The sequence below is a fragment of the Thalassophryne amazonica genome, chromosome 14 (assembly GCF_902500255.1).
Source record: "Thalassophryne amazonica chromosome 14, fThaAma1.1, whole genome shotgun sequence".
In the NCBI taxonomy this organism is placed as follows: domain Eukaryota; kingdom Metazoa; phylum Chordata; class Actinopteri; order Batrachoidiformes; family Batrachoididae; genus Thalassophryne; species Thalassophryne amazonica.
In genome coordinates, this window is record NC_047116.1 from 69,651,498 (window position 1) to 69,723,586 (window position 72,089).

Genomic DNA, 72,089 nt, shown 5'->3' on the forward strand with positions numbered 1-72,089 from the left:
GTGGACGTCTATAGTCACCGGCCCGACGGAGAATTCACTCCTCAGGACTTTCCTTCGATCCCTCTAGTGGAATCGGCTGTGCACAGTCTGCGGCGTGTCTCCCTCCGTTCACTCGAGAAGATCTGTCGACGCCCCACGTTGGGCGCCAAGAAAAAACTGTTGGGTTTGCACCCTGTTTTTAAAGAAATGAGAGGCACAAACACTGAAAAGAAACCAGTCAGAGAGAGACAAATATATATATATATTTTTTGCTCTGCGCAGAGGAGGAGAACAATGAAGCAGCTTGTAAGTGCTCAGCTACAAAGCTCTCCTAAAATCTCCTCCTCTGGCCCAGCCTTTTATTTAGTTCAACATGAGAAAAAACAAACAAGGACAGTCGGGAGAGGTTACACATGAGTCATGTCTGCAAGAGGGTGATAGCAAAGTGAGGTAACGGCTGAAACCTTCCATTCCTGCAACATGAGCCTTGTGGCTCGTCAAAGCAGGATAAGGCAAAATGAAAATAGTTTGCTCAATCATGAAGAATGCAGACAACAAGTCTTTCTTTCTAAACCTCCTCTTCTCACAAAGAGGAAAAATAATAAGCATAAACTATAAGAAAATAAATAATAATAATATAAGCATAAACTAAAGAAAATAAATGATAATAAGAGCATGAACTATATAAAATCCTTGACACTGGGAAATGTACATGTTCCTGATGTACCAGGGCTCGACATAGCCATTTGCCCGCTGGCCCAGCGCCGATTTGGCCCACTTTCGGGCCAGTACAATTTATCAAATGATGGCCCGCTCAGGCGAGTACAAAAAGACGCTAAATTTTATTTATTTTACCATATTTTGCGGTGGCAAAGTCGAATTTCTTCACATCTCCATCTAATCAAACTTCACAGAGTCTGCCATGTTTGTTTTGGTCTTCTTCTTCTTTGTTTGTTTTGGTCTCACATCACAGACCACATCTCGCATCTCGGGTTGGGTATCGTTAAGAAATGATTCGATCCACCGATATCGGTAGTCTTTTTGCTTAACGATTCCCTTATCAGTCCTTCAGAGCGGCCATTGTTTTTAGGGTCTTTGTCGAGAAAATGATCATTTCTCTACATTGATTGCAGACCCTACAGCGGGTCTGTAATCAGCTGCTTCTGCAGAGCGACTGCACTTTGAAGCGTGAACCAGTGAAGGAATGGTTCGATCCGCTGGGTCGTTGGACTTTATCTTAATTTTTCCCCGCAAAATCCCTAAAGAGCATATGCCTGTGAGTAATATATACCCTTTTATGTTTAAACCGAGCTGTTATGATCTTCTGAAACAGTTGATCGATAGATTTTATAACTTAAAAACGGGACAGATGCTAACTGATGCTAGATGTCTTTGGCGTTTTCAATGGTAAAGTTAGCATTAACTGCTAATATAATAATAATAATAATAATAATAGATTTTATTTATAATGCACTTCACATGTGAAAGCAAATCTCAAAGTGCACAGTACAGGGAACAATAAACAATAGAGAAACAATAAAAAAGCAATAAAAGTAAACAGAAAAGCAATAAAACAAATGGCAATAAAATTGAACAACAGAATGAGTCAAAAGACACAATCATCAGATAAAATCAAATGGAGTCAGCCAGGGAAGGCCTTTCAGAAAAGGAAGGTTTTTAAGCCCTTTTTTAAAGCATCCACACCATCTCTGGAGTCGGGAGATGGTGAGGGAGGGCATTCTACAGACGGGGAGCAGCAGCCTCGAAGGCCCTGTCGCCCATGGTCTTAAGGCAAGTCCTGGGTGGGTGCAGGCGGTGCAGTTGGCCTGACCGGGTTCTAGCTGATATATGTGCGTTGAGGAGTTCGGGAAGGTAGGTGGGGGCTACACCATACAGAAAGTGATGGGTGTGAAGGAGGATTTTGAATAAGATACAGAGACGAATGGGGAGCCAGTGCAGAGTGCGAAGGATGGGGGTGATGTGCTCATATTTACGCACTCTCATCAGGACCCGGAGAGCACTATTTTGGATGTATTGGAGCCTTTGTAGACTCTTGCCCGGGATCACGATGAGTAGTGCGTTACAATAGTCCAACCTGGAGGAGAAAAAGGCATGGACGAGCTTCTCTGCAGCAGGGCGGGAGAGAAATGGCCGGAGTTTGGCGTTATTACAGAAGTGAAAAAAGGAAGTTTTGCAAATATGATTATCAAAGCTAACATGGGGGTCAAACCGGACCCCCAAATTGGTCACGGAAGGAGAGAAGGAAAAGTTGTGGCTGAGAAAAGAGGCGGAGGAAATGAGGGAGCAACGGAGTTGGTGAGAGGTACCGATGTGGATAGCTTCCGTTTTGGAGCTGTTCAGCTGTAAAAAGTTTTCACTCATCCACGCCTTTATCTCCTTCAGGCAGGAGTTCAGTTGAGTGACAGAGGAGAAGGGAGTGGGGGGGGTACCTCGAGGTAGAGTTGTGTGTCGTCAGCATAGCAATAGAATTGTAATCCATGCCTGCTGACGACACAACGGAGGGGGAGCATGTAGATGGTGAAAAGGGTTGGACCGAGCACAGAGCCCTGGGGACCCCACAGACAACAGTATGGGGGTGGGATTTAGCATCCCCCAGGGCTACGAACTCAGTCCTTCCCATGAGATATGAATGAAACCATTGAAGAGCAGTGCCAGAGATACCAATGTCATGTTGTAGATGGTAAAGGAGAATGTGGTGATCCACAGTATCAAATGCAGCATAGAGGTTGAGAATGATGAGGAGAGAAGTGGAGCCAGAGTCAGAGGTCATCAGAAGGTCATTGGTGACTCTGATGAGAGCTATCTCTGTACTGTGGGAGGAATGAAAACCAGACTGGAATTTTTCTTACAGACTGTTTGATTTAAGATGGTTGTGAAATTGGATGGATACAATTCTTTCAAGAATTTTGGAGATGAAGGGGAGATTGCAGATGGGTCTGTAATTTGACAGAAGTTCAGGATCAAGAGTGGGTTTTTTGAGAGGCTTGATGATAGCTGTTTTGAGGCTGAAAGATTGATGATGTTTGTTATTAGCTGACTGATGGAGTGACAATGAGCTTTAAGCAAAGGGGAAGGGAAGGGGTCGAGGGAGCATGTAGATGGTTTGGATTTACTGATTATTTTTTCAGCCTCCTGCTGCACTGTAGGGAAGAAATAAAACAGGTGTGAGATGGGCACAATGTCATATGATAAGACAGAACTGTTAGCAGAAGAGAGAGATGCGCGGATATTGTGTATTTTGGAGGTAAAGTAATCCATGAATTTGTTGCACTGCATGACTGTTTGATTGTGGTATGGTGAAGTTTGAGGTTTAAGAAGGTGTTTAACTGTGGTCAAGAGTTGTTTCGAGTTACCTGGGTTATTATTAATGATGTTAGAGTAGTGTGCTGACCTGGCCTTGGAGAGTTCTTTAGCATATCTCCTTCGATATTCCCGGTAGGCGAGTTTATGCACCGTCAGCCCAGATGTAACATAGGCCCGCTCCAGGAGTCAGCCAGTCCTTGTCAGCAGTCTCAGCTCCTCTGTGAACCAGGGGGGAAGAACGTGTAAAGGTACAGACCTGGTTTTTAATGGAGCATGAAAATCAAGGATAGAATAGAGATTGTGGTTGTAGTAGTCAATAAGATCAGTGACTGATGTGTTTGGAAGGAGAGAAAGGAGCTGGAGATGCTGACTGAGGGAAGTGGAGTCAATGTTCTTGAGATTTCTGAAGGAGATAAGGCGTTTTGGTTTGGTGAGGGAAGAGGGATCCTGAAGGTGACTGCATGGTGGTCTGAAATCAATCAATCAATCAATCAATTTTTTTATATAGCACCAAATCACAGCAAACAGTTGCCCCAAGGCGCTTTATATTGTAAGGCAAGGCCATACAATAATTATGTAAAACCCCAACGGTCAAAACGACCCCCTATGAGCAAGCACTTGGCTACAGTGGGAAGGAAAAACTCCCTTTTAACAGGAAGAAACCTCCAGCAGAACCAGGCTCAGGGAGGGGCAGTCTTCTGCTGGGACTGGTTGGGGCTGAGGGAGAGAACCAGGAAAAAGACATGCTGTGGAGGGGAGCAGAGATCGATCACTAATGATTAAATGCAGAGTGGTGCATACAGAGCAAAAAGAGAAAGAAACAGTGCATCATGGGAACCCCCCTGCAGTTTACGTCTATAGCAGCATAACTAAGGGATGGTTCAGGGTCACCTGATCCAGCCCTAACTATAAGCTTTAGCAAAAAGGAAAGTTTTAAGCCTAATCTTAAAAGTAGAGAGGGTGTCTGTCTCCCTGATCTGAATTGGGAGCTGGTTCCACAGGAGAGGAGCCTGAAAGCTGAAGGCTCTGCCTCCCATTCTACTCGTACAAACCCTAGGAACTACAAGTAAGCCTGCAGTCTGAGAGCGAAGCGCTCTATTGGGGTGATATGGTACTACGAGGTCCCTAAGATAAGATGGGACCTGATTATTCAAAACCTATAAGTAAGAAGAAGAATTTTAAATTCTATTCTAGAATTAACAGGAAGCCAATGAAGAGAGGCCAATATGGGTGAGATATGCTCTCTCCTTCTAGTCCCCGTCAGTACTCTAGCTGCAGCATTTTTAATTAACTGAAGGCTTTTTAGGGAACTTTAGGACAACCTGATAATAATGAATTACAATAGTCCAGCCTAGAGGAAATAAATGCATGAATTAGTTTTTCAGCATCACTCTGAGACAAGACCTTTCTGATTTTAGAGATATTGCGTAAATGCAAAAAAGCAGTCCTACATATTTGTTTAATATGCGCTTTGAATGACATATCCTGATCAAAAATGACTCCAAGATTTCTCACAGTATTACTAGAGGTCAGGGTAATGCCATCCAGAGTAAGGATCTGGTTAGACACCATGTTTCTAAGATTTGTGGGGCCAAGTACAATAACTTCAGTTTTATCTGAGTTTAAAAGTTGAAATGCCAATGTCCTGGATGTGAAGATCTGAGATGTGAATGGAGTCTGTAATGACCAGGTCCAAAGTTTGGCCCTTAGTATGGGTAGGGCTAACAACAAATTGGTGAAGGTTGAGGCAGTCCAGGACCTGTTTAAATTCAGCAGCCAGTCGAAAGGTGGGTGAGTCCATGTGAATGATGAAATCGCCCAGTACCAGAATGTTTGAGTGTAAGGTACCAAGTGAGATGAGAAAGTCATGAACGTCAGAAAGGAATAATGGATGTGGTTTTTGGGGATGATAAGTGCTATGGTTACAGAAGTAATGTGATGTAATGTGATATGTTTGCAATAAAAAAAACAGATGTTCAAAAGTATTGACATACGGAACAGACAGTAAGGAGGTTTGAAAGCTACTGCGATGAGAAACAGCGAGGCCACCCCCCGGCCAGTTGTCCGGGCCTTGCTAAGGTAGTTATACCCAGGAGGACAGGCCTCATTAAGGACAGAAACCTCAGGCTGTTGCCAGGTCTCTGTAAGACAGAGAATGTTAGTTCCTTTGTCTGTAATATGGTCGTTGATGAATCCAGCTTTATTTGTCAGTGACTGAATATTTAGTAATTCCAGTGTGGAACGGCTTGCGGAGCCCAGTCCATTTTGGGGGCGAAGAATACTGTGATCCACTCCAGGTTTTCTGTCCATCAGGCCGCACGAGCTCCTGTCTTTTGCGACTGGAATGGCGGTGTTCTGATGACTGTGCGACAGTACGGGCTACCGTGGTCATCGAGTTTGGACAAAACAAACCGGTGACCAGATCCTCTGTGGATGTAGGGGGGTTGGTAAGGTCATTGGCATTGACCAGAAGAAGCGCTAATGTGATGGGAGCTCTGAAGTGGCACAGAGATGATGGCGGAATAGCCCGGAGCAACGGTGTTAGCCATTAGCCAGGATCCCAACGAGTGACAGTGGATGACAGCCGCACAGCCCAGGATGATCCAGAGCTTCCACAGAAATGGCACTCCACTTGCAGACAATCCGATAGAAGGCAGGTGACATGTAGGAGCCCGAGAGATTGGTGAAAAGGAGACAGGTTGGTTCAGCAGCTAGCACCGTGTTAGCATCGCCATCCCGGCTGAAGTAGCACCTGACTGCTAGTCACTATACAGACACAGTTCCCGGAGGTTTGTATAAAAATACAATCCATGGGAAAAACAGTAACCTAGCAAGCGAAAGGAGAGCTTTGGGAGGTATAGAATCTGCAGGTATGGAGAAGCGGTGAACAGTCAGCGCCAGCGTCCTCTCCTCTCAAGTTTAACAAAGTTGCCTCCAAAGCTGTTATTGTGCATTTGTTTTCTGAATAATAATTAATGGCTCAGCGCTTGTTGTCGTAAAAGAGTGAAATGTATTAAAAATTGTAATATTTTTAATTTATATATTATTAATAATAATAGCAACAACAACAGCAATAATAGTAATAATAACGCTTCTTAACTCCTCTCAAAGCCATTAAAATATGTCAATCTTGACTGTGAGTCACTTTTGTGCAGATTAAAGTCGCTAAGTGGGATCTTGTCTTGTGGCAGTCAAGAAATGATAATCGTCCTCCATTCCGTTGGCACAGCTCCAAACGCTGCGTGGCTCTCTGCCGAGACAGAGTCCGGTCAGAATTAATAACTTCAAAATGAATTGCCGCTTTAAATAAAATAGAATTAATAACTTAAAAATGAATTGCCGCTTTAAATAAAATGACACCTCTTTCCAAATGCTGTAATACAGAAAATAAACTACAATTGTCTAAAACTTTTTTCTTCCCAAAATGAGACGTCCTGCATTCTTTATGAATTAAACTGATGCTGACGTGAAGCACAGCGAGCTGCAAGAGCTCAGATGTATGGAAAGACATTCATGCCAAAAATGTCTGAAAGGAAATGCTTTTGACAGAAACTACAGATTTGTTTATTTCTATTTATATTCAGAGATCAAGGAGCCACCATGTAGAGTTTATTTAGGTCCAGAGTTTAAGGATCCAGTCACCAATCTCATATTTATTTACTTTAAGACTCAATAAAATGTTGACATAGAAAACCTTTAAAGCCAACTTTTAGTACACAGAAAATTCACAAGTGGTATCGATAAGGAATCGGATTGATAAGCAGAATCGATAATGGTATCGATATTGATATAATGCCCATCCCTAATCACGTTCCATGCCCCCGCAGAATCTCGCGCATATTGAAATGTATGTTGTTGATGCATGGAGCGTGCGTTTGGCCATTTCCGTCACCGATCTTCGGCAGTGTTCGTTAGCATCTTTAAATGCGCGGGAAGCTGCAAGAAACAAATACGAACAAGGTGCAAATCGAACAGAACGCTTTGAAATTCGAATTGAAATATGTTTAAACTACATCAACCCAACCCGGACAACAACCAGGAAAGAGTTTTGCTAAAGTTAAGGGAGAGAGACAGGCTATATGAAAGAAACAAGAGGAAGAGAGGTTTGTCCCGGCCTGGCCACAGAAATGGCTGTGGCTTGGTCATGATGAAGAGAAAAATGAGGTTTCTGCCAAATCTGCAGGGCCTATCCGTCGTATGCTGACAAGTAAGTAAGTATATATTTTGTCCTGGTAGACCCTGGCTGTTTTGAAGCTAGTTTAAAAGTCTAACCAGCTTGCCTTTGTGACACAGTGACAACATTAGCAAAGGAGCCAAGCATAATTTTTTTTTTTCAATTTTTAGATCTATAACTCCAATCCAGACAAGGCATACATTTTAGTTTTGATATGGACCTACATCTGTATTTTACATTTCTGACTGTGAGTTAGCCAACTCTAAGGGTTGCTTAAAAAATGCCCTCTAAATTTTATGGGAGTCACTTTATTTTTTTACACTTGAGAATGCCCTCTGATGAATTCTATTTTTTTTTTTACTTCATGGTCCAGAGACTATTTTATGTTTTTTCTGGATTGGTTTATATTATATAGGCAGTTTTATTTGCAGGATTTCAAGGTGGAATATCATGAACTCCCGTGTGCAAAACTATGGGCCAGTGCTCCTACACTGTGGGCCACTAACTTTGAAATTCTACTGGCCCTGTGGGCCAGTGGGGCAAATTGGTTTATGTCAAGCCCTGTGTACATTTCCATTTTATCAGTTCCATCAGTGCAATAACATACCTGTCGTCAGGTCAAACTCACCACCCTGATACTTTATTTTAATGAGTGTTCTAATATTTATTTTTAATTTGCTTCTTTACAGACATGCAGCCATTGTTGCTGATTAAAGATGAAATTCTCCCTGAACACCAGGAATGGAATCTGAGTGTTGGCCAGGAGGACATTAAAAAAGAAGAGAAGCTGTGGATAAGTCAGCAGGGAGAGCAGCTTCAGCAGCTGGAGGAGGCAGATCTCACCAAGTTTGGTTTCACTGCCATCCCTGTGAAGAGTGAAAATGATGATGAAAAACCAGAGTCAACACAGCTTCATCAAAGCCGAAGTGATGAGAGCACAGAGGCTAAGCCTGTAGCCAGCAGCTCATCTGTACACAGAACACTCACAGCAGAAGCTGATGGAGGACCACAACCAGCCAGCAACTCAGGTCCAAACAGTAATTTACAACCAGATACCAGTTGCAGGAGTTCAGACAGTTCTGGAACTGAGACTGATGACAGTGATGACTGGAAACAGACCAGAAAACTTCAGTCAAGTTTTAAGTGTCGAAAAGTTATCAGTATTGTTAGTTCAAGCCTTTGCAACATTGCTGAGAAACAATTTAAATGCTCTAAACATGTAAAAGCATCTGGTCACATGAACAAATCAGAGCACCAAAAGGAGAGGCAAGCAAGAGGAAAACCATTGAGCTGTTCTGATCAGGGTACAAGGCACAAACAGAAGGGCACGCTGAAGAAAGGCATGAAAATTCAGGCAGCACAAAAACAGTTTGAATGTTCTGAATGTAATCAAAGATATGGACGAAAGAGCAGCCTGAAGAGACATATGATGACTCACGCAGGACAAAAAAAGTTTGGCTGTCTGAATGTGGTCGAAGATTTGGACAAAAGAGCAGCCTGAAAAACACATGATAACTCATACACAACAAAGCAGTTTGACTGTTGTGATGTGGTCGAAGATTTGGACAAAAGCGCAGTCTCAAAAGACACATGTAATCCTACAGGACAAAAACAATTTGGCTGTTCTGAATGTGGTCAAAGATTTGGACTAAAAAGCAGCCATAAGAGACACATGATAAATCATACAGGACAAAAAAAATTTGGCTGTTCTGAATGTGGTCGAAGATTTGGAGAAAAGAGCAGCCTGAAAAAACACATGGTAATTCATACAGGCACAAAAACAGTTTGAATGTTCTGATATGTGGTCAAAGATTGGACAAAAGAGCCACTCCTGAACACGCACATAATAATTCAGACAGGGACAAAACAATTTGACTGTTCTGAATGTGGTCAAAGATTTGGACCAAAAGCGCAGTCTCAAAGACCACATGATAATTCATACAGGACAACAACAATTTGACTGTTCTGAATGTGGTAGAAGATTTTACAAAAGAGCTACCTGAAAAAACACATGATAATTTCATACAGGACACAAATATTTGTCTGTTCTGAATGTGGTCACAGGTTTTGGCCGAAGGATGATTTGAATAACCACATGATAACTCATACAGGAACAAAACAATTTGGCTGTTCTGAATGTGGTCAAAGATTTGGACGAAAAAACCCACTTGAAACAGACACATGATAACTCATACGGGACAAAAACAATTTGCTGTTTGAATGTGGTCAAAAGATTGGACTAAAGAGCAACCTGAAGAGACACATGGTAACTCATACAGGACAAAAACAGTTTGGCTGTTCTGAGTGTGGTCAAAGATTTGGACTAAAGATCAGCCTGCAGAGACACATGAACTCATTCAGGACAAAAACAGTTTGGCTGTTCTGAATGTGGTCAAAGATTTGGACGAAAGAGCAGCCTGAAGAGACACATTATATCTCATGCAGGGCTAAAGAGCCCCTGAACAGACACATGATAACTCATACAGCAAGAGAAAACAGCCAAAATCATCGATGTGACAGTCCCCAATGACTACGGCCTGAATCGAGCTGAAAGGGGAAAGATCTCAAAATACCAAGACCTGAAAAATGACCTAAGAACAACCAGAACCTGAAGAAATACCTTGAGGCAATCCCCGGTCACCCAAGTGCACATGAGGTGCAGTTGTCTGCGATTAAGGAACGATCACCATCTTGAAGAGAGCCCTCAGCTACAATGCCAGATCTGGTTAGGATAACTATAGAGCCTAGGGTGCAACTTTAGACCCCAGGTTTGGGGCCCATTGCATTCTACAAAAAAGACATCAAAGATAAATGAAAACCAAAAGACAAATTAATTCCAAAAACCAAGGAAACACAGCTTCCCAACAAGTACAGACCCATCTGCTGCGTAACAACATGTACAAATGGCTGACAGGAATCATAACTGATGCCATTTATGAACATCTTGACACTGGTGGCTACCTGGAAAATGAACAGAAAGGTTGTTCCAGAAGAAGATTAGGAGCTAAAGACCAGTTACTGATAGACAATCTATCCTGGAGGATTGCAAAAAAAGGAGGAGGAACCTCAGCATGACTTGGATTGACTACAAAAAGGCATTTGACAGCATACCACACTCCTGGATCATGAGGTGCTTAGAACTCTACAACATCAATGAGGAAATGAGATCTTTCCTAAGCACAAATGAACAAGTGGAACACCACCATCACCCTCAGTCACACAGAGGGACAATAACAATCCCAGACATACGAGTTCAGAGAGGGATATTTCAGAGAGACAGCCTTTCGCCTCTTTTATTCTGCTTAATCATGGACCCGCTCAGCAAAACCCTGAAGGAGCATGACATTGGGTATGACTTAAGTAGAGCCAGAGGAAAGATAAACCAAAAACTTGTGAACCATCTGCTGTTCATGGAAAATTTGAAAATCTGTGCCAACAAAAAGAGGGACTCATTCAGCTCATGGAAACTGTCATAAGTTCTCAAAAGACATTGGTATGGAATTTGGACTGGATAAATGCTCAAAATGCACAATCACAAAAGGTAAAAAGACAAAAACCGAAAACATACAGTTGGATGAAGGGAGCTACATTGAAGATCTGGCTGTAGACTCCACATACAAATACTTGGGAATTGAACAAAATACTACAGTTGAGCAAGAAAATGAGAACAAAAACAACACAAGAATACCTAAACCGCTTAAAAAAATCTGCAAAACAGAGTTGACACCAAAAACAAGATCACAGCCATAAACCAGTTTGCAATACCAGTGGTGACCTATGGGTTTGGCATCGTAGACTGGCCACAGCGTGACCTTAATAAGATGGACACAAAAACCAGGAAGATGCTCACCCTCCACAAAGTCACATACAGAAATCAGTGCATGGACAGAATATATCTCCCTCGCAGAGAAGGCAGTCTGGGTCTCACTGAAATCAACCAGGCCTACAGAGCATTGATAATAAGTACTGGACAGTACTACTAAAGAGCTCTGAAGAAGAAATCATAAAAAAAGGTCGCACAACACCCAAGAAGACCTTATCCGAACAGACCTCAATCACTAAACTGGCAAAAAACTTTGGCGGAGAACTTCTTCAAGAGAGAGAAAGCAACAGTCTCATGCCTGCAACAAAATTTGCAAGACAGACCAGAGAACAATACAGCAAAAGAGAAGGAAAACATCGAGTGGAAAGATGGAAACAGCACAAAAGAGCCGGACGATTCCAGGAAGAACTCGAAAAGGAATACATTGACAAAGTTGGATCAATGCAGTGGCTAAAAAATGGCGAACTTGGTTTGATGGACAAAGAATTCTGATTGGAGCACAAGATCAGGGACTTCTAACAAATAGCTTCAAAAAAATGACAAGGATCTCACAAAATGATAAATGCCAATTCTGTCATACAGCTGTGTAAACCATCTAACTTCAGCATGCCAGATCCTCATAGCAGACGGACATTATACATCCAGACACAACAAGATTTGTCAATATCTCCACTGGAAGGTATGCAAGGAACTGGAGATGGAAGTCAGAGAACATATCTGGGAGCACAAGCCAGCACCAGTCTCATCCAATGGAAAAGTAACTGTCTTCTATGACAAAGAGATCCCAGCAGGAAGAGACATCGAAGGAGGTGCAATCAAACCTGATAATGTCATCTGGAACAAGCAAGAGAAAACAGCCAAACTCATCGATGTGACAGTCCCAATGACTACGGCCTGAATCGAGCGGAAAGATCTCGAAATACCAAGACCTGAAAAAATGACCACGAACAACATGGTCATTGAAAGACATCGATATCATCCCAGTTGTGGTGGGGGCAACAGGCCTGATGAAGAAGAACCTAAAGAAAACCTTGAGGCAATCCCCGGTCACCCAAGTGCACATGAGGTGCAGTTGTCTGCAATTAAGGGAACGATCACCATCTTGAAGAGAGCCCTCGGATACAATGCCAGCTCTGGTTAGGATAACTATAGAGCCTAGGGTGCAACCTTAGACCCAGGTTTGGTGCCTACTGCATTCTATTAAAAAGACATCAAAGATAAATGAAAAACAAAGACAAAAAAGGAGGAAAGGTAGTACAACATCACAATGACACCTTATCTCAACAGACCTCCATTATAACATTGGCAGAAAACTTTGGAGCAGACCTCTTATAAGAGAGAGAAAGCAACGATCTGACACCTGCAACAAACCTCGCAAGACACCAGTTCTGGCTCCGGACCGTTAGCACTGCTGGGAGCGCACCGCAATCCACCACGCCAGACCGCGCACTTTTAGATTTTTCACAGCACTGTTATGTTTATTAAACTCTGTTATCCTTTGTACCGTGCTCTGCTTATTTTATACTGGGTCCTTCAAACGCTGGTCGGTTCTGCGGGCTGCGTCCGACACAAACAGGATAGTTTGGAAATGAACGGCACATTCCACTGTTACAGGAGTTTTTGTCATGGAAAGAGGAGCGGAGGCTTCGCGCGTCGCGGCGGTGCCGCATGGCGCACAGCAACGCCGTGATGAAGCCTCACGGGACATGTTCTGGCATGTCCAGGCACATCCACAATTTCTCGGATAATCACTCGATGGAAAAACCACCGACAGCTGTCTGAATGTCATCTCAAAGCCATCCTGTGAGACCAAAACAGAGGTGTTCCTTTGTCTCCCTCCATCAGCAAATTGGTCGTGACGCGCAAAGCCTCTGCTCGGCTTTCCATGACAAAATCTCTTGTTAAAAGAGAAATCTGCCGGAAAATGGTTGATGTCCAGCTCTTGTGATAACCAGAGAAAGTGCACACAACGGTCTCGGATCCACAGAGCCATCCATTTAGAAATGATCCGGTGGTTTGTGGCTCTCGATGGCGGCACGGAGCGCGATGCGCCGAGCGTCCTTAAAGCCATCCTTAAAGCTGTAGTAACACTCCTTATTCTCTGTGAAGCCCGTAAAATTTTCACCGAAAGCCAGATAAATTTTTCTAATGGTTTCCAGCTGCCAGTCTCTAACAGTTCCTGAAAAAATTCTGATGGAAAAAAAGCCCAAATCATTCCGCCATTTCCTGACAATGAAAATCCGCCGAGGGGGCTGGACCACTCCTCACTCAAAGCCTGTTCACAGGCGAATGACGCAACCGACAGGCGTGGAAAAACTCACGCATGCGCACGAGGGTTCAAGCTTGTCTGACGCAATCACACGTGATTCAAATCCATATGGTTTTAGAAAAAATAATAAGGTCAGATACTTTTCTAATAGACCTCGCAAAAACTGTTGGAAAACAGGAAACGAGGTTACTCTTCAGACGTCTGTGAAGGCTCCAGAGGAATACACAGGTGCTGACCAGCCTGTGGTGTTCAACTGGACTTTTAAACATCGAAAGTGAGAGTTTTGGAGCAGGAAACATCCAGGAGAGGGATTTCTACATGCACACACATGGACAATCCAGGAAAGGAGCCGCAGATGGGTAAGATAACCACTGGCCTTTAACCTGTGTGTGATAATTGATTTAAGATTTTTCTCTCTGCTCCCAACGACCCACAGAGCAACACTCAGCAGACGGGCGTCGGTTCTGGCCGGCGGCTGCCGGCTGAAGATAAGCCAATGTTCGGCCTAAAGATGTTGGATTTAGCTTGGCTGTTGTCAACTGAAGAGGATTTTCAACTCATCTAACAGAGGTCAAAGTCCCCTGGCCAGGGAGTGTAATCTCAAATCCTCATACTCTCACCTCCAAATGACTTTTAAGAAATCAGAACAGTCCCTATTAAAGTGAGTCATCAGTTTAGATTGTTAGAATCAGATAATTTCTGCCAATCATATCTCTCATCATATTTTAATCAATTTTGTGTTATCATCAAAATATAATCCATGTTGACTATGTTGCCTGCACTTGCATAATCTGCAAAGTGCTGGTTTTGGATTATTAAATCTCCTTAAGGAGTAAAAATTAAGTTCATTGGGTGTATAACATCAAATAGCTCTTAAGGGTTGGTCTGGTTTAATGAAAATAACACATCCCTGAGGTCCTCTGTACGGACCGCTAAAAAAATAAATCTAGCAACTTTCCAAGAGCCCTGATCCATTAGAGTGAGAGCTGCCGTTAACAGGCGTGGCCGGCCTGTATCCTGGTTCCAGGGAGGCTATTCGGCCGGGGTGCAAGTCCAGCTTCAGGGGGTGGACGTCCGGATGGAGGCAGTGAGCAGCTAGACGAATCTCCTTGCCACCAGCTTAAATAGCCTTCGAGAAGCCCTGCCGGGTAATACCCGTGGGTGTTCGAGGGTCGGACCCTTGTGATGGAGAGCTCGTCCAAGTGCCCTCTGCGTGTGCAGGTGACGCTACAACTGCCATCAGATCTTACACTGGTCACTTTCTTAGTTTGTCAGAGTTTGAGTCAAAATCTAATACAAAAAGTTCTAATAGGGAATTTAACAGAGTTTGTAAGGCTATACCTATTGCTTTATTAAACATGATTCAAAATTATTTAAATTATCATAAAGAACAAACACTGTTACCAAAGATACAACTGAATAATATTTCCCTTAAAGATAAAATATGAATAATAAAATGATTAATAAAATATTTGAACATAAACTATTTCACAATTTGGATAGGAGTACAAGAACTTACAATAGGGAAGATAAAATTACAAACATATGAACTTTTTGAAATGGCCAATACCTCCTAAAATTAAAGAAATGCAGTTTAAAATTTTGCATGGTTACTACCCAGTTGCAAATGTATTGAAAAAAGATTTGGGTTCGAGGTGGAGCCGTGTGGCTTTTGCTCTCAGGAGGAGGAAACAATTGAGCATCTGTTTTTATCCTGTTCTGAAAGAAAATCTTTTTGGAATGATGTAAAAAGGTGGATGCAAATTAAAATAGACAAACTACCGCAACTAAATTTGTAACAAATTCTTTATGGTATAGACAAAAATGCCAAAAGAGATAACGAGATTCTGTAATAGTGTTATAATTATGGATAAATACCACATACATAAAAGTAAATGGCAAAGTAGAAAACCATCCCTTCTGCTGTTTAAAATTTAAATACAGTCATATTTTGCTTCCTTGTCACTTTTAAGACTCAAGTAAAGACTCACAAATGCTTTGTGAAAATGTCTACACATATTTGTTTTGAATGTTAATTATTACAAACATGCAATGAATGCAAATGGCTTATGCGAAAGAAATGCCTTGTAAATACTTTCCTATGTATTTTTATCTTTGTTTTCTACATTTTATTTGTATGTTACTGGACATTGTTGTGAAATGATCAAATGTGCTTATCTCCCAACGAGAGTTTTGTACATTACGTTGTGTAAAAACAAAACAAAACAAACAAAAAAACGTAAATAAATAAAAAAGATTAAAAAAAAAACACATCTCAGCGATCACTCACCAGCCCGGTAGGTGGCGGTAAATGCATCTTAAGGTGGTGCCGTCCGCTATTGATTGCGAAGGAAGAAGAAGAAATCCTAACGACCCAACGAAGAAGAACTTTGCTGTTGGCTGTTGTCATCCAAGGGTAAAGCTAGTTAGCTGGAGACGCTGGAAACTCTGAACAGATCAGACTTGATTCTCGAATATGTTTTTTGAAGAGCACAAAGGTCGACAGTAAAGCGGAAGAAGAAAAGGCGAAGTTAGCGCGAAAAGGTGGAACAGCTGAGAAGGTTGTTGAAACAGCGGCTAACTGCTGCTAATGCCGAGATATTTGAGTTGGTAGAAACAAACAGATCGCAGAGCAGCAAGAATAAATGAGTGGATTTAAAGAAGAGAAGAAACTAGTCAACGTGCTGGATGCTGTTTTCAAACCTGAAGTTCGCTGATCCAGAGCAGGTTTGTCCACTAAACTTTATTTCAGACCAACTCCACCACATCCACATGATAGCTGTTAGTTTGTGTTGGAGTTCTTATTATAGACTGAACACCAAATATCAGCAAAAATAAATAAGACAAACTGTGCTTTATGATGATAAATGGACAGTTCAGCTTGGTGATGGACTGATGAAGCGGATCAATCGATACTATTGATTACAGTTTTTTCTCATTTTATACACACAAAAATGGAACTATGCACACAATTCATACACTCAACAAAAATGTAAACGCAACACTTTTGGTTTTGCTCCCATTTTGTATGAGATGAACTCAAAGATCTAAAACTTTTTCCACATACACAATATCACCATTTCTCTCAAATATTGTTCACAAACCAGTCTAAATCTGTGATAGTGAGCACTTCTCCTTTGCTGAGATAATCCATCCCACCTCACAGGTGTGCCATACCAAGATGCTGATTAGACACCATGATTAGTGCACAGGTGTGCCTTAGACTGCCCACAATAAAAGGCCACTCTGAAAGGTGCAGTTTTGTTTTATTGGGGGGGGGGGGGTGATACCAGTCAGTATCTGGTGTGACCACCATTTGCCTCATGCAGTGCAACACATCTCCTTCGCATCATCCGTGAAGAGAACACCTCTCCAACGTGCCAAACGCCAGCGAATGTGAGCATTTGCCCACTTAAGTTGTCTCAAATGTTTCTAGTTTCAGCTGTAGTCTAGTTGATTTTTTTCCATAATATAGACCTTTTTTTTTTTTTTTTTTGCTCTTGCTCTGTCCGTCATTGCATGATGTTGGAGGGTTGTGGCCTCTTCCAAAAAGTTGTGATCAATTTCTTGCTGTCAAGAGTGATTCTTAGCAAGATTTAGTATTTAACCTCCCCAATATGTACATGGTTGCTCAAGATGTATTTCAATATCACAACTCTACTTGTTTCTTTTGGCCCACATTTCCAAGCCCAAAATATGAGTGAAATCAGGCACCCCACCCCCAGTTCCTCCAACATAACTTATGAGTTTTACTATATTTTGAGGTGATAGATGGGGGGGTTTAAATAACACATCTTCTTAATTGGAACTAATAGCACACTACTTCACTCGTTTAATAAATGTGAGATTATACATTTCCAAATCCAGTTTGTTTATGTTCCCTTCTTCTAGTAATTATCTGATTTTTGTATTTTTACAGTTTTTGCTCATTTCCAAGTTAATTCTCTGTTAAACTAATCCTGTTTTCAACATTGATGTAAATCGCTTATTGTCTAAAGCCAGTATTTTAATTGGAACAATTTTTCAGACAATCTGATTTGCAAATTTCTTAATCAAATTCAAAGAACACTTAAATGAACTAAACTTAACTTAATAATTAGAAATTTTTGGGTGTTGTTGTCGAGATACCAGTCATTAAAGGAAACACTTCCTTTCCCTTTTCAGGTTTTGAAAATTTTCTTTTGAATGAAATTCTGGAAATACCACAGCTAATAAAATTCTCTGTATGCACCTTGTAGCTGGTATTCTTCCAAATAATTGTGTATTTTGTGTTTATTTATTAATCCGATTTCATCAGAGAATTGAAAATGGCCCAGTAAATGGACTGCATTTATATAGCGCTTTTCCATCTGCATCAGATGCTCAAAGCACTTTACAAATAATGCCTCACATTCACCCCAACGTGAGGGTGCTGCCATACAAGGCGCTCACTACACACCGGGAGCAATAGGGATTAAAGACCTTGCCCAAGGGTCTTTAGTGATATTCCAGTCAGGCTGGGATTTGAACCGATGATCTTCTGGTCTCAAGCCCGACACCTTAACCACTAGACCATCTCCTCCCCAGTGTTCTGAATCTTCCAGCCACATGGATTCAGAGGATTTAACTGCACAGCTATTACACTATCGAACAGCGGAGTTATTACCTGGATATGTGGGTGAACTGCAATCAGTTATGCAAGATGAAATGAGCACAGAAATGACTGACATCATCAGTCAAGCTTTGAAAACACCCTTAAAAGGAAACCACTTAGCTGGAATGTTAGGAAAATTAGCCGTAACTGTTTTTGTCAAGCTGAAGCATGTTGAATCTCTCTTTTCACGGTCTGCTTCTCAACTCCAGAAACAGGAGTAGAACCAGCGTTTGAAACAGAGACTAGATGAAACAAACAACTGTTGGGGTTGCTGTACATAATCTTGGGCAGCTTGTGGGCAGTTCTTAGTCCAGTGTCCTGGTTGACCGCAGTTGTAACAGACGCCTGGCTGTGGTCCACCCTGACCTGTCCCTCTTCCCCTCATAGAAACTCCTCGACCCCCACATCCTGTTCATGGGCAGAAACGGCCTCTACCTTTCCAACCCCTATTTTGATTAATGCCTGACGGCCATTGCTGTTGGCCAGGCCATGAAGGTGGTGGTACATAAGGTGGATATGGCCAGTTCTGTCCAGAGGCCCCAGCCACAGGTTGTTGCACTTGAGCCATCTAGAGCTGATCTGAGCCATTTTTATCCTTTTTGCTGATTTTGGCTTCAGTTTCTTGAGTTGCATTTTGAGCAACTTCAGTTCCATTTTTGTTTTGTCACTCTGATCACTCCTCAGCTTGCCTTACATTGAAATTTTTTAGGAAGTGTATCACATGTAACTTTCATCTATCCATCAGCATGACAGAAATCACAGGTGTGTCGTCCAATTTAGCCTTTACATGAGCAGGGAAACCAGAAAACACAGCCTGTTTTAAACAGGATCTGTGCACCAGCATCACCTGTACCTGGATGTCGGTCAGTTAAGTCAATCCAGTGATTTACGGCTCTTTGTGTGAATCCTTCAGGGGGCTCATCTTGTTTTGGTGAGTAAGAGGCTGTGCCAGATGTTATATTGTAAGGGTATTTATCTCTGAGTGCAGCATAATACTTGCACCTTACTTTATCAAATGGCATATCATCAGGAAATGTGGTAATTTTAGCTGCTTCTACCAAGTACCACACTTTCATTTCTGGATGCGCAGGCTGCCACCAGAGCACGCACATCACCCAGTGCTAAATACATACCTCCTGTGAGGTCTTCCACTTGCCTGATCCCAGGGCCTGCACCCCCAGAAAGGTAAGTAGCCTATCTTTGATTGCAAACATGTCACCTGTATTTCCCAGGCTTGATAGACCTGGCATCCTCCCTACTCTTCAAACAATGGTGCATCAGAGGAGTTTGTAAATCTCATTCATTTAATGCAGTGTTTAGCCTTTTGTCTAGTCACCATTGGATAGCTTACAGCTGTCAGTCTGTGATGACAATTTTCTGCTGGACTCTATCTCATGGGTGTGTTTATCACTATTACCACTAGGGAGCAGCCAGTCGGCCATTTGAGATCTAGCATCAATGTGTTGAGACTCCAGTCGTTCTGAGTCATTTTGATCAGCTTCCTCCCCCCTCGCTTGTCCTCATCTGTTAGATGTATGAGATCTATTTTTCCTCCTGTCTTCCCCTGTCTCTTGCTCTTTTCTGGAGGTATTTTTTTCTTCAGTATCTCTGAGTATCTGTTTATTGTCCTCCAGAAACAGCTCATTGATTCTTTTAGATTGTTTTTCTAGCCCTCTTCGTGGTTTTGTATAATGTGTACACCTTTGGACCCTTTATTTTAACTACTCCAGAAACAGGGAGTGGACTTCCACATTGGTCGACGTCCTCACTGTCTGAGTCAGTTTGTATTGTTTCATGTCTTTGAGACGTTGCTTTTCTAATTTCTGATACTTTTTTCACGTACTTTCTCCTGACGTTTATGCTTATTGTGTTGTCTAACTTGTTTGAGAAATGTATGCGAGTCAGGGTCAAGAAAGTCTCCCCAAGTCTCTGTGCAGGAGGTGGGGGACAGGAGGGTCCTGGCTAAACTTACATCTATGCTGGACCACGAGTGTCACCCCCTGCAGGACGTTCTGTCTGCTCTGGAGAGCAGTTTCAGTGACAGACTCATCCACCCTCGCTGTGTGAGGGACAGATTCTGCAGATCGTTTCTCCCGGCTGCTGTCAGACTGTACAGTGATCAATGCTAGTACTGTGGTAACCATAGCAACCAGGACAAATCATGTCATTACCTGCTGTATTTATTAGGTGCAATAATTTAACTTATGGTGCACTCAAGTCACTTTACATATATTACACTACATATTACATATATATAGTACTTATATTTTAACCTGTCCATATTGTAAATATCAGAGTAACATCGTACATTTCACGCTGAAGTCATTTTATCTGATCACTCTCACATCCAGACAGTGTACATCATTCCGGCAGTGCAGCATTGAACTGAACAATGGTAGCCTTAGCTTTACCCGGCACTCAGTGCTTTTTTAGTTCTTGTTTTTAAGAGATGCTTGTTCGTTTTATTGCATGCCCTTCTGTCTACTCCTACTGTTCTATGCTGCGATGTGACACTGAACTTTCCCTATTGAGGGATGAATAAAGGCTTTCTTATCTTATAAGTTCCACCTTCCCATCCTGTCAAGTCATATCTGTCATCAACACTTTCTTAATCCTCCTTCCTGTTTGTTTTTTTCTTTCTGTTTCCCCTGGGCTGATGGACCCTGCAGAGTAGAGGATCTTATTGAGCCTCTAATAGAACCCAAGGCGCCCCTCAGGCCACCACCAGTATCTCCTGGGGAGACAGTGGAGGACCCAGAGAACCCTCACTGCTGACCAATCCTTCCATCATTCCAGACTTAATCACTAGAATTGGACCTTGGACAGGCTGTGGAGTCATTGGCAGTGTGCCATCTTGAATTACCATAGCATTATTATAAGGTGGTGAGTCGATGTATGTCAATGTAGGATAAATTTTCTGTACCACAGGTGCCACTTCACCCTTTAGAGGCCAGTGGTATTTTCTGAGATTTTGTATGTCAGATTTAGCCATTTAGCAATAGCATTTAGCCATATTATAATTGAAAGTAACTCGAAGTAGGATGAACCTGTTATCAACATGGATGAGACATTGATGCTTGCTTAACTGAATTATATGGACAGTATTAACATGATTAAGATAGTTTGAGAATTTGCTTATTATGCTGAACAAGATGATATATGATTTGGGATGCTTTGATGAAGGGACCAAAAGTATTTGGACAAAAGTGACGTCTATTGATGGTTAAGAAATCATGCATGTTGGTATCATGTGAAAGGTCTTACTCTGATGATGGTGGTGTATTACTTTCAAGGATTCTTGGACTGGCGATTTTTTTTTTTTATGCTCATTTTAAGAATTCTCTGTGTGGTCATTTTTCTCTGAGCCACAGTTTCTTCCAGGATTTACAGGCACGAAGCTGTATTACAGCATTGTGATAATGAATATGATTTTTCTCAGCTGTTTTGCACAATTTTTTGGGCTTGATTTTAAACAGGCCCTTATTTTCTGCTTTCAGTTTTTGTGCTTCTAATTTTTTTCTCAGAACTACTCTGTATTGGTCTTCCATGCAGTCAGCATCTTTTGACGAATACTGAGAGCACTCATTTCAGGCCATTTTAGCTCTTCTCCTCCCTGCATGTCACTGAGAATTGTCACTGAGAATTTTTTCTTCTGGTTTACGAGGTTTTTTCTCTTCTACAGATTTCAAATAGAATGTCTTGAAAGTGGACCAAAGGTCCATAAATGATCTGGGTTCAGACATTGTCAATTTTAGTGTTATACCACTGATACAGAGACACGCAAACTACTCTTGGAAACACACAAAAATGTAACAGTTGCTGGTAATGTCCCCCTTGTGCTCACGTGGCCTCAGATCAAGATCAGTGATCAAGCTTCTACTACAATCGTGCAATGGGAGAACCCGATTGCAATTTTGTTCTGGTTTTAACAAAGGGAAACAGTCCGACAATTCAACCACCCACACTAAATACCCACAGGAAACCCCTCAGTGTGCCCTTTATGTTTCAGGAATCTTCAGTCGTGGAGGAATGTTGAATTCTTCTCTGGTACCTCTCAACACAACACTTTTTGGTACCTAAGGGACTTATCACTGAGGAGCGAACCAGCCCAGAACAAAATACCACCAAAAATACAAACCCAAACAAAATTGCAATTATAATGTAACACAGGACCAACGGATCAACAAATACTTGTTCTCGTTTAGTTTTTCTGAACCTAATTATAATTAATTAAATATATAAATAAATTAAATATATAAAGCTAATTAGATGATAATTAAATCTATTATAATGAATTATTGTGTACTTATTACTCTATTCCGGAATTGTTTTGAGACATACCAACATTTAAGACAGATGCGTTCAGAGATCACACACTCCGCTTCGGGATGAAACCTGATAGGCACCTCTAATGAGGGATCAACACCCTCCTTCCAGGACCTGGAACACCTGGGTATCAGGGATCACCACACCCTTTTCCTAACGAGGGATCAAACACCCTCCTTCCAGGATCAAACACTTGGTTATCAGGGATCACACACCCTACTCCAAATTTGGTACTAATAACTTTTTGTGATTTGATTCTGCTGTAAAACATACTTTAAGCACGAGCGAGATGTCTGCCTTTCCTCAAACACCACAATTTTTGGAAATGGCCAATAGGACAATTTATTAAAAAGGTTTGCTCTACCTTTGTGTCGGGTACCCATTAAAGTGGTGTTCAGATAAATTAGGACGCCTTTAAGTCCGGGAGAAGTCTGGGTGCGGAGGTTTACAAGCACATACACCCCAACTTGCCTTCACGGCAAAGGTATTAATAATAATGTAGACCAGTTGTTAAAGAATCATTCGCTTCTTGTTACTTTCAGCTCCAGACACTTTCAGGGTTGGCTTCCGATAAGAAATAACCCAGTCATTGTTTTCCCTCTGGAAGCAAAATTCTTTCACACAGTCAAAATATGAGATCACTCACATTTTACAGAAAGCAGAAGCAGCAATTAATTTTGAACAATACAATCATTCAACTGTTCATTATTGATCCAGCATAGTTCAACATAAAGTACAAACCATTGATTATAAACCCGTATTACAACACAGTATTATTTGCAGTACACATCTTGACCTCTTGAACATGTTACCCTACTTAAGGATATGCTGTTTATGAAAAACCTTAAACCAAAACACATTACTGATTTGAGAGTCGACATCTGTCAAGCAGTTCCACATGTTCAACACAGTTTATTCATAAGCACATATTTCAGTCATTAATCAAACCGTCTAATGTATTATTTCAAAAACCATCATAAATCAATTTGAACACCCATCAAAACATAGACATACATTTTCATTAATTTGACATCATGATAAAACCCTTTAACACATTATGGCACAAGTATACACTCTATTCAGCTTCTTTCATTCAATACAATACCTAGTTCATTTGACCAGCATGGTGTGCATGCTTCTAAACATTTGTTACTTTTTGAAAATAATCAATCAATCAATTTTTTATATAGCGCCAAATCACAACAAACAGTTGCCCCAAGGCGCTTTATATTGTAAGGCAAGGCCATACAATAATTATGTAAAACCCCAACGGTCAAAACGACCCCCTGTGAGCAAGCACTTGGCTACAGTGGGAAGGAAAAACCCCTTTTAACAGGAAGAAACCTCCAGCAGAACCAGGCTCAGGGAGGGGCAGTCTTCTGCTGGGACTGGTTGGGCTGAGGGAGAGAACCAGGATAAAAGACATGCTGTGGAGGAGAGCAGAGATCGATCACTAATGATTTAAATGCAGAGTGGTGCATACAGAGCAAAAAAGAGAAAGAAACAGTGCATCATGGGAACCCCCCAGCAGTCTACGTCTATAGCAGCATAACTAAGGGATGGTTCAGGGTCACCTGATCCAGCCCTAACTATAAGCTTTAGCAAAAAGGAAAGGTTTTAAGCCTAATCTTAAAAGTAGAGAGGGTGTCTGTCTCCCTGATCTGAATTGAGAGCTGGTTCCACAGGAGAGGAGCCTGAAAGCTGAAGGCTCTGCCTCCCATTCTACTCTTACAAACCCTAGGAACTACAAGTAAGCCTGCAGTCTGAGAGCGAAGCGCTCTGTTGGGGTGATATGGTACTACGAGGTCCCTAAGATAAGATGGGACCTGATTATTCAAACCTTATAAGTAAGAAGAAGAATTTTAAATTCTATTCTAGAATTAACAGGAAGCCAATGAAGAGAGGCCAATATGGGTGAGATATGCTCTCTCCTTCTAGTCCCCGTCAGTACTCTAGCTGCAGCTTTTGAATTAACTGAAGGCTTTTTAGGGAACTTTTAGGACAACCTGATAATAATGAATTACAATAGTCCAGCTAGAGGAAATAATGCATGAATTAGTTTTCAGCATCACTCTGAGACAAGACCTTTCTGATTTAGAGATATTGCGTTAAATGCAAAAAAGCAGTCCTACATATTTGTTTAATATGCGCTTTGAATGACATATCCTGATCAAAATGACTCCAAGATTTCTCACAGTATTACTAGAGGTCAGGGTAATGCCATCCAGAGTAAGGATCTGGTTAGACACCATGTTTCTAAGATTTGTGGGGCCAAGTACAATAACTTCAGTTTATCTGAGTTAAAAGCAGGAAATTAGAGGTCATCCATGTCTTTATGTCTGTAAGACAATCCTGCAGTTTAGCTAATTGGTGTGTGTCCTCTGGCTTCATGGATAGATAAAGCTGGGTATCATCTGCGTAACAATGAAAATTTAAGCAATACCGTCTAATAATACTGCCTAAGGGAAGCATGTATAAAGTGAATAAAATTGGTCCTAGCACAGAACCTTGCGGAACTCCATAATTAACTTTAGTCTGTGAAGAAGATTCCCCATTTACATGAACAAATTGTAATCTATTAGACAAATATGATTCAAACCACCGCAGCGCCTTTAATACCTACGGCATGCTCTAATCTCTGTAATAAAATTTTATGGTCAACAGTATCAAAAGCAGCACTGAGGTCTAACAGAACAAGCACAGAGATGAGTCCACTGTCCGAGGCCATAAGAAGATCATTTGTAACCTTCACTAATGCTGTTTCTGTACTATGATGAATTCTAAAACCTGACTGAAACTCTTCAAATAGACCATTCCTCTGCAGATGATCAGTTAGCTGTTTTACAACTACCCTTTCAAGAATTTTTGAGAGAAAAGGAAGGTTGGAGATTGGCCTATAATTAGCTAAGATAGCTGGGTCAAGTGATGGCTTTTTAAGTAATGGTTTAATTACTGCCACCTAATGAACACAAGACCAGTTCAGTTTGGTAACGTTTAGCATTCTTGACATGCAAAGCTAATTGTGAGTAAAATACCATATATTTCATTTATTCTTTACAGCATGTGTATCAGACAGTGGAAACGTGTGGTAGAAATGACGTCCATTAACATTGTTTGAGATCCGCAACCTTACAAGATATTAAATTGTCTTATATATTTTTTAATGAGTTGTAATATCAATGTAGATGTGTTGATGTCATATTTGATGAATTTTGACATAATGTTGGATCGCCTGGTGGCTGGGCGTTGGGTTTGCACCCTGTTTTTAAAGAAATGAGAGGCACAAACACTGAAAAGAAACCAGTCAGAGAGAGACAAATAAATATATATTTTTTTGCTCTGCGCAGAGGAGGAGAAACAATGAAGCAGCTTGTAAGTGCTCAGCTACAAAGCTCTCCTAAAATCTCCTCCTCTGGCCCAGCCTTTTATTTAGTTCAACATGAGAAAAAACAAACAAGGACAGTCGGGAGAGGTTACACATGAGTCATGTCTGCAAGAGGGTGATAGCAAAGCGAGGTACCGGCTGAAACCTTCCATTCCTGCAACATGAGCCTTGTGGCTCGTTCAAAGCAGGATAAGGCAAAATGAAAAATAGTTTGCTCAATCATGAAGAATGCAGACAACAAGTCTTTCTTTCTAAAACTCCTCTTCTCACAAAGAGGAAAAATAATAAGCATAACTATAAGAAAATAAATAATAATATAAGCATAAACTAAAGAAAATAAATTATAATAAGCATGAACTATATAAAATCCTTGACATAATCCTCCCTGTTTATCGTTTATTTACATAAGGTTGTCATGTCCAAAACACACTTCAATAGAAAATTTGTCCACTTTAACCACTTGTCTTATTACATTTTCAGCTAAAGCTTCATAGGCTAAGAGTGTGTTACTCATCACGTCAACAGTTCAAGCTTGAACTGGAGTTGTGAGCTTTTCAATATCATCATAATTCTCAACACAGTCATTATAGTTTTCTCCACTAAGGTCTGACTGTTTCAATGCTTGATATTTTGGCATAGTTTGTTGGAAAGCCAGATTACACTGTACAAATGTATTTGAGACCTTTTTGCCAACCATTGTTTTGATACAAGGGATCACACAACACATGCAAAAGTCCAATCAGAATTAGGACTATAATAATGGTGTCACCATTTTCAATAGTAACTGCCACCATGGTCCTGAAGTCAACCAGGACCAGGGATTCCACCGGTTCACGGCTAGGGGTGTCTTTATGCATTGCATCACGAAGTTATTCACCTCTTCCAATGCGTCCTGCACATCCACTGAATGAATGGAGTCTGGGATGAAAGTACAGCATGTTGTGTTCAGCAGAACACAAACTCCTCCCTGTGAACCAGTAAGCAAGTCATAAAACCATGCGATTTTGCATCACCATGGTACGTAAAGCATCTATTTCAGTATTTTGAGCTGCTACTATTTTCTCAGTTACATTCATGAACAGACCCAATCGATAATTCAGAGTTTCAATCATTAATGAATTTTTTTTACCACTCCTATCCAGGGGAACAATAAATGTGCTATTTTATCTCCTACAGACCACAATTTTTGGTCCTTTGGTACATCCGAGCCCCACATGTGATCATGTGGTAACACATCTGGGTATATCGATCTCCTCCGTCTGGTGCTGCCATTCTTCTCTGTGGAGGTCCTTGGCAGTACCACATATGTATGGTCAGTCACCTGGGTAGGTGCACACATACCACCCCAATTTGGTGGGAGACTCATGTACAGTCTGGAACCACAAAGCCAATAGATGTCATCATACACCGGAGTACCATTTACAGGTGGTAGCAAAAACTTACTAACATAAGCACATGTTTCATCCGTTCCCCATGGACAGGAGCCTGTATAATTACATCCCGTCCAATGTGATGAAGATAAGTACCATCCACATAATATGTTTTGGTTAGGCTTTAAATTATTTGATAAAACATACGTTTGGGTACACAGACGTTTCTTAATTTTACCTACAGTTTTATTCCCTGTCCCGTAAAAGCAAATCGGGAATGGCCGTTGTGATGACAATTTAACATGTGATGATATTTTTGCATTTCCCTTCAGTCTAGTCAATGGAGCAGCACTTGGGCACGCTTGTACATCTTCTGTTGAAATCCCTATCATATAAGTGGTTGCACTGAGGCAAGTGGTGTTACGTCTTGTCAGATTTGCTGAGAACTGTTGCCCCGAAATACAGTTTGATTATGCATCCAGTATGATACGACATTCTGTCACCCTAGCAGGGTACGGTTTAGCTGTCAGAGCTGGGTGTGTTGAGGATATAGGCATTTGCGAACAAACATAACAATTAGTAACATGTAATTCATAGCCAATAAATGAACATATCTGTACCACATATTAGTATGGTATATATGAGGGTGTCCATCTGTCTCATTCACATTATGAATAAACCTCTTCTGATGTTGCTTCCGTTGTTCTCTGGCTCGGGTCCACAGTGAGCTGCAATTCTTGGGTCAACCACCAGGCCAGGAATCCGAGGAGCACGAAACACACTAAGATCACAACGCAACCGGCTGCCCTACCAACAGTCCGGCAGCGGCGGCACTGAGCACGCCGCTCCGGGGTCTGCTGTAGTTCAGTCATGATTGCTAGGATACAGTGTTGTTAACCAACCTCACCTAATAGTGCAAGGATCTCCCTGCTTCACTGGCATTGAGACAATCTATTGCTAATTAAATAGACACCCTTTGTAGCCAGACTTCCCCTTACACTGTGGAGGCAGCCAACACACGCTGTATCTTACAGTGACTTAGATGTATCCACGTTGATCTCTCCGCTATCTTTACTGCAGTTGGTGTTGTTAACAGCACTTGGTATGGACCTTCCCAATGAGGACTGGACCAGTTTTTCCTCTTAATCACTCTGATGAACAACCCAGTCTCCTGGCTGGACTACTGGAAGGCCATCCTGTGGGAGATCAAAATTATTCGGCAGTAAATGTGTTGAGTTATCTCTTTATGTGTTAATGTCTTTTTCATAAAATCTGCTAATGTTTGTTCCTCATCTGCTGTTTTAGTATCCATGTCAAAAATTGGTAGACGATATGGTCGTCCATAAAGTATCTCAAATGGTGTTAAACCTGATGGTGTTGGTGTTATTCTCATATACAATTTTACTAGGTCCAAACATTCAATCCAAGTTCGTTTTGTCTCTTCCATACATTTCCTTAGTCTTGTTTTTATTGTGCCATTTGTCCTTTCCACTAATCCTGCACTTTGTGGGTGGTAAGCACAATGATGTTTTAACTTAATTTTCATGTGTTCTGCTACTATTTGTACAACTTCATTTACAAAATGTGTTCCATTATCACTGTACAATGTCTCTGGTATTCCATAATACGGAATAATTGTCTTACACAATGCTTTTGCTACTGTTAAAGCATCTGCTTTTTGTGATGGAACAATTTCTACCCATTTTGAAAGGCATCAATTAATACTAGACAGTATTGATAAGGTCCACATCGATTTAGTTCAATAAAGTCCATATGAACAATTTGAAAAGGATACTGTGGTTTTGGGAATTGCCCTCTCCGGGGTCTTATATTTCCCTGTGGGTTGTGTTTCAATCAGGTAACACAGGCTTTACAAAAATTTTTTGAGTATAAATTAAATCCATAGGTAGTAAAGTATTGGTCTACCATATATACCATCCCCCTGTCGACACATGCGTTAACCCATGCGTCGCAATTGCAGCTGCTTTGAATAAGCTTTTGGGTAGGACGGGTTTGTTATGTACACAATAAAGTCCTTTGGGGTTTGGGGTTGCCCCATTTTTCAACCACAATGTCGTTCCTGCGCTGGTGCCTGTTTTTGCATATCCAATAAAAGGTCAGAATCTATTAATGGTTCATTGTCTGTCTGAGCTGTGTAAATAGAAGAAGTACCATATCGACCAGCTGCTGCTTCTTTCACTATTTTGTCTGCCAGGCAGTTTCCTCTGGAGACAAAATCTGGTGTGGGCTGCGCATTTACATAATGCCAGGTGTGATGGTAATGTCACTGCTTCTAGCAAATTTGTGAGTAAGCCTGCATGTGTCACTGGTTTCCCTGTAGAGGTTATCATACCTCTTTGTTGCCATTGTTTTGCAAAGAACCAAATTGTTGAAAATACATATTGACTATCTGTATAGACTGTCAGTTTCTGTCCTTTAGCCAAGATACAAGCTCTGGTTAATGCAATGAGTTCTGCAGCTTGGGCTGATTTAAAATGATTAATCTGTTTTGCTTCAATAACAGTATTTGGTAATTGAACAACAGCATAGCCTGTTAATGTCTGTCCTTTCTGATCTTTGAAACATGAGCCATCCACAAAGTAATGTAGTCCATCTGTAAATGGTTCGTCTGTTAAGTCTGGTCGAGGTAATTGTTGTTTCTGTGTGTCTGCCAAACAATCATGCAGTTCACCATCTGTCTCAGTAGGTAGGAGCGTGGCGGGATTCAAGGTGTTGCATCTTTCAATGGTAATATGTGGCTGAGACAATAGCATTGCTGTATATGCTCTCTGTCTAGCAGGCGATAAGAATGTATCCAACTGGTTTATTTTTATTACCATGTTGTTGTAGCAAGACTGCACACATGAATCCCTGTTTTGTGTCCACCATGAGAGTGAATGGCTTGGCATAATTGGGCAGAGATAATACTGTGGAACTCACAAGTTCTTGTTTAAGAGCTGTAAACTGTTATTCAGTTTTATTCCACTGTATTTTGTCAGTCATAGCCATTGGTATAGAGTGTATTAAATCCTGCAATTTCTGCACCTTCTCTGCATAACATGGAATCCAGGCTCTGCAATAATTACAGATACCTAAGAAAGTCATCATTTCCTTTTTTGTTGACGGTTTAGGCGCTTTGAGAATAGCGTGCTTTCGATCGTCTTGTATTCGTTTCCCCTCAGCTGATGGGACATGGCCTAAATAAGTCACTTGTGGTTGCACAAACTGCAACTTTTGCTTTTTAATTTTACTTCCTGTTTCTGCCAAATGTTGCAAAAGCATCATAGTACATTTTGTACAGCTGTCTTTTGTCTTTCCTGCTACCAAAATGTCAACTACATACACCAAGATTTGCGAATCTTCTGGTGGAGTAAATGAAGATAAGCAAAAATTTATTGCTTGTGTAAAAATGGTCGGACTGTCAGCAAAACCTTGAGGGAGTCTTGTATATGTATATCTTTTCCCTTTAAATGTAAAAGCAAACCAAAATTGAGAGTCTGGATGAACAGGTACTGAGAAAAATGCATTACTGATGTCTATGACAGAGAAGTACATATTTCCAGGACTTAATCTATCATCCGAGTCAGTGGTCACATTGTGCTTTCTGATCCATGCACTAATTTCTGGCTTCAAACCATTCAGGAGGGCTTGTTTCAGCTGATTTTGGTATGCTCCCGCTTGATCATCACTATGCGGTATACCGCTGTTTGAATAGAAAACTGTCCCTAAACGCTGATTATAATCATCCACATCCTCATCTGCCTTTTGTTTACACGCATTTATTTTACCATAGTCCGCTTTCTGTTTAAACTTGTTTTTAACTCTGGTCATTAGATCAGTTATTTGAGCCTGTAACGCCGCTGCCGGATCTTCCTCATTCCCGTATGGCAGGACCGTGCTGTCTGCAGCACGTCCTGTAAATGTCCCTCTCACGTGGACCCATTTTCGTCCCAGAGCCAATTGTACGGCCTGTCCTACTTCACAGCTATTCAACCTATACGCTTTTATAATATCTTCTATTCCTTTTACCCATTCTTCCACATCAGCTTGTGGGTCTGGCAGGCCAGACACGGCCTTTGCTGCCTCTTCTGGTGTCCATGGATGGAAGACATGAAGGAATGGCGGCTGTCCTTGAGCTATATTTGGGTTTGGGACCTGGATCATTGGAGCAATAAAACTGTGATCTGGGGATATATTGAAACCGTATTTTAGAGGCAGCTTAATCATAGCCCTGTCTCTCAAAATGTATTTTTCGGGCAATAAAGAATTTGTTGCCGCAGGCGGGGTCAATACAGTTGAAAATTCCACCCTCTGATTATCCAAAAATGGATTTGGATACAGTGAGCTTATTGGGTCATATGACGGACCTTCAGAACTCCCCTGGGGATAATTAGGGTCAAAAATCGGGTCCTTTACCAGTGGTGGAGCCACTGTTGGTGCCGCTTGTCTTACTTTCCTGTTACCCTTTTTATTTGCTGCTGCTGCTGTAAGTTTTAACACCAAACCTTCACAATCTAGCATAACCAATTTACCTGAAAAGCCATATTTCTTTTTTCATTTAATTATGTACTTCAGATTTTCCAGATTGCGTTTGTGCATGTATTTTTCGTCGCCCTGAAATAGGGGCTTATTTTCTGTGCATGTGTTTCCCATATTGGTCACCTATTCCCCTTCACTCTGCAAAGTTCAGGTCAAGCTTCTACCCCGTGGGGCGGACCTTCCTTGGAATCCCCCTCTTTGCAGACTCATCGGGAATATGTGAGTGTGGTGCGTATGGACTTAAAATGACCTACTTTGCAGACAACGGCTCCACTTTTATCCCCTGATAAAATGGGATATCAAGCTGTCCGTGCTTCAGTCACTCACAGTCTCATTCTTTTATTATTACTAAGGAATACTCAGTCAAACAATACCACACATACAGTCCGACACTGTCACACACACACACACACACACACACACACACACACACACACACACACACACACACACACACACACACACACACACAACCGCTCCAACTCTCACACATATACAAAATAAATTACAGATTTCATCAATGATTGCAACTACAGACAAGCCCTCATCTTAAAAAAAAATAAATAAATAATAATAATAATAAATCATTTTATATCAAGACATAAATAACACAACAAAATCCTTACAACAAAACAACAAAAACAGAATTTTCTCTCATTCATACCACAAACACACTTAGTTTCACTTTTGCAATAATCAATTAATTTGCGTCTCTCTAACTGCTTCTCCTGAAATTTATTCTTACTCCTCCTGTATTTCTCAGCCGGACGGGGACTCTAACCCCTCCGCCACCTGTGCCGGCAGGACCGGAGACTCTAACTCCCTCCCCCGCACTTTATTCTGGATGGGGACTCTAACCCCTCCTCAACATATTTTCCTCACAGGCAGGCAGTAATTACATACGTTAATTTGTTGCGCCCCTCATTTGGTTCGGAGGCGTCGTCAATCTACTGCGGCGAGCGGAGGTGGACGTCTATAGTCACCGGCCCGACGGAGAATTCACTCCTCAGGACTTTCCTTCGATCCCTCTAGTGGAATCGGCTGTGCACAGTCTGCGGCGTGTCTCCCTCCGTTCACTCGAGAAGATCTGTCGACGCCCCACGTTGGGCGCCAAGAAAAAAACTGTTGGGTTTGCACCCTGTTTTTAAAGAAATGAGAGGCACAAACACTGAAAAGAAACCAGTCAGAGAGAGACAAATATATATATATTTTTTGCTCTGCGCAGAGGAGGAGAACAATGAAGCAGCTTGTAAGTGCTCAGCTACAAAGCTCTCCTAAAATCTCCTCCTCTGGCCCAGCCTTTTATTTAGTTCAACATGAGAAAAAACAAACAAGGACAGTCGGGAGAGGTTACACATGAGTCATGTCTGCAAGAGGGTGATAGCAAAGTGAGGTAACGGCTGAAACCTTCCATTCCTGCAACATGAGCCTTGTGGCTCGTCAAAGCAGGATAAGGCAAAATGAAAAATAGTTTGCTCAATCATGAAGAATGCAGACAACAAGTCTTTCTTTCTAAAACCTCCTCTTCTCACAAAGAGGAAAAATAATAAGCATAAACTATAAGAAAATAAATAATAATAATATAAGCATAAACTAAAGAAAATAAATGATAATAAGAGCATGAACTATATAAAATCCTTGACACTGGGAAATGTACATGTTCCTGATGTACCAGGGCTCGACATAGCCATTTGCCCGCTGGCCCAGCGCCGATTTGGCCCACTTTCGGGCCAGTACAATTTATCAAATGATGGCCCGCTCAGGCGAGTACAAAAAGACGCTAAATTTTATTTATTTTACCATATTTTGCGGTGGCAAAGTCGAATTTCTTCACATCTCCATCTAATCAAACTTCACAGAGTCTGCCATGTTTGTTTTGGTCTTCTTCTTCTTTGTTTGTTTTGGTCTCACATCACAGACCACATCTCGCATCTCGGGTTGGGTATCGTTAAGAAATGATTCGATCCACCGATATCGGTAGTCTTTTTGCTTAACGATTCCCTTATCAGTCCTTCAGAGCGGCCATTGTTTTTAGGGTCTTTGTCGAGAAAATGATCATTTCTCTACATTGATTGCAGACCCTACAGCGGGTCTGTAATCAGCTGCTTCTGCAGAGCGACTGCACTTTGAAGCGTGAACCAGTGAAGGAATGGTTCGATCCGCTGGGTCGTTGGACTTTATCTTAATTTTTCCCCGCAAAAATCCCTAAAGAGCATATGCCTGTGAGTAATATATACCCTTTTATGTTAAACCGAGCTGTTATGATCTTCTGAAACAGTTGATCGATAGATTTTATAACTTAAAAACGGGACAGATGCTAACTGATGCTAGATGTCTTTGGCGTTTTCAATGGTAAAGTTAGCATTAACTGCTAATATAATAATAATAATAATAATAATAATAATAGATTTTATTTATAATGCACTTCACATGTGAAAGCAAATCTCAAAGTGCACAGTACAGGGAACAATAAACAATAGAGAAACAATAAAAAAGCAATAAAAGTAAACAGAAAAGCAATAAAACAAATGGCAATAAAATTGAACAACAGAATGAGTCAAAAGACACAATCATCAGATAAAATCAAATGGAGTCAGCCAGGGAAGGCCTTTCAGAAAAGGAAGGTTTTTAAGCCCTTTTTTAAAAGCATCCACACCATCTCTGGAGTCGTGAGATGGTCAGGGAGGGCATTCTACAGACGGGGAGCAGCAGCCTCGAAGGCCCTGTCGCCCATGGTCTTAAGGCAAGTCCTGGGTGGGTGCAGGCGGTGCAGTTGGCCTGACCGGGTTCTAGCTGATATATGTGCGTTGAGGAGTTCGGGAAGGTAGGTGGGGGCTACACCATACAGAAAGTGATGGGTGTGAAGGAGGATTTTGAATAAGATACAGAGACGAATGGGGAGCCAGTGCAGAGTGCGAAGGATGGGGGTGATGTGCTCATATTTACGCACTCTCATCAGGACCCGGAGAGCACTATTTGGATGTATTGGAGCCTTTGTAGACTCTTGCCCGGGATCACGATGAGTAGTGCGTTACAATAGTCCAACCTGGAGGAGAAAAAGGCATGGACGAGCTTCTCTGCAGCAGGGCGGGAGAGAAATGGCCGGAGTTTGGCGTTATTACAGAAGTGAAAAAAGGAAGTTTTGCAAATATGATTATCAAAGCTAACATGGGGGTCAAACCGGACCCCCAAATTGGTCACGGAAGGAGAGAAGGAAAAGTTGTGGCTGAGAAAAGAGGCGGAGGAAATGAGGGAGCAACGGAGTTGGTGAGAGGTACCGATGTGGATAGCTTCCGTTTTGGAGCTGTTCAGCTGTAAAAAGTTTTCACTCATCCACGCCTTTATCTCCTTCAGGCAGGAGTTCAGTTGAGTGACAGAGGAGAAGGGAGTGGGGGGGGTACCTCGAGGTAGAGTTGTGTGTCGTCAGCATAGCAATAGAATTGTAATCCATGCCTGCTGACGACACAACGGAGGGGGAGCATGTAGATGGTGAAAAGGGTTGGACCGAGCACAGAGCCCTGGGGACCCCACAGACAACAGTATGGGGGTGGGATTTAGCATCCCCCAGGGCTACGAACTCAGTCCTTCCCATGAGATATGAATGAAACCATTGAAGAGCAGTGCCAGAGATACCAATGTCGTGTTGTAGATGGTAAAGGAGAATGTGGTGATCCACAGTATCAAATGCAGCATAGAGGTTGAGAATGATGAGGAGAGAAGTGGAGCCAGAGTCAGAGGTCATCAGAAGGTCATTGGTGACTCTGATGAGAGCTATCTCTGTACTGTGGGAGGAATGAAAACCAGACTGGAATTTTTCTTACAGACTGTTTGATTTAAGATGGTTGTGAAATTGGATGGATACAATTCTTTCAAGAATTTTGGAGATGAAGGGGAGATTGCAGATGGGTCTGTAATTTGACAGAAGTTCAGGATCAAGAGTGGGTTTTTTGAGAGGCTTGATGATAGCTGTTTTGAGGCTGAAAGATTGATGATGTTTGTTATTAGCTGACTGATGGAGTGACAATGAGCTTTAAGCAAAGGGGAAGGGAAGGGGTCGAGGGAGCATGTAGATGGTTTGGATTTACTGATTATTTTTTCAGCCTCCTGCTGCACTGTAGGGAAGAAATAAAACAGGTGTGAGATGGGCACAATGTCATATGATAAGACAGAACTGTTAGCAGAAGAGAGAGATGCGCGGATATTGTGTATTTTGGAGGTAAAGTAATCCATGAATTTGTTGCACTGCATGACTGTTTGATTGTGGTATGGTGAAGTTTGAGGTTAAGAAGGTGTTTAACTGTGGTCAAGAGTTGTTTCGAGTTACCTGGGTTATTATTAATGATGTTAGAGTAGTGTGCTGACCTGGCCTTGGAGAGTTCTTTAGCATATCTCCTTCGATATTCCCGGTAGGCGAGTTTATGCACCGTCAGCCCAGATGTAACATAGGCCCGCTCCAGGAGTCAGCCAGTCCTTGTCAGCAGTCTCAGCTCCTCTGTGAACCAGGGGGGAAGAACGTGTAAAGGTTACAGACCTGGTTTTTAATGGAGCATGAAAATCAAGGATAGAATAGAGATTGTGGTTGTAGTAGTCAATAAGATCAGTGACTGATGTGTTTGGAAGGAGAGAAAGGAGCTGGAGATGCTGACTGAGGGAAGTGGAGTCAATGTTCTTGAGATTTCTGAAGGAGATAAGGCGTTTTGGTTTGGTGAGGGAAGAGGGATCCTGAAGGTGACTGCATGGTGGTCTGAAATCAATCAATCAATCAATCAATTTTTTTATATAGCACCAAATCACAGCAAACAGTTGCCCCAAGGCGCTTTATATTGTAAGGCAAGGCCATACAATAATTATGTAAAACCCCAACGGTCAAAACGACCCCCTATGAGCAAGCACTTGGCTACAGTGGGAAGGAAAAACTCCCTTTTAACAGGAAGAAACCTCCAGCAGAACCAGGCTCAGGGAGGGGCAGTCTTCTGCTGGGACTGGTTGGGGCTGAGGGAGAGAACCAGGAAAAAGACATGCTGTGGAGGGGAGCAGAGATCGATCACTAATGATTAAATGCAGAGTGGTGCATACAGAGCAAAAAGAGAAAGAAACAGTGCATCATGGGAACCCCCCTGCAGTTTACGTCTATAGCAGCATAACTAAGGGATGGTTCAGGGTCACCTGATCCAGCCCTAACTATAAGCTTTAGCAAAAAGGAAAGTTTTAAGCCTAATCTTAAAAGTAGAGAGGGTGTCTGTCTCCCTGATCTGAATTGGGAGCTGGTTCCACAGGAGAGGAGCCTGAAAGCTGAAGGCTCTGCCTCCCATTCTACTCTTACAAACCCTAGGAACTACAAGTAAGCCTGCAGTCTGAGAGCGAAGCGCTCTATTGGGGTGATATGGTACTACGAGGTCCCTAAGATAAGATGGGACCTGATTATTCAAAACCTTATAAGTAAGAAGAAGAATTTTAAATTCTATTCTAGAATTAACAGGAAGCCAATGAAGAGAGGCCAATATGGGTGAGATATGCTCTCTCCTTCTAGTCCCCGTCAGTACTCTAGCTGCAGCATTTTTAATTAACTGAAGGCTTTTTAGGGAACTTTTAGGACAACCTGATAATAATGAATTACAATAGTCCAGCCTAGAGGAAATAAATGCATGAATTAGTTTTTCAGCATCACTCTGAGACAAGACCTTTCTGATTTTAGAGATATTGCGTAAATGCAAAAAAGCAGTCCTACATATTTGTTTAATATGCGCTTTGAATGACATATCCTGATCAAAAATGACTCCAAGATTTCTCACAGTATTACTAGAGGTCAGGGTAATGCCATCCAGAGTAAGGATCTGGTTAGACACCATGTTTCTAAGATTTGTGGGGCCAAGTACAATAACTTCAGTTTTATCTGAGTTTAAAAGTTGAAATGCCAATGTCCTGGATGTGAAGATCTGAGATGTGAATGGAGTCTGTAATGACCAGGTCCAAAGTTTGGCCCTTAGTATGGGTAGGGCTAACAACAAATTGGTGAAGGTTGAGGCAGTCCAGGACCTGTTTAAATTCAGCAGCCAGTCGAAAGGTGGGTGAGTCCATGTGAATGATGAAATCGCCCAGTACCAGAATGTTTGAGTGTAAGGTACCAAGTGAGATGAGAAAGTCATGAACGTCAGAAAGGAATAATGGATGTGGTTTTTGGGGATGATAAGTGCTATGGTTACAGAAGTAATGTGATGTAATGTGATATGTTTGCAATAAAAAAAAACAGATGTTCAAAAGTATTGACATACGGAACAGACAGTAAGGAGGTTTGAAAGCTACTGCGATGAGAAACAGCGAGGCCACCCCCCGGCCAGTTGTCCGGGCCTTGCTAAGGTAGTTATACCCAGGAGGACAGGCCTCATTAAGGACAGAAACCTCAGGCTGTTGCCAGGTCTCTGTAAGACAGAGAATGTTAGTTCCTTTGTCTGTAATATGGTCGTTGATGAATCCAGCTTTATTTGTCAGTGACTGAATATTTAGTAATTCCAGTGTGGAACGGCTTGCGGAGCCCAGTCCATTTTGGGGGCGAAGAATACTGTGATCCACTCCAGGTTTTCTGTCCATCAGGCCGCACGAGCTCCTGTCTTTTGCGACTGGAATGGCGGTGTTCTGATGACTGTGCGACAGTACGGGCTACCGTGGTCATCGAGTTTGGACAAAACAAACCGGTGACCAGATCCTCTGTGGATGTAGGGGGGTTGGTAAGGTCATTGGCATTGACCAGAAGAAGCGCTAATGTGATGGGAGCTCTGAAGTGGCACAGAGATGATGGCGGAATAGCCCGGAGCAACGGTGTTAGCCATTAGCCAGGATCCCAACGAGTGACAGTGGATGACAGCCGCACAGCCCAGGATGATCCAGAGCTTCCACAGAAATGGCACTCCACTTGCAGACATCCGATAGAAGGCAGGTGACATGTAGGAGCCCGAGAGATTGGTGAAAAGGAGACAGGTTGGTTCAGCAGCTAGCACCGTGTTAGCATCGCCATCCCGGCTGAAGTAGCACCTGACTGCTAGTCACTATACAGACACAGTTCCCGGAGGTTTGTATAAAAATACAATCCATGGGAAAAACAGTAACCTAGCAAGCGAAAGGAGAGCTTTGGGAGGTATAGAATCTGCAGGTATGGAGAAGCGGTGAACAGTCAGCGCCAGCGTCCTCTCCTCTCAAGTTTAACAAAGTTGCCTCCAAAGCTGTTATTGTGCATTTGTTTTCTGAATAATAATTAATGGCTCAGCGCTTGTTGTCGTAAAAGAGTGAAATGTATTAAAAATTGTAATATTTTTTAATTTATATATTATTAATAATAATAGCAACAACAACAGCAATAATAGTAATAATAACGCTTCTTAACTCCTCTCAAAGCCATTAAAATATGTCAATCTTGACTGTGAGTCACTTTTGTGCAGATTAAAGTCGCTAAGTGGGATCTTGTCTTGTGGCAGTCAAGAAATGATAATCGTCCTCCATTCCGTTGGCACAGCTCCAAACGCTGCGTGGCTCTCTGCCGAGACAGAGTCCGGTCAGAATTAATAACTTCAAAATGAATTGCCGCTTTAAATAAAATAGAATTAATAACTTAAAAATGAATTGCCGCTTTAAATAAAATGACACCTCTTTCCAAATGCTGTAATACAGAAAATAAACTACAATTGTCTAAAACTTTTTTCTTCCCAAAATGAGACGTCCTGCATTCTTTATGAATTAAACTGATGCTGACGTGAAGCACAGCGAGCTGCAAGAGCTCAGATGTATGGAAAGACATTCATGCCAAAAATGTCTGAAAGGAAATGCTTTTGACAGAAACTACAGATTTGTTTATTTCTATTTATATTCAGAGATCAAGGAGCCACCATGTAGAGTTTATTTAGGTCCAGAGTTTAAGGATCCAGTCACCAATCTCATATTTATTTACTTTAAGACTCAATAAAATGTTGACATAGAAAACCTTTAAAGCCAACTTTTAGTACACAGAAAATTCACAAGTGGTATCGATAAGGAATCGGATTGATAAGCAGAATCGATAATGGTATCGATATTGATATAATGCCCATCCCTAATCACGTTCCATGCCCCCGCAGAATCTCGCGCATATTGAAATGTATGTTGTTGATGCATGGAGCGTGCGTTTGGCCATTTCCGTCACCGATCTTCGGCAGTGTTCGTTAGCATCTTTAAATGCGCGGGAAGCTGCAAGAAACAAATACGAACAAGGTGCAAATCGAACAGAACGCTTTGAAATTCGAATTGAAATATGTTTAAACTACATCAACCCAAACCCGGACAACAACCAGGAAAGAGTTTTGCTAAAGTTAAGGGAGAGAGACAGGCTATATGAAAGAAACAAGAGGAAGAGAGGTTTTGTCCCGGCCTGGCCACAGAAATGGCTGTGGCTTGGTCATGATGAAGAGAAAAATGAGGTTTCTGCCAAATCTGCAGGGCCTATCCGTCGTATGCTGACAAGTAAGTAAAGTATATATTTTGTCCTGGTAGACCCTGGCTGTTTTGAAGCTAGTTTAAAAGTCTAACCAGCTTGCCTTTGTGACACAGTGACAACATTAGCAAAGGAGCCAAGCATAATTTTTTTTTTTCAATTTTTAGATCTATAACTCCAATCCAGACAAGGCATACATTTTAGTTTTGATATGGACCTACATCTGTATTTTACATTTCTGACTGTGAGTTAGCCAACTCTAAGGGTTGCTTAAAAAATGCCCTCTAAATTTTATGGGAGTCACTTTATTTTTTTACACTTGAGAATGCCCTCTGATGAATTCTATTTTTTTTTTACTTCATGGTCCAGAGACTATTTTATGTTTTTTCTGGATTGGTTTATATTATATAGGCAGTTTTATTTGCAGGATTTCAAGGTGGAATATCATGAACTCCCGTGTGCAAAACTATGGGCCAGTGCTCCTACACTGTGGGCCACTAACTTTGAAATTCTACTGGCCCTGTGGGCCAGTGGGGCAAATTGGTTTATGTCAAGCCCTGTGTACATTTCCATTTTATCAGTTCCATCAGTGCAATAACATACTGTCGTCAGGTCAAACTCACCACCCTGATACTTTATTTTAATGAGTGTTCTAATATTTATTTTTAATTTGCTTCTTTACAGACATGCAGCCATTGTTGCTGATTAAAGATGAAATTCTCCCTGAACACCAGGAATGGAATCTGAGTGTTGGCCAGGAGGACATTAAAAAAGAAGAGAAGCTGTGGATAAGTCAGCAGGGAGAGCAGCTTCAGCAGCTGGAGGAGGCAGATCTCACCAAGTTTGGTTTCACTGCCATCCCTGTGAAGAGTGAAAATGATGATGAAAAACCAGAGTCAACACAGCTTCATCAAAGCCGAAGTGATGAGAGCACAGAGGCTAAGCCTGTAGCCAGCAGCTCATCTGTACACAGAACACTCACAGCAGAAGCTGATGGAGGACCACAACCAGCCAGCAACTCAGGTCCAAACAGTAATTTACAACCAGATACCAGTTGCAGGAGTTCAGACAGTTCTGGAACTGAGACTGATGACAGTGATGACTGGAAACAGACCAGAAAACTTCAGTCAAGTTTTAAGTGTCGAAAAGTTATCAGTATTGTTAGTTCAAGCCTTTGCAACATTGCTGAGAAACAATTTAAATGCTCTAAACATGTAAAAGCATCTGGTCACATGAACAAATCAGAGCACCAAAAGGAGAGGCAAGCAAGAGGAAAACCATTGAGCTGTTCTGATCAGGGTACAAGGCACAAACAGAAGGGCACGCTGAAGAAAGGCATGAAAATTCAGGCAGCACAAAAACAGTTTGAATGTTCTGAATGTAATCAAAGATATGGACGAAAGAGCAGCCTGAAGAGACATATGATGACTCACGCAGGACAAAAAAAGTTTGGCTGTTCTGAATGTGGTCGAAGATTTGGACAAAAGAGCAGCCTGAAAAAACACATGATAACTCATACACAACAAAAGCAGTTTGACTGTTGTGAATGTGGTCGAAGATTTGGACAAAAGCGCAGTCTCAAAAGACACATGATAATTCATACAGGACAAAAACAATTTGGCTGTTCTGAATGTGGTCAAAGATTTGGACTAAAAAGCAGCCATAAGAGACACATGATAAATCATACAGGACAAAAAAAATTTGGCTGTTCTGAATGTGGTCGAAGATTTGGAGAAAAGAGCAGCCTGAAAAAACACATGGTAATTCATACAGGACAAAAACAGTTTGAATGTTCTGAATGTGGTCAAAGATTTGGACAAAAGAGCCACCTGAACACGCACATAATAATTCATACAGGACAAAAACAATTTGACTGTTCTGAATGTGGTCAAAGATTTGGACAAAAGCGCAGTCTCAAAAGACACATGATAATTCATACAGGACAAAAACAATTTGACTGTTCTGAATGTGGTAGAAGATTTTTACAAAAGAGCTACCTGAAAAAACACATGATAATTCATACAGGACACAAAATATTTGTCTGTTCTGAATGTGGTCACAGGTTTGGACGAAAGGATGATTTGAATAACCACATGATAACTCATACAGGAACAAAACAATTTGGCTGTTCTGAATGTGGTCAAAGATTTGGACGAAAAACCCACTTGAACAGACACATGATAACTCATACGGGACAAAAACAATTTGACTGTTCTGAATGTGGTCAAAGATTTGGACTAAAGAGCAACCTGAAGAGACACATGGTAACTCATACAGGACAAAAACAGTTTGGCTGTTCTGAGTGTGGTCAAAGATTTGGACTAAAGATCAGCCTGCAGAGACACATGATAACTCATTCAGGACAAAAACAGTTTGGCTGTTCTGAATGTGGTCAAAGATTTGGACGAAAGAGCAGCCTGAAGAGACACATTATATCTCATGCAGGGCTAAAGAGCCACCTGAACAGACACATGATAACTCATACAGCAAGAGAAAACAGCCAAAATCATCGATGTGACAGTCCCCAATGACTACGGCCTGAATCGAGCTGAAAGGGGAAAGATCTCAAAATACCAAGACCTGAAAAATGACCTAAGAACAACCAGAACCTGAAGAAATACCTTGAGGCAATCCCCGGTCACCCAAGTGCACATGAGGTGCAGTTGTCTGCGATTAAGGGAACGATCACCATCTTGAAGAGAGCCCTCAGCTACAATGCCAGATCTGGTTAGGATAACTATAGAGCCTAGGGTGCAACTTTAGACCCCAGGTTTGGGGCCCATTGCATTCTACAAAAAAGACATCAAAGATAAATGAAAAACCAAAAGACAAATTAATTCCAAAAACCAAGGAAACACAGCTTCCCAACAAGTACAGACCCATCTGCTGCGTAACAACAATGTACAAATGGCTGACAGGAATCATAACTGATGCCATTTATGAACATCTTGACACTGGTGGCTACCTGGAAAATGAACAGAAAGGTTGTTCCAGAAGAAGATTAGGAGCTAAAGACCAGTTACTGATAGACAAATCTATCCTGGAGGATTGCAAAAAAAGGAGGAGGAACCTCAGCATGACTTGGATTGACTACAAAAAGGCATTTGACAGCATACCACACTCCTGGATCATGAGGTGCTTAGAACTCTACAACATCAATGAGGAAATGAGATCTTTCCTAAGAGCACAAATGAACAAGTGGAACACCACCATCACCCTCAGTCACACAGAGGGACAAATAACAATCCCAGACATACGAGTTCAGAGAGGGATATTTCAGAGAGACAGCCTTTCGCCTCTTTTATTCTGCTTAATCATGGACCCGCTCAGCAAAACCCTGAAGGAGCATGACATTGGGTATGACTTAAGTAGAGCCAGAGGAAAGATAAACCAAAAACTTGTGAACCATCTGCTGTTCATGGAAAATTTGAAAATCTGTGCCAACAAAAAAGAGGGACTCATTCAGCTCATGGAAACTGTCCATAAGTTCTCAAAAGACATTGGTATGGAATTTGGACTGGATAAATGCTCAAAATGCACAATCACAAAAGGTAAAAAGACAAAAACCGAAAACATACAGTTGGATGAAGGGAGCTACATTGAAGATCTGGCTGTAGACTCCACATACAAATACTTGGGAATTGAACAAAATACTACAGTTGAGCACAAGAAAATGAGAACAAAAACAACACAAGAATACCTAAACCGCTTAAAAAAAATCTGCAAAACAGAGTTGACACCAAAAAACAAGATCACAGCCATAAACCAGTTTGCAATACCAGTGGTGACCTATGGGTTTGGCATCGTAGACTGGCCACAGCGTGACCTTAATAAGATGGACACAAAAACCAGGAAGATGCTCACCCTCCACAAAGTCACATACAGAAATCAGTGCATGGACAGAATATATCTCCCTCGCAGAGAAGGCAGTCTGGGTCTCACTGAAATCAACCAGGCCTACAGAGCATTGATAATAAGTACTGGACAGTACTTAAAGAGCTCTGAAGAAGAAATCATAAAAAAAGGTCGCACAACACCACAAGAAGACCTTATCCGAACAGACCTCAATCACTAAACTGGCAAAAAACTTTGGCGGAGAACTTCTTCAAGAGAGAGAAAGCAACAGTCTCATGCCTGCAACAAAATTTGCAAGACAGACCAGAGAACAATACAGCAAAAGAGAAGGAAAACATCGAGTGGAAAGATGGAAACAGCACAAAAGAGCCGGACGATTCCAGGAAGAACTCGAAAAGGAATACATTGACAAAGTTGGATCAATGCAGTGGCTAAAAAATGGCGAACTTGGTTTTGATGGACAAAGAATTCTGATTGGAGCACAAGATCAGGGACTTCTAACAAATAGCTTCAAAAAAAATGACAAGGATCTCACAAAATGATAAATGCCAATTCTGTCATACAGCTGTGTAAACCATCTAACTTCAGCATGCCAGATCCTCATAGCAGACGGACATTATACATCCAGACACAACAAGATTTGTCAATATCTCCACTGGAAGGTATGCAAGGAACTGGAGATGGAAGTCAGAGAACATATCTGGGAGCACAAGCCAGCACCAGTCTCATCCAATGGAAAAGTAACTGTCTTCTATGACAAAGAGATCCCAGCAGGAAGAGACATCGAAGGAGGTGCAATCAAACCTGATAATGTCATCTGGAACAAGCAAGAGAAAACAGCCAAACTCATCGATGTGACAGTCCCCAATGACTACGGCCTGAATCGAGCGGAAAGATCTCGAAATACCAAGACCTGAAAAAATGACCAACGAACAACATGGTCATTGAAAGACATCGATATCATCCCAGTTGTGGTGGGGGCAACAGGCCTGATGAAGAAGAACCTAAAGAAAACCTTGAGGCAATCCCCGGTCACCCAAGTGCACATGAGGTGCAGTTGTCTGCAATTAAGGGAACGATCACCATCTTGAAGAGAGCCCTCGGATACAATGCCAGCTCTGGTTAGGATAACTATAGAGCCTAGGGTGCAACCTTAGACCCCAGGTTTGGTGCCTACTGCATTCTATTAAAAAGACATCAAAGATAAATGAAAAACAAAGACAAAAAAGGAGGAAAGGTAGTACAACATCACAATGACACCTTATCTCAACAGACCTCCATTATAACATTGGCAGAAAACTTTGGAGCAGACCTCTTATAAGAGAGAGAAAGCAACGATCTGACACCTGCAACAAACCTCGCAAGACAGACCAGGGGTAAATACAGCAAAAGAAAACAAGAACTCAACAGTGGACAGATGGAAACGGCACAGAAAGGCTGGATGATTCCAAGAACTCGAAAAGTTATATGTAGATAACGAAGCATCTACACAGTGGCTTACAAATGGAGGATTTGGTTTTGATGGAGAAAGAATTATAGTTTGAGCTCAAAATCAGGGACTTTTAAAAAATGGGTTCAAAAAATGGCAGGAATTTCACAAAATGATAAATGCAGATTCTGTCATACAGCTGTTGAGATTGTAAACCATATAATATCAGTATGCCAGACACTCATGGCAGAGAGACATTATACAATCCGACACAACAAGATCTGTAAACATCGCCACTGGAAAGTATGCAAGGAAGTAAAGGAAAATGTCTGAGAGCATGAGCCAGCACCAGTGTCATCCAACAGAAATGTGATTATCGTCTATCACAAAGAGATGCCAGCAGGAAGATGTATCACTGGAGATGCAATAAAATGTGATATTGTCATCTGAACAAGAAAGAGAAAACAGCCAAAATCATCGATGTGACAGTCCCCAATGACTATGGCTGGAATAGAGCTGAAAGGGGAAAGATCACGAAATACCAAGACCTCAAAAATGACCTACAAACAACATGGTCATTGACAGAAATATATTTAATACCAGTTTTAGTTGGGGCAACAGAGTTGATGACGATAAGCTGAAGAAATACTTTGAGGCAATCTCTTGTCACCCAAGTGCTCTTTAGGTGCACTTAAATATCAGCAATTAAAGGAACAGTCCCCATCTTGAAGAAAGCCCTCAGACACAATGCCAGTAATGTTCAGGGTACAACTATAGACCCCGAGTCTGGGACCCATTGCTTTCTATTTAAAAAACTCCAAGACAGACAAACGGGCCAAAATAAAATCAGCCAAAATACAACACTGTAAATTGGTCCACTGAGGAGAAGAAAAAGATCTCAGGGAGAAAGGGTCAGTACTGCTATGGGCAATAGAATTTTCTAACGTGAAATACACCAACCAGAGAGAAAAAATTGTCAGTCAATATATTGACAGCTTTATCTTCTGCAACATGAGTAAATAGTCTAAAACAAGGACGACAATTTATACAAGTAATATGAGCGAAGTGTCGTGCAGCGGCGTGAAGCTCACTCATGGTACAGGGTATCCTAAACAGGAAGTGCCAAAATTCAAATCCACACTAAAACAGGAAATGTTCAAATGTCAAACACTTCCTGGATTGACAGAAGAGATCCCATGGAATCTCGCGGGAACTCAGTGTCAAGCTCACACTCAAACAGGAAGTGCTGAATTCTCAGTCACAGTGAAACAGGGAATGTCCAATGTTCAACACTTCCTGGCATGGGTGGAGCTAGAGCGGAGGCCGGGGTTTAACTGGACTCCCCTGAAATCTGATTGGACACAGATGATTGACATGACACGGCACCACACGTCTGGTTGAAAGACCTGCATTTTCAAATCAGTGAGTCACATTGACTGCTAGGTTCCTCCTGTCCAGTAGTTTGTGCTGTGTACCACAAAAAGTTCTAATCCGCCTTAGTAGAAGAAGAAAAATGTTCAGGTTGTTAAAAGCAGCATTTCTCCTTTAATTCGGGTTGCCTTATGTTTAAGCTAACAGACAGCAGCTGGTTCATGCTCTGTTGGCCTGTTAGTGCAGCAGATAACTAAAACAATCCTTCAAATGGTGATACAAGTATCAAATTCAGCACAAATGCAGTTGGAGAAAAGAGAGAGACAGAGAGAGAGAGAGAGAGAGAGAGAGACAGAGAGGCCACGTAGGTGACTGGTCTTGAGAACCAGGTTGAAATGTTTTTTGTTTGTTTGTTTGTTTTTTTATCCCATGGGAACTCTCCCTACCCACCTAAGCGGCTCAAGAATATGGACAGCATGTATATAAGTGACATTTACATGACAATTTACAGTAGGGAAAATACGTATTTGACCCCCCGTCAGTTTTGCAGGTTTTCCCACCTACAAAGAATGGAGAGGTCTGTAATTTTTATCGTAGGTACACTTCAACTGTGAGAGACAGAATCTAAAAAAAAATCCAGTAAATCACATTGTATGATTTTTAAATAATTTGCATTTTATTGCATAAAATAAGTATTTGACCCCCTAGAACAACAGAGCTTAACAATTGGTACAGAAATATTTGTCTGCCATTACAGAGGTCAGACGTTTCCTGTAGTTCTTGACCAAGTTTTCACACACTGCAACAGGGATTTTGGTCCACTCCTCAATACAGATCTTCTCCAAATCTTTCAGGTTTGGAGTTTCAGCTCCCTCCAAAGATTTTCTATTGAGTTCAGGTCTTGAGACTGGCTAGGCCACTCCAGGACCTTGAAATGCTTCTTACGGAGCCCCTCCTGAGTTGCCCTGGCTGTGTGTTTGGGGTCATTGTCATGCCAGAAGACCCAGACATGACCCATCTTCAATGCTCTTACTGAGGGAAGGAGCTTGTTTGCCAAAATCTCGCAATACATGACCCCATCCATCCTCCCTTCAATACAGTGCAGTCGTGCTGTCCCCTTTGCAGAAGAGCACCCCCAGAGTATGATGTTTCCACCCCCATGCTTCACGGTTGGGATGGTTTTCTTGGGGTTGTTCTCATCCTCTAAACATGGTAAGTGGAGTTGATTCCAAAAAGCTCTATTCTGGTCTCATCTGCCCACATGACCTTCTCCCATACCTCCTCTGGATCATCCAGATGGTCACTGGTGAACTTCAAATGGGCCTGGACATGTGCTGGCTTGAGCAGGGGGACCTTGCTGCCCTGCAGGATTTAAAACCATGACAGCATCATGTGTTACTAATGTAATCTTTGTGACTGTGGTCCCAGCTCTCTTCAGGTCATTGAGCAGATCCTCCTGTGTAGTTCTGAGCTTTCTCAGAATCATCCTTACCCCACAAAGTGAGATCTTGCTTGGAATCCCAGACTGAGGGAGAGTGACAGTCATCTTGTGTTTCTTCTGCTTTCTAATAAATAATCATAACAGTTGTTGTCTTCTACCAAGCTACTTGCCTGTTGTCCTGTAGTCCATCCCAGCCTTGTGCAGGTCTACAGTTTTGTCCCTGGTGTCCTTAGACAGCTCTGGTCTTGGCTATGGTGGACAGACTGGAGTATGATTGATTGAGTGTGTGAACAGGTGTCTTTTATACAGGTGACAAGTTCAAACAGGTGCAATTAACACAGGTAAAGAGTGCAGAATAAGAGGGCTTCTTAAAGAAAATGAACATGTCTGTGAGAGCCAGAATTCTTGCTGGTTGGTAGGGGGTCAAGATCATACAATGTGATTATCTGGATTTTTTTTTTTTTTTAGATTCTGTCTCTCACCGTTGAAGTGTACCTACAATAAAAATTACAGACCTCTCCATTCTTTGTAGGTGGGAAAACCTGTAAAACTGACAGGGGGTCAAATACTTATTTTCCCCACTGTATATGACAATATTGAGATACGATAATTTGGCCATATTGTACAGCCTTACTGTCAACTAGCTCAAGACTTTGAATATTAATTTACATCTACATTAAAAAAAAATGCTTAAAGTGGCAGAGGGTTAAGAGGGCATTGTAGGGTCAACTGAAAAGCAAAAAAAGAAAACTGCTTCAAATGGCAGGGGGTTAAGAGGGCTGTAATTGGGGGGTCAGCTGAAAAGTAAAAAAAAGAAAAAATGCTTAAAAAGGTGGGGAGTATGGGGAGCAGAGCCCTCCAGAAGCTGAAAGGCAAAATAAGGAAAATGCTTATGAAGATGGGGGCTCTGGGGGGTAGAGCGCCCCCCCCCCTTCCAGAGGCTGAAAGGTTTTAGTCATGCTAATGCTCCCAAGAACCATTTTACTGAAAAAAGTCTGAACGACATGGTTAGATGGCAAGGAGCTTTTCTAGGCATGTGAGAGCGAAATAAAAGAAATGCTTAAAAAATGGGGAGGTCTGGCCCCCCAGAAGCTGAAAGGTTTTTGCCATGCTAATGCTCCCCTGAAGCATTTACTCAAAATAAAGTCTGAAGGACCTAAATGACATGGTGAGATGCTGACGAGCTTCGCTCATTCATGTCCGCGACAATGCATATTAATGACAATAAGACTGAGTGAAAAACTGTCACACTTTGGTAAATACTGGACGAGAAGCACCGACGTGTGCAGTTTGTCATTAAAATTGTACTTGTCTCATCTTCATACTTAAAGGGATCAAGGGAAATTATAGTGTCTGTTCTGTGAGATCTTGGGGACAACATGAAGGTGGACATGTTTAGACAAGGTTCAAAGTTCGTGCTGCATTCAATGGAAAACTAGAACTTAGGATTTCTGACTTCCATCTTGAAAATCTACATATTTTAACAGCAGGTAGAATCAGTCTAACAAGTTGGACATTAAACATCCAGGTCTGTTCTGGTCCAGTGTGTGTGTTGAATCTGGAGCATTTGTTTTTAGGTTTTAACAGTCAGACACAGAATTTTATTAAGATTTATGAAGTACATTTAATAAGTTTTCCATCACTTTCATGAGGGTGAGAAGTTTTTGTTTGTAACATTGATAGTGAATAATGTTTTTTTTAACCATTTTTTTTAACATTCAAATTATTTTTGTGATTTTGAAATATTTTGAGTGTTTTCCTTTTTTCTAATTTCAATCATTTTCATGTTTTTAAAAATATTTTTTTGTATTTTACAGATTTTAGGTCATTTCCTTAATGCTGTATTTAACTTTTTTCTGACTTTTTACTGCTTTGTGCTGATTTTATTTTAATAATAAAGACTACACCATGTAATTAAAGAAAAGTTTCTTTAAATTGTTTTTGCACATTTTAAAGATTTTGTTTTCATGTATTCACAGTCTCCGCTTAATTATGCCAAATTAACAGATTTTGGCGTGAAAAAGCCAATCCATGATTTGAAAGTTATGATTGGTTAAACTCGACTTTGATGTTACATTTCCTGAAGAAACACATACTGACAACTTGAAATATTTCAGCTTAGCAGTGACACCTGTTCAGAAGCCTTCACACGAGAGGCCAAATGAGCCCAAATGCAGTGGAGGGCACAGTTCTGTTAATCCGCTAACCGCAAATTACCAAAGCTAACTTTTTTGTTTGCATTTTAGCTTTTCAGATAACTTCAAAAACCATCATCGGACCACTTATCTACCGCTAAATTTGGTTTCACTAAATTTTAGTCCGCCAACATTTCATTTGCTGGCATAGTTCGTAAAGCCGAATGGTCAAAAACATTTATAAACCCTAAAATCACACATTAGTTCTTCTCGGTTATGTTTTGCAATAGTCGGGCAGCTGTGAGGAGCTGAGCTCAACCCCACCCCAGCAGAAGGGATCTCGCTGCCTGGCTGCTACAACAAAACAAAAGTGTGCAATCCCACTCAAAAATGCTGGGGGGAAAAAAAAAAACCTAAACTGTCAACATGACAGAAAAACTCTGCCTATCTTACTGGATTAAAGGTACAGTGTGTCATTTTTGAAGAAGAGAGCAAATGTTATGTCCATCAAATATTGTGTTTTTAAACTTGAAAAATAAAGTCATACTAACTTATGTTTTTTTTTCAATATACTGATAGAATAACTCCATTAATGTCAATTCTATCATTTGTACAAAGTTAAAATATAACATATCTTTTAATGTTGAATAAGGCACTAATTCTGAGGCTTTGTAACAAACACAGACCGCAAAGCATTCTGGGTAAAAGTGCTAAACGGTGATTGGTTCAGTAATCCATTATGTAAACCAACACGTTAATGTGACGTGTCGTGTGTTGGTTTAAAGATAAATGTGCTTTTGTAAAATATTCCATTTTTATTTGTAAAAACAGGCATTTTTACAGAGCCCTGGAAGTGTCATCGCAATTGCATGTTTTAAAACTTTTATGATGTAAAACGTGCACTCAATATTAGTAAGTTAAGTAAGTAAGTAAATTTATTTATATAGTGCCTTTCACAGACATAAGGCCATGTACACACGTTGTCAGGTATTTGTAAAACCGAATATCTTATCCTTTCAGTTTGGGGAAAAAACTTCATCCACACTACGTCGTTTAAAAAAAAAAAAATCCATCCACATCAAACCGTATAAATGTGTTGTAATTAGTCTGCCAAACCTTTGGGTGGCGGTACTGATTAAAATTCTATCCAATCAGGAGCCTTATTCTCTTGTCGTCACTTCCACAAAAACTAAAAACATGGCGCCAACCTCGTTCGTGTGGACCGATGAGTCGGAATTACTTCTAACCGTAGTTTTAGAATACAAAGTTAACATATATGCACACAAAAAGCGAAAAGAGTTTAATGCTGTTATCTGTGGACCCTGAACAGAGTGTCTGAAATGAATTTGTCCTGTCGTGAACGTCTGAGATTACCTTATTCTACCCATAATGCATTGCTGCCTGGCACAGCATGTGCTCACAAAACCTTAAAAATTAGCACATTACTTTAAAACGAAAACCTATATCTGATATTTTCACTTTATAAACATCAGACATGACAATAATTTTTAATAACTTGTCTAAAATAAGTGGTTAAAATTTGAACCATAAGTTAAACATGTATGCCTCTGGATGACTTGGTGACATTGCGATTATGTTAGTATGGTGTTATAGGAAATGGCTTTTGTTTTTTTTGTTTTTCCCCATCTCCAGTTCTCTTTTGTTTACAGACGATAAAGTGGTTTGTGATGGCAGAGGGTAGAACAACATGCCTATTAGGAAACTTTTAACAGGTAGGTCTCAACAGCTTTAACAGTTTTAAAAATGTTTTTCACTGTTCATCTTAGTTTTAGTATGTTATCGGACGGTAATTCATTGGAAGATAATTAGTCCGATGATGGTTTTAAAATTTATCTAAAAAGATAATCCGATAATGAAAACATTATCTTTGATAATTATCTGTTATCGGAAATGTGCCCACCACTGTATACAATGACTAATTACCACTAATCACTTTTTAAGAAGCTGATCATTACATAGTCAGATTTTCATCTGCTGTTTAAGATGGTTGCCAGCTAGGGCTGCAGCTAACGATTATTTTAGTAATCGAGTATTCTATTGATTATTCTGGCGATTAATCGGATAAAAAGTACTTTTACGTTTTTAAACAACATCAACAGTCCAGGGCTCTACCTAAGCAATGGTACAATGTCGCTGCGCCATCACACATATTGTCAAATTTAGTGTATCCCTTTCTGTTTTCCTGGGTAATTATTTATTTTTTCACATCTTAAGTTTTGGATGTTTCCTGATGTCAGGAGCTCAGCCAAACTCTTGACATTTTGCCGAAATAGCGATAGGCTGTGGCTTTCTGTTTTTTGTTTTCCCCAACTTGTAAAATTGAACCATTTTTAAGTGTTTTTATTTACGTATTATTATTATTATTATTATTATATGTTAGTGGACTGGGTCCCTGCGTGATTTTTTTATTTTTATTTTAATCCCTCTTTCTCTGTTATTCAGCCAATACATTTCAGCTCTTACGTTTGTGAAGCGTTGTGTGTTACCCCCCCGCAAAAAAAGGCGAAAATTAAAAAGTGAAACACTCAGTGCGAGTCTGAGCAAAAAGACAGAAGAAAGAGTGGACTTCTTTCAGAGACAGTAATATACGCAATTACAAAAATAATCGATAGCTGCAGCCCTACTGATGTCTTAGCTTCACATTTGGCAAATACCCAATCAGTAGACAGACTTGTGGATAGTTTAAACTCAGTGCTCAAAACTACACTCAACATGTGTCAAAACCACTCTCCCCCAAATCACAGTCACCCTGGTTCAATCATTACCTGCGTGACCTCAAGCATAAGGCAAGAGGTCTAGAATGGAAATGGCGTTCTTCAAAATTAGAAGTATTCCACCTTGCGTGGCATGATGCTATCTTAGACTATAAGCATTCTTATTGGCTACAAAGCGGACCTATTACTCTGATTTGATCAACAAAAACAAGCATAACTCAAAGTTCTTGTTCGACACGGTGGCAACACATTCATGGACAACCACCTGTAGTTTGCGCTCCTTTTACAGCACAAGATTTCCTGGATTACTTAGATGCTAATGCTCCCCTGAAGCATTTACTCAAAATAAAGTCTGAAGGACCTAAATGACATGGTGAGATGCTGACGAGCTTCGCTCATTCATGTCCGCGACAATGCATATTAATGACAATAACTGAGTGAAAAACTGTCACACTTTGGTAAATACTGGATGAGAAGCACCGACGTTTGCAGTTTGTCATTAAAATTGTACTTGTCTCATCTTCATACTTAAAGGTATCAAGGGAAATTATAGTGTCTGTTCTGTGAGATCTTGGGGACAACATGACGGTGGACATGTTTAGACAAGGTTCAAAGTTCGTGCTGCATTCAATGGAAAACTAGAACTTAGGATTTCTGACTTCCAGCTTGAAAATCTACATATTTTAACAGCAGGTAGAATCAGTCTAACAAGTTGGACATTAAACATGCAGATCTGTTCTGGTCCAGTGTGTGTGTTGAATCTGGAGCATTTGTTTTTAGGTTTTAACAGTCAGACACAGAATTTTATTAAGATTTATGAAGTACACTGAATAAGTTTTGCATCACTTTCATGAGGGTAAGAAGTTTTTGTTTGTAACATTGATAGTGAATAATGTTTAACAATTTTCTTATTTTGATACCATCGCCTTTTCATTCAGTTTTAGATTTTTAACATTCAAATTATTTTTGTGATTTTGAAATATTTTGAGTGTTTTGCTTTTTTCTAATTTCAATCATTTTCATGTTTTTAATTTTTTTTTTTTGTATTTTTACAGAGTTTAGGTCATTTCCTTAATGCTGTATTTAACTTTTTTTCTGACTTTTTACTGCTTTGTGCTGATTTTATTTTAATAATAAAGACTACACCATGTAATTAAAGAAAAGTTTCTTTAAATTGTTTTTGGACATTTTAAAGATTTTGTTTTCATGTATTCACAGTCTCCCCTTAATTATGCCAAATTAACAGATTTTGGCGTGTAAAAACCAATCCATGATTTGAAAGTTCTGATTGGTTAAACTCGACTTTGATGTTACATTTCCTGAAGAAACACATACTGACAACTTGAAATATTTCAGCTTAGCAGTGACAACTACTCAGAAGCCTTCACACGAGAGGCCAAATGAGCCTCTCTTCTATTTTCTTCTCAAAGAAGAAAATAGAATATGTTAGGTTAAACATATCCCAACATGCCTTAACCCAGCCACTACACCCTGCTATTGAGGTGGGTGCCATTGCTGATACATCACCCAGATTTGCAGAATTTGATAGTATCTCTCTAGATACTATCTAGAGAGTATCTAGATACTCTCTAGATAGTAGAGAGAGTATCTCTCTACTATCTAGAGAGATAGTAGAGAGATACTATCTCTCTACTATCTCGCATGCTGCATGTTTCGTCAGCATGTTGATTACATGTTGACGAAACTCGTAATGTCAACAAAAAGCACAACCTGTTTATTTGATCCTATACAAACAAAACTGATTAAGGGCCTGTGACCCACTCCTGGGCCGACTGTGCTGGAAATGATTAATCTTTCTTTAACTTCTGGATCTGTTCCTAAATGTTTCAAATCTGCAGTGATTAAACCATTACTTAAGAAACCTAATCTTGAACCTAGTGTATTGAAAAACTATCGGCCGATATTAAATCTATCATTTTGCTCTAAAATTCTGGAAAAAGTGGTGTCATGGAAGCTCGTAGACTATCTTACTGAGAATAATCTCTTTGAGCCACTGCAGTCTGCTTTTAGAAAATATCATTCCACAGAGACAGCTCTCATTAAAGTGGTGAATGATCTTCTGCTTACAATGGATTCGGACACCACTATGGTTCTGGTGCTGTTAGATCTCAGTGCTGCATTTGACACCGTGGATCATCATATTCTATTTGATAGTCTGGAAAATCATTTTGGGATTACTGGGAGTGCCATTGCATGGCTGACGTCATACTTGACCAGTCGTTCTCACTGTGTTTTGTACAGTAACACTACCTCTAACCTTAGTGACATGAAATTTGGGGTTCCACGGGGGTCCGTCTTAGGCCCCCTGCTTTTCTCCCTTTATATAGCACCCCTTGGGCACATATTGCGGCGTTTTGGGATTACTTTTCACTGCTATGCTGATGATACTCAGTTATACATGCCGATAACTGCTGGTAATCTCGTTCACATAAACTCCTTCGAAGATTGCCTTGCATCAGTGAGAAGCTGGATGTCTCGAAACTTCTTACTTTTGACCTCTGATAAGACTGAAATGATGGTTCTTGGTCCAGTGAGACATCTGCATCAATTTGACCAGTTAACGCTCAGCCTAGGCTCATGTGTCATACATTACACTGACAAAGTGAGGAACCTTGGTGTAATTTTTGATCCTACATTGTCCTTTGTCCTCCACATTAGAAATATTACGAGGACTGCTTTCTTCCACCTGCGAAATATAGCGAATATTCGTCCCATCCTGTCTATGGCTGATGCTGAGACCCTGATCCATATGTTTCTCTTCTACATTGGACTACTTCAGTGTTCTATTTTCGGGTTTACCGCAGTCCAGCATTAGGGCTCTCCAACTGGTTCAAAATGCTGCAGCCAGACTTTTGACACGAAGCACAAAGTTCGACCACATTACACCCATTTTGGCATCTCTTCACTGGCTTCCTGTCCCAGTGAAATCAGATTTTAAGGTTCTGCTACTAGTCTATAAAATTGTTCACTGACTGGCACCTCCCTACCTAGCTGACCTAATTAAACCTTGCGTACCAGCCCGGGCTTTGCATTCTCAGGGTGCAGGACTACTTTGTGTCCCTACAGTGAATAAAAATTCTGCAGGTCATAGAGCTTCTCTTATCGTGCCCCTGTTCTGTGGAATGATCTCCCTGCGTCAAGAACACAGTCAGATTCTGTGGAGACTTACAGGAAAAAATACAGGAAAAAAAATACAGGAAAAAAGAAATATGTAAATAAAATATAAATAAAAAATATTACAAAAAATAAATATAAATAAACATAAATAAAAAATACAAAACAGCATTTAACAGGGTAAAAATCAGCCTTCAAATCTGGCATAAACTTTGTAGTTCCTGTTGTCCACAATTTGTGTGCAGAAGTATTCATAGTCCTGTCTTTTTGTAAAGGTGAACATGAATATGTCAACTGGAGAACCATCATCAAAAATCACCTTCCCAGTTGTGAAGGTCCTTCAGCATATTTTCTTGGTCCTCTTTGGCCATGGTAAGGACGAGGCATTTTCACTTCACCTTCAAACTTTGTCTTGCCACACCAATCAGCAGCAGCCATACTGTCTCTCAAAAGAATATTGTCCTGCAGTAAACAAGACAACAAGGATGAAGTGCTGCGTTGTACATTGGTGATTGATTCAACTGATTAGATTAGATAGAACATTAATAATCACTTGGGAAGACTCCCTCAGGGAAATTAAAGTGATTGAAAACTTGAATAGTTAATAATAAATCATTAAGTAATTGATGACATAACTAAGAGGATCTTTATCATATGTCCTATTCAACACTTTAAAGAGAAACTTTTAATTACAGATTGAACAGTGGGATTCAGTGAGAGCAAACACTAGCATCTGCTGCGCAGTGTTGTATAGTAACGAAGTAAAAATACTTCACTACTGTACTTAAGTACGTTTTGGGAGACTTTGTACTTTACTTGAGTTTTTTTTTTTTAATTCAGCTTACTTTCACTTTTACTTCACTACATTTCCGACCTTAATTGCATACTTCTACTCTGATACATTTTCTATGTGCCATGCCGTTACTCGTTACAAAAAAAAAAAAAAAAACACACGAAAAAAGTCATGTTTTCACCCAGAGACACCACTGATTACTAGTGACTGCAACAAAGTCAGGCCGATTTGTCATGAGGTATGTCCGGAAGGCTTTTTTGCAGTTGCGCACTTGGGGGTGTTTGTCAGGAAAATGATCATTTCTCTACATTGATTACAGACCTGCAGCGGGTCTGTAATCAGCTTTTCTGCAGCGCGACTTTGCTTTCAACCTTGAACCAATCGAAGCAGTGATTCGCAGGTCGAAGCAGTGCTTCGATCTATGATTCGTGGATTGATTGCTATATTTCACTTTATCCTAATTTTTCCCCGCTAAAACCCTGAAGAGCATATGTCTGTGAGTATTATTTAATATTTTTATGTTAAACCGACCTGTTATGGTCTTCTGAAACAGTTGATAGATGTATTTTATAACTTAAAAACAGGACCGATGCTAACGTGTTAGCATGTCTATGGCATTTTCAATGTTATACTTAGCATTAAACAAACAGACTGAGGGACAGTTTCTATAACAGGGCCATCGCCCTGTTAAACAGAAATATCTGACATTGACATTATGTCACTCAATTATGGGCCAGGTGCAATGACAACCACACGTGCAATACATTTTTTTAGAGTGCATTATTATAATTTTTATAGTATTAATATACAGTTAGTTTGTTTTTTTTTGTTGTTGTTGTTTTATTAAATGTATGTTGTGTGTTACATGTATGTATGTTGCACTGAGGAGAGGGCCGTGCCCCAATTTCGTTTTGCTGGTGTACATTGTATAACTGTGCAATGACAATAAAGACTTTAAACTAAACTAAACTAATTAAGCTGTTTGCATCAGCACGTTTGTGCTGATTTATTTTCTGTATAATTAATGGCTCAGCGTTCGTTGATGTAAAAGAGTCAAATTGTAATTTTTTAAATTTATTTTTATTCATATATTATAGCAACAACAATAGTCTACATAAAAGACAGTAATAGTCAATAATAATAGATTAATAATGTTTCAATACAGTTTTAGAGAGACAAGAACCTAATGAAACAAAACACAACAGAAAAGATAAAACCATGTAACAATGAAAATAAATAAATACATATAGAAATAAATAACTGTTTCCTGTGAACACCCAGTGAGTAGCCTACTCTTGTTTAGGTTTTGAAACCTTGTTTCTGAAGTGTTTTTGTGTGATGTGCACAATTTTCAGTATTTTGACTAATACTACCAGTCATTTACAAGCCTAGATAAACTTTTATAAAAAAAAAAAAACTGTCCATTTTTTGATTATTAACATTTACTTGTACTTTTACTTTCAATACTTGAGTACATTTAGTTGTACATTACTTGTCATACTTAAGTACAATAAATACTAGATACTTTAAGACTTTTAATTGAGTAGCATTTCAGTCGGTTACTTGAACTTCTACCAAAATAATTTTTTAATGGGTATCTGTACTTTTACTTAAGTGTGATTTTCCGGTACTGCAAACACCAGCATCTGCTGCGGCAGGTACTGCAAACACCAGCATCTGCTTGTCATTCACTTGTTATGAATGAACGATCTTGAAGACATTTTTTACTTGTATTTTTATTTTTTCATCTCTGGTCTGCTTATACTTTTACATGAAAATTCATTAAGGTATGTCTTCTATAATAGATTCCAATTCTAAGGTAGAACTATATACTATATATATGTATACTAAGGTATATCTAAAAAAGGAAGAGTAGAATAAAAGAGTAGAGTAGAGTAGAGCCACTTAGGTGCCTGGTCTTGAGAACCAGGGATGGTAGGTTGAAAAGCTTTTTTATCCTATGGGAACTCTCCCTACCCACCCAAGCGGCTCAAGAAAATGGACATATAAGAAAATAGACATCATGTATATGTGATATTTAAAAAATAAGTGTAATAAATAACATACACAAGAAATATGGTTACTATATAATATTACTGCTGCAGTGTGCAAACTTGGTCAGGAACTACAGGAAATCTCTAACCTCTGTAATGGCAAACAAATGTTTCTGTACCAAATGTTAAGGTCTGTTTTTCTAGTGGATCAAGTACTTATTTCATATAATAAAATGAAAATTAATTATTTAAAAATCATATAACGTGATGTGTAATTGTTGATTTTGTTTTTAGAATCTGTCTCTCACAGTTGAAGTGTACCTATGATAAAAAATTACAGATCTCTCCATTCTTTGTAGGTGGGAAAACTTGCAAAATTGACAGTGGATCAAATACTTATTTCCCCCACTGTATCAGTTCAAGAGCACCCATGCCCATTCTCCATGTGGACTTGTGTCAGGAAGGGCATCCAGTGTAAAGTTGGGCTAAATCAACATGCAGATACATATCAGATCTGCTGTGGTGACCCTGAACAAAAAGACAGAAGCTGAAAGAACTTACTATGGTTATGATTCTTATCCAGTCTCCTGCTTTCATGTCGACTTGTATCTCTGCTTATTTGTGCAGTTAGAACATCAGCAGTTTCCTTCAGGATAAATTAAGTCTTCTGATTCTAACTGGTTATCAGGGTGCTGCGTTTTGAAGCTCAGTGTTTCTACAACAACGTGAACAAAGTTTGATAAATGATGCTTTTTATGTTTAGTGGTTTGCATCACTGTGATTTAGAATCTTTGAGCGAAACCATGGTGTTGTGCTCATAGTTCAGCAGTTTGGAATCATGATGTTGATCGATGAGCTTCAGATTTTATGAATTGTGTGCATAGTTGTTTTTTTGTGTGTATAAATTGAGGAAAAACTAAACGATAATATCGACTGATCAGCTTCATCAGTCCATCACAAAACTGAACTGTCCATTTATCATCAAAGCAGTTTTGTCTTATTTATTTTTGCTGATATTTGGTGTTCAGTCTATAATAAGAACTCCAACACTAACAGCTATCATGACACAGTTGGATTTATACTTAAGTCTGTCAAACTTGCATTCTGCACTCTTGTATTTCTGATCCATCCAAAACTCTAATAATCAGTGTGTTGATGTTCCCATCAGTCCTGTAAAATACTCTTTCCAGGATTAGTGCTACGATGACCCAAGATGTGAGCATGAGCTGAACACTTCTCAGTCTCAGCAGCATTTCTCCCATTTCCACGTTTACTGCAGAAATTAGTGATGCTTTAAAAGCTCCACTGCAGATTCAGAGTTCCTGCACCTGTTCAACGTCTCACATTCTGAGGCGGGTTTCTGCTGCAGACACATAATCAATACATGCACAATCCAGTGTGTCCTCATCAGAGGCAGTAAGTATTTTGTGCTTTGATCCCGTAAGTTATCTCTCTGTCCGTCTGTAACTAGTTGTTGTTTATCTTGTGTGTCTCACTTTAGCAGGTCTCTCTTGACAATGAGACTTTGTGTCTCAGTGAGACGGCCTGTATAAATAATGGATAAACAGCACAGCTTGGCAGCTCCCTGGTCTCACCCAGACAGACATCACAAAACATTTTTAATCTTCCTATGTGTCTGTGCTCTCCGTCTTAGATGAGTTGGACACTGTCTTCACTGTCTCTGCAAACATAATCCCTTGTAGAATCCTACACGCTGGATGTCTGCTGTTTTTTAATGACTGCACATCCATGACACACCGAGCTGTGTTCTCCTCCACGGCTGCAACATTTCAGTTTGTCTCTTTCTCCATATTTTCTGTCTTCATGTCCTCCTGCTCACCTGACACATCTTTTCTTCTCTTTGTATGACGGGGGCCAGCAGGAGGTGCTGTCCAATAGTAACCAATAAACCTCACTCCAACAGCTAAAAAGGATTCAGTTTTAACCATCTGGTTAGAGCATCTTCTGCAGTCACAAAACATATTTGACCTTTAAAATGAATGAATGAATAAAGAAAACACAGCTTTTAAAGTTTTTCTATATTTTAGTGTGATGAAGTCATGCTGTTTCTTTTCTCGTCCTCAGTCACGTTTTGTGCTTGAACATAAAACAACTACAACAGCTCAAGATCTAAAAGAAACATCTTTGGAAAATAACAGCCTGTTAAAGTCAGACATCATTTGTGGGCTTCCCCGGGGTTCTGTACTGGGACAAAAATTATTTATTTTATACATCAACAAGTTATGAAAAGTTTCAAATCTGTTTAAAGCATTTCTCTTTGCAGATGACACAAACATGTTTTGCTCAGGAGAAATCTGCAACAATTGTTATCTGATTTAGGAACTGAAATGATAAAGTTAAAAGATATGGTTTGATATTAACAAATTATCATTAAATTTGTCAAAAACTAAATTAATGTTATTTGGAAACTATAGAAAAAAAGACATAAATACAGTTAAATATACAAGGGGTAAACATAGAACGTGTCAAAGAAAATACGTTTTTAGGTGTCATTATTGATGAAAAAATTAGTTGTAAAGCTCATATTCATCATGTTCAAAAGAAGGTATCAAAGAGTATTGCAGTATTAAAGCAAAGCATGTTCTTGATTGCAGAGCACTACATACTTTGTATTGTTCATTGGTTGCACCCTACCTGACTTACTGTGCTGAGGTTTGGGGCAATAATTATCTTATCTTATTTTAGCCTTTATTTGAAAAGGGACAATGTACTAGGAGACATTAAGCTCATAAAACAAAGATGATCTGTACCAGATTATAGCTAAATAGCTAGTTTCCATCTGCAGTCCCCATTACATAATAAAATACAGTGAGAAAAAAAAATACTCAAACAATACCACACATACAGTCCGACACTGTCAGACACACACACACACTCCCACAACCTCTCTAGCTTTCACACATGTACAATATAAAATACACATTTCAACAATGATTGCAATTATAGACAAGTCCTTATCTTTAATATATATATATGGGTGATTCTTAGACTACGGGCACTTATTATGTACTTTGATCATATTGCATGAAAAACAGAAAAAAGGGTAAATTTCACACTTTTATAGTTATCTTTACAATGAAAGTGTGTTAAGAAATTTGTTCTAGTAGTCTATGATGACTTTTTCACCTTTTTTCAGCATCATTATATGCAAATATTGCCGTTTTGTGCTTGTCCCACACCCAGACTTTTGATCTTCAGTGATAAAAATGAATGGTAAAGAAACGTTTTTTCTAATGTTTTAAAATATCTCTGAATAAAATATCAGTAAAATAATCAAAACATAATTGGGGTATTCACTGTCATACAACTGTTGTGATTTTTTTAAACAAAATGTAGTTGTCCCACACTATTGCCGTAATTTCCACCACAACACTGTAATGTCCCTTTAAACAGTTTGTATGAAAGATTGTTTGGGTAGTTTCTATGGAGATAAACAGTGACATCAGAGCACATGTATATAGCGCCAAATCACAACAAACAGTTGCCCCAAGGTGCTTTATATTGTAAGGCAATGGTGTGGTGGAAATTACATTTACAAGGCCAATAGTGCCCGTAGTTAAAGAATCACCCATATATATATATATACACATAATGACCTACCTAATATATCTATCATTTTATATCAGGACATAAATAACAAATAACCACTTCTAAACAATAATATTAGTGCTGGCAGGTTTGGTTGTTCCCTAGCCACTGTTTAAGCTCTGCTGTGAAAGTGATATAGTTTGTCTGATGTTTTAGTTCATTTGGAAGGTTATTCCATTCTTTCATGGCATTATAAGAAAAGGCAGTTTGTGCAAATGAAGTTTTGCGCTTTGGTATAGCACACTGCCCCCTGGTGGAGGCTCGTGTGGCTCTGGTGGTGACTGTGGATGTGTAGTGAACGAAGTCCTTAAGAGGTGCAGGTGCAGAGTTATTTAAGATTCTGAAGACCAGGCGAATTGAGGCAAATCTTTGGATGTTGTCAAAATTGAGGAGTCCATGTTTTTCTCGGATATGACAGTGATGGTATTGTCTTGGTTTCCTGTCCAGTACTTCTAGGGCTTGCTTGTGAAGTGATTCTAATGGCCTGAGGGTGGTTTTTTCCTGCCTGGGACCAGCAAGTTATGCAGTAGTAAACACGGGACATTATCATGGCATTAAAGAAGATTTATGCAGCTTCTTGTGTGAGTGAGTTTCTGATGCATTTGAAAGTTTTAATATTATATTTGAGGCTTTGACACAGTTCTTTAACATGTTTTTTGAAGGTGAGTGTGGAGTCTAACATGATACCTAAATATTTATACTCTATCACATTCTGAATTGTTTCTCCATTTACTGTAATACTGGGAAAGGGTGACTTTTTGAATTTATTATTGAAATACATTGTGGCAGTTTTCTTTGTGTTTAGGGTGAGACATGAGTCATGTAGCCACCTGGCTACCTTCTCCATAGCCACGGTGAGTTTATTGGCTACCTGTTCGGCATCCTTCCCCCAGGCATAAATGACCGTGTCATCTGCGTACATCTGGACGTGTATTTTCAGACTAATGTTCAGATGTGGAGGTATCCTGGAGATGATCTCTCATGACCTACAGGGGCCAATGAAGAATGACACAGCAGTCAAAATTTAAAAATGTTCCAGTCATATTGAAAGGTATGTCATACTATATGTCTGATTATAACAATTCCAAAATGGTATAGTTTAGACTATCTTTGACTAAATGTTGTGGAGTTACAGGATTAAAAAAACAGCAAAAACAATGACAAAGGTCAATTTCAGTTTGTACAGGGGTCAAAAGTTAAAGCTGCACCATTTTTGCCAATAAAGTGATGCAAATTATTGGTTGAGCTAAAAGGATTAATAAAAGTAATAGTTTTATCCAGTGGTGGGCACAGCGAACCAAAAAATTTGCTTTGATAACAAATAATCAGCTCACTGAAAAGTCATCTTTTACAAAGCTAAACCGACAAACCACCCAAAAATTTATCGGAAGCTACAGATAACCAATAACTTCCAGTATGGTCTGTGGTACACTTACAACTACTAACAAGGTGATTTTGTTTTTTAACACCACGATCGCTTCTGGGAGCATCAAAGGAGACTACAGACCCAAACAATGAGTCAGCACTTCTGTCTTTGTGCATCCTGCCCCCTACTGGAAGCTCCTGTTTACTACATAGCTTCCAGCAGTGAAACAGCTGAGAGGAACAACGAAGCTCAACTCTCTACTCAGTAACAGCGTCGCCATAATAGGGTGCGACATAGCCATTTGCCCACTTGCCCGGCGCCGATTTGGCCCACTTTCGGGCCACTATGAGCCAGTACAATTTATCAAATGATGGCCTGCTCGGGCCACTACAAAAATACGCAAAATTTTATTTATTTTACCATATTTTGCAGCGGCAAAGTCAAATTTCTTTACATCTCTGTCATCAAACTTCACCAAGTCTGCCATGTTTGTTTTGGTCTTCTTCTTTCTTTGTTTTGGTCTCGCATCACAGACCACATCTCGCATCTCAGGTTGGGTATCATTACGAAATGATTCGATCCACCGATATCAATAGCCTTTTTGCTTAACGATTCCCTTATTGGTCCTTCAGAGCAGGTGTTGTTTTTGAGCATCTTTGTCGGGAAAATGATCATTTCTCTACGTTGATTACAGACCCTGCAGCGGGTCTGTAATCAACTGCTTCTACAGAGCGACTGCACTTAGAAGCGTGAACCAATGAAGCAATGGTTCGATCCGCTGGATCGTTGGACTTTATCTTAATTTTTCCCTGCTAAAACCCTAAAGAGAACATATGCCTGTGAGTAATCAAATCAAATCAATTTTATTTATATAGCGCAAAATCACAACAAACAGTTGCCCCAAGGCGCTTTATATTGTAAGGCAAAGCCATACAATAATTACGGAAAACCCCCAACGGTCAAAACGACCCCCTGTGAGCAAGCACTTGGCGACAGTGGGAAGGAAAAACTCCCTTTTAACAGGAAGAAAGCTCCAGCAGAACCAGGCTCAAGGAGGGGCAGTCTTCTGCTGGGACTGGTTGGGGCTGAGGGAGAGAACCAGGAAAAAGACATGCTGTGGAGGGGAGCAGAGATCAATCACTAATCATTAAATGCAGAGTGGTGCATACAGAGCAAAAAGAGAAAGAAACACTCAGTGCATCATGGGAACCCCCCAGCAGTCTAAGTCTATAGCAGCATAACTAAGGGATGGTTCAGGGTCACCTGATCCAGCCCTAACTATAAGCTTTAGTAAAAAGGAAAGTTTTAAGCCTAATCTTAAAAGTAGAGAGGGTGTCTGTCTCCCTGATCCAAATTGGGAGCTGGTTCCAGAGGAGAGGTGCCTGAAAGCTGAAGGCTCTGCCTCCCATTCTACTCTTACAAACCCTAGGAACTACAAGTAAGCCTGCAGTCTGAGAGTGAAGCGCTCTATTGGGGTGATATGGTACTACGAGGTCCTAAGATAAGATGGGACCTGATTATTCAAAACCTATAAGTAAGAAGAAGAATTTTAAATTCTGTTCTAGAATTAACAGGAAGCCAATGAAGAGAGGCCATATGGGTGAGATATGCTCTCTCCTTCTAGTCCCCGTTAGTACTCTACCTGCAGCATTTTGAATTAACTGAAGGCTTTTCAGGGAACTTTTAGGACAACCTGATAATAATGAATTACAATAGTCCAGCCTAGAGGAAATAAATGCATGAATTAGTTTTTCAGCATCACTCTGAGACAAGACCTTTCTAATTTTAGAGATATTGATCAAATGCAAAAAAGCAGTCCTACATATTTGTTTAATATGCGCACTGAATGACATATCCTGATCAAAAATGACTCCAAGATTTCTCACAGTATTACTAGAGGTCAGGGTAATGCCATCCAGAGTAAGGATCTGGTTAGACACCATGTTTCTAAGATTTCTGGGGCCAAGTACAATAACTTCAGTTTTATCTGAGTTTAAAAGCAGGAAATTAGAGGTCATCCATGTCTTTATGTCTTAAGACAATCCTGCAGTTTAGCTAATTGGTGTGTGTCCTCTGGCTTCATGGATAGATAAAGCTGGGTATCATCTGCGTAACAATGAAAATTTAAGAAATGCTGTCTAATAATACTGCCTAAGGGAAGCATGTATAAAGTGACTAAAATTGGTCCTAGCACAGAACCTTGTGGAACTCCATAATTAACCTTAGTCTGTGAAGAAGATTCCCCATTTACATGAACAAATTGTAATCTATTAGATAAATATGATTCAAACCACCGCAGCGCAGTGCCTTTAATACCTAAGGCATGCTCTAATCTCTGTAATAAAATTTTATGGTCAACAGTATCAAAAGCAGCACTGAGGTCTAACAGAACAAGCACAGAGATGAGTCCACTGTCTGAGGCCATAAGAAGATCATTTGTAACCTTCACTAATGCTGTTTCTGTACTATGATGAATTCTAAACCCTGACTGAAACTCTTCAAATAGACCATTCCTCTGCAGATGATCAGTTAGCTGTTTTACAACTACCCTTTCAAGAATTTTTGAGAGAAAAGGAAGGCTGGAGATTAGCCTATAATTAGCTAAGATAGCAGGGTCAAGTGATGGCTTTTTAAGTAATGGTTTAATTACTGCCACCTTAAAAGCCTGTGGTACATAGCCAACTAATAAAGATAGATTGATCATATTTAAGATTGAAGCATTAATTAATGGTCGGGCTTCCTTGAGCAGCCTGGTAGGAATGGGGTCTAATAGACATGTTGATGGTTTGGAGGAAGTAACTAATGAAAATAACTCAGACAGAACAATCGGAGAGAAAGAGTCTAACGAAATACCGGCATCACTGAAAGCAGCCAAAGAGAACGATATGTCTTTGGGATGGTTATGAGTAATTTTTTCTCTAATAGTTAAAATTTTATTAGCAAAGAAAGTCATGAGTCATTACTAGTTAAAGTTAAAGGAATACTCGACTCACTAGAGCTCTGACTCTTTGTCAGCCTGGCTACAGTGCTGAAAAGAAACCTGGGGTTGTTCTTATTTTCTTCAATTAGTGATGAATAGTAAGATGTCCTAGCTTTACGGAGGGCTTTTTTATAGAGCAACAGACTCTTTTTCCAGGCTAAGTGAAGATCTTCTAAATTAGTGAGACGCCATTTCCTCTCCAACTTACGGGTTATCTGCTTTAAGCTGCGAGTTTGAGAGTTATACCACGGAGTCAGGCACTTCTGATTTAAGGCGCTCTTTTTCAGAGGAGCTACAGCATCCATAGTTGTCCTCAATTAGGATGTAAAACTATTGACAAGATAATCTTTCTCAACTGAGAATGCACTGCCCATGGCTGTTTAAAATACAGTTGGTGTTAAAATAAAGTGTTCTGAAAACCACAGTCAGTGAACAGAAAGTGAGAAGACAGAGTTATTGCCCCCATTTTGTGGCAAAGTAATAGGACAATTTCATTTACAACTAGAGAACCGCACTCATACAGCACAAACCTTCACCAACACGAGTTGCCAATTCCACAAATTTTTAACTTGGAAAAACTTTTTAAGGTCAAAGTCCTGTTAGAAGTTGTTTTTCATAAGCTAAATTAGATGTGATCAAATGTCACGAGTATGTATTTAGTTCATGCACTTGAATCACTTCTGATTTAAGACTCTCTTTTCAGAGGAGCTACAGCATCCAAAGTTGTCCTCAATGAGGATATAAAACTATTGACGAGATAATCTATCTCACAGAGTTTAGGTAGCTACTCTGCCCTGTGTTGGTATATGGCATTGGAGAACATAAAGAAGGAATCATATCCTTAAACCTAGTTACAGTGCTTTCTGAAAGACTTCTACTGTAATGAAACTTATTCCCCACTGCTGGGTAGTCCATCAGAGTAAATGTAAATGTTATTAAGGAATAATCAGACAGAAGGGGGTTTTCAGGGAATACTGTTAAGTCTTCAATTTCTATACCATAAGTCAGAACAAGATCTAAGGTATGATTAAAGTGGTGGGTGGACTCATTTACATTTTGAGCAAAGCCAATCGAGTCTAACAATAGATTAAATGCAGTGTTGAGGCTGTCATTCTCAGCATCTGTGTGGATGTTAAAATCGCCCACTATAATTATCTTATCTGAGCTAAGCACTAAGTCAGACAAAAGGTCCGAAAATTCACAGAGAAACTCACAGTAACGACCAGGTGGACGATAGATAACAACAAATAAAACTGGTTTTTGGGACTTCCAATTTGGATGGACAAGACTAAGAGTCAAGCTTTCAAATGAATTAAAGCTCTGTCTGGGTTTTTGATTAATTAATAAGCTGGAGTAGAAGATTGCTGCTAATCCTCCGCCTCGGCCCATGCTACGATCATTCTGGCAGTTAGTGTGACTCGGGGGTGTTGACTCATTTAAACTAACATATTCATCTTGCTATAACCAGGTTTCTGTAAGGCAGAATAAATCAATGAAAGACGTGCGGACGGATTGGCGCGTCGCCACAGGAAAAACAACTCCGTTGGAAGCCTTAAGGACAAGTTGGAACATGCCCTGCTGTTAAACAATTTCTCAGATACTCACTCAACTGAAAGCCACCAAAAGCCGCCTGGATTTTACAAATGGTTATCAACACGGAGGTGTTTTTCCTGTGGTGGGCGCGCTGCGCCGGCTGCGAGCCGACACGCCAATCTGTCCGCACATCTTTCATTAAAAAAATCTCCTTTAACAGTGGAATGTCTGGATAAACTGCTGATTCCGACCTCTTCTGAAAGTTCTCTGTTCTCTCGCGACGTCCTGGGTCAACAGAGGCTTAAATTTGGAGGTTTTCAGCTTGAAACAGGATGACGACGATGCCTCGGAGCGCTGCGCGACGTCCCGCTCTGTGGGAAGTCCTTACAGCGATAGAAACAATCCAAAATCTCTCATTATCCGTTAAAATTTACACCAAAAACCAGCTGAATTTCTCGAATGGTGTCCACTCGGATGTGCCTCACAGTTTTGGAAAAAATTTTGATCAAGCACAGCGCCAGTCTCTCAGCAACTTCTCAGACAATGAAAATCCGATGAGGGGGCTGGACCAGTCCTCCCACAAGGCGTGCTCACAGGTGAATGACGTCACCGACAGGCGTGAAAAAACTCACGCATGCGCACGAGGGTTCAAGCTTGGCTGATGTAATCACACGTGATTCAAATCCATATAGTTTTTTTAAAAAAACTGTTGGTTTCTTTTCTAATAGACCTCGTATACCCTTTTATGTTAAACCGACCTGTTATGGTCTTCTGAAACAGTTAATAGATGTATTTTATAACTTAAAAACGGGACCAATGCTAACACATTAGCATGTCTATGGCATTTTCAATGTTAAAGTTAGCATTAGCTGTTGGCATTTCAGCACGTTTGTGTGCATTTGTTTTCTGTATAATTAATGGCTCAGCGCTTGTCATAAAAGAGTCAAATGTGTTAAGAATTGTATTTTTTTTATTTAGATATTATTAATAATAATAGCAACAACAACAGCAATAATAGTAATAACTACGACTGCAAGCAGTCATATATGAGCCTTCATTCAGCGCGACCCCCTACCCAGGCCAGCACATCTCCTTGTAACCAGATGTGGACATGTGCGTACAGGGGCAACCACTCATCACATAGTTCAAATTTCAAGCAAATCACATAATGCATGAAGGAGTTATGACATGTTGATCGTTCATCCACAAGGGGGCGATCAGTGTACAAACAGAGAGGCCAGGTGTGTTCAGGGGCCAACAGTCATCCAGTGGTGGGCACAGATAACCAAAAAATTAACTTTGATAACAGATAATAACAGATAATCAGAAAAGTTATCTTCAATAGAGTTAAAACAATAAACCACCCAAAAATGTATCGAAGTTACAGATAACCGATAAATTCCAATAATGTCTCTGGTACACTTACAACTACTAACAAACTGATTTTGAGTTTTAACGCCACGATCACTTTTGGAAGTATCAAAAGCAACAACCGACCCAAACAGTGAGTCGGCACTTCTGGCTTTGAGCATCTTACCTCCTGCTGGAAGCTTCGGTTTACTACATGGCTTCCAGCACAGAAGCAACTGAGAAGAGCCACAAAGCTCAGCTCTCTACCCAATCACAGCGCTACCATCAGGCCGAGGTCTTGGAAAATAAAGCAGTGCTGAGTTATGGTTTGGTGTATAAATAAAATTAATACTGATAGAATAGCTCCATTAATGTCAATTCTGTCATTTGTGCAAAGTTAAGATATAACATATATCTTTTAATGTTGAATAATGCACTAATTCTGAAGTTTTGTAACAAACACAGACAGATAGAATTCTGGGTAAAATGTGCCTCTACTCACACTGATTGGATGATTCATTCTACGTAAACCAACACATTAATGTGATGTGTATCATGTGCTGGTGTTTACAGATAAATGTGCTTTTGTAAAATATGCCATTTTTTTATTTGTAAAAAAGGCATTTTCAAAAAAAAAAGCCAAGTTGTAATTACATAACCGTCTGATATAACCGGTGTCAAAATAAATTAGATGTATCCCATAATCCCTTGCGCACCAGAGAGTCGCTGCAGTCAAACAACATATAGAGAATCCACATGAAACTACAAAAATGTATTTTTTATGCTTTTCATCACTTTAATAAGAAACTGCATGCATGATACCCTGAAAACTTGCTAAAACAATTATAACAAATAATCCGTGTCTGCTACTTTTAATCTGCGTGGAATTTCATAAACGCAAACTGAATTTCAGACATCTTATATATATTAGTCTGGAACAAAGAGGACAAACAGTGTTGTAAAGAACAATAATCAAGATGTTAAAGAGCAAACTTCACTTTCCCCCAGAACGACATGATCAGGAAGCGAGTGTAGCTCACAGCCGCTCCCATTGAAAATAATGGAGAGACAGCCTGTGATTCTTGCATGTTTACATAAAATAAATGCAATAACAACGTCTATAAACCCAGAGAATACATTCATGAGAGTTTTGTGTGTTGTCCATGTGCAGCGGTTAAAGTGCAGCCCGCTCAGAGTGTGTCAATGCAGTTCTCAATGTTTTATCCATTGTTGGTTTTTTTTTTTAAACTTTGATGTCTCCCATCAAGAGTTTTTTGTAAATTAAGTTTGAAAAAAAAAAAAAGCTTCTGTTACGTTTTGCTTCTGGACACACGAGTCCGACGTGTGGACAGAATATTGTGTCTACGGCATGTAATCTGTTGGGAAAGTGTAGGGACACGGACCCACAACAGGGGGCGTAAATGAACGGACAATGGAAAGTCAAAAGTATAACAATTTAATGTTGTGGAATGTGCACAACGGAATACAGACAAATGCAGATTTGGAACAAAGTCAATGATACAAAGGTGACGTGGGGCAGAAGGATAGATCGAGGATAGAAGACGCCTGTCCAGAGAAGAGCCGGGGGGTCCCACACGATTTCCACTGCCAATGGATCTGGAGCACAATGGAGCCGCCAAGTCCTGAGTCCCCAGGTGGCCACCGTCTCCAGCTGTCAGATCTGGTACTGCTGGCAGGATGCAAAGACAGTTTATGGTGGGTGTGTGCACACCCAGTAAAACAATCAGCAAAACAGTTCAGTTCCTTTTTGAGAGAACACCTCCACCTCCGAAACAATATTAACAAATTATCTAAAACTTCCCATTCCCCCAAAAGCTAAGGAAGTCCATTTCAAAGTTTTCTCAGATGTTTATCCCTCAAAAGAATTTCTCAGACATCGTTTTTCTACTGATAGTAACATTTGTTTATTTTGTAATGGGGGCACTGAGTCAACAGAGCATTTAATTTATGACTGTATGTATAGTAATAGGAGTGTTATTTCAAAAAATTTGGAAATCTATAAATGTTTGCATGGAATATCAATCAATCAATCAATCAATTTTTTTTATATAGCGCCAAATCA